The 70453-nt window shown below is 47.3% G+C and overlaps 2 protein-coding genes and 2 pseudogenes across 8 annotated transcripts; 2 read left to right on the top strand and 2 right to left on the bottom strand.

Moving 5' to 3' along the window:
* Positions 1 to 2193: 2193 nt before the first annotated feature.
* ZFP36L1 (ZFP36 ring finger protein like 1) lies at positions 2194 to 7889 on the bottom strand. Its single transcript, XM_074393080.1, has 2 exons — positions 7360 to 7889; positions 2194 to 5007 (listed from the first exon to the last, which is right to left on the bottom strand). The coding sequence occupies exons 1-2, from the start codon at positions 7414 to 7416 to the stop codon at positions 4048 to 4050; spliced, it is 1017 nt and encodes a 338-aa protein (XP_074249181.1). The 5' UTR covers positions 7417 to 7889; the 3' UTR covers positions 2194 to 4047.
* Positions 7890 to 35163: 27274 nt separating this feature from the next.
* On the top strand, positions 35164 to 60640 carry LOC141583517 (uncharacterized). 7 transcript variants are annotated; one of them, XM_074393086.1, is made up of 6 exons: positions 35164 to 36166; positions 36383 to 36644; positions 37106 to 37234; positions 57869 to 58081; positions 59874 to 59983; positions 60566 to 60640. In XM_074393086.1, the coding sequence occupies exon 1, from the start codon at positions 35448 to 35450 to the stop codon at positions 36162 to 36164; it is 717 nt and encodes a 238-aa protein (XP_074249187.1). In that variant the 5' UTR covers positions 35164 to 35447; the 3' UTR covers positions 36165 to 36166; positions 36383 to 36644; positions 37106 to 37234; positions 57869 to 58081; positions 59874 to 59983; positions 60566 to 60640. The 7 variants fall into 7 exon arrangements, with proteins under 7 accessions (XP_074249187.1, XP_074249186.1, XP_074249184.1 ...); XM_074393085.1 differs by having other exon boundaries at positions 57869 to 59458; XM_074393083.1 differs by adding an exon at positions 45198 to 45341 and having other exon boundaries at positions 57869 to 59983.
* On the top strand, positions 48923 to 50485 carry LOC101040852 (NEDD8-conjugating enzyme UBE2F pseudogene; annotated as a pseudogene).
* Positions 60641 to 61992: 1352 nt separating the features above from the next.
* LOC101040540 (keratin, type I cytoskeletal 18 pseudogene) lies at positions 61993 to 63281 on the bottom strand (annotated as a pseudogene).
* Between the last annotated feature and the right edge of the window lie 7172 nt (positions 63282 to 70453).

Raw genomic sequence — 70453 nt, 5'->3', positions numbered from 1 at the left:
AGCCAGAGAGTGTGTTGCAGGACCAGCAACCACAGAGACCCTGCCCATCCATGGCAGACCTGGTGCAGCCCCCTAAACCCAGCCTTCAAGATGCCCTATCCTCCAGGGTAAGGGGTGGAGAAGAAGGCCTTGTGCCCAGGATTGGCCTGGCCTTTCCTGACCCACTTCCCTTGTGAAGACCTTCCCTTCAGCTCCCTCGGCATGGTTCCTATCCTTCCCAGATGCAGAGGAGCTCAGAGATGGGGGTTTCTTGCCAGCTCTGGGTTCACACCTCCCTGGCCTCCCTGCCAGACTAGACTACAGGGCTGCTGCTGAGGCCCCTTCTAATATCCTGGAGAAATAATGGGCCTGAAAGAGTCTGCTGTTCCCTTTCCCAAGGGCCATCTTCTCTAACTCCAAGGACTCGATGGTGCACAATCAGACTCTCGTGGCTACCACATATGGGCCTGGGTGACCTAAATCCCAGCTTGAATGAGTTCCCCAGGAAGACACTTAGGTGGGGTAAAGGGTTAAGGCCCAGGGACATGGAGCTTCCCCACAAGATAAGGAGTTTCCCCTGAGCTTCACAGTCAACCCCCACCCTCCAGGGCCTCCAGTGGTCAACGTCTCTATCTTGGTTATCTAAGTCAAAGGACTGATTCCCATAGAGGAAACTGAGGGGTGGACAGGAGGTACACCTGGGCCTCTAGGAACCTAACCAGGATCGCCGTTGAGAGGGGAAGTGAGAAAGGTGTCTGCCACATGCTCAGGTGTGCCTGCAGGGAATGAGCTCAAGGCGAATGATGTTTTGCTTTTACTCCAAGAGGAAGATCACGTGCCACCACCAACCACCACCACCACCACCAGCTCCACCCACACACAGAGTCATTTCCTCCTTAAGGGACAAGAGGCCTCGGTTTACTCCAGTCCCAAGAAGAGCTGCTTTTCCCCTCCCTATACCACCAACCCCTGCCCTGGAACAGGTAATAGTCTACTTTTCTACTTCATCCCACTGACCCCCAGTAGCTATCTGCTGACTAGGGAAATGAGTTGTGAGTAGAGGTAGGTCTTTGAGGCTCAGGGACGTCCCTGGCCTACCCAGTGTTCTGCTGCAGACCTTCAGAAGAGGTCTGGTGGAATCACGGTGGAAATTCAGCTGAACTCCCCGAAACTTACTGGGTGTAAGGAACCAAAGGCAAGTGAGCCTCAAATAGCAATCTGTCTTTCCCAAAGAAGCCCTCCCTAGGCTCAGACTCATGATTTTTAGAAAGTTCCAACTCCTCTGGCAGGTGAAATGCTACCTCTAAGTGGTCATCTGGCCTTGGTGGGGGTGCTTCTAGCCAAGGAGACCCCACCCTTCCCGAGATGACAACACACCTGACTTTGCACAGCATCTGAGATTGTAACTCAGGTGGGGGGAACCCTTGGTGACTTGCTGTGTTGTTGGCCAGCGTTAGTACTCACTTCCCCTAAACTGCCCTCCAAACACAGATGCATGTCAAATCTAGCCCCAGTCCTCAGTTCTTGTGACTGAGCCCCTCACCCCGCTGGCTGTTCCTCTCCAAGCAGCCAGTGCTTCCTTACACCCACCCCAGGTGGTAGGTGCTGAGAGGCTAGGACCGAGGTAAATTTCCTGTAGGAAGAATGAGCCCAAGGCACCCCAAAAAAGAACTCACTCGAATCCAAGCCTGCGTTGTGTGCCATGTGGTGCTAGGTCCTCCTTAATCATTTTGGCAATCGAAACACCAGCCCACCAGCGCGAAGGAATGAAGAGTACAGGCTGGGTGGGGCAGACATTCAAAAGGTTTTGAACGTCAAGACAGGTTCCCCCCAAAACTCTGAGCCTTGGCTCCCCAGAACCGCTGAGGCCACACAGGTGTTGGCAGGGCTGGGCCGGGCCTGCTGTTATTCAGCCAACAAACACACTGGGCAGTCTTTTCAGAAGGAATACGGCAGGAAGTACAGGCTCCTTTGCAGAAAACACACACACACACACACACACACACACACACACACACACACCCCATCCCCTCCACCCCACCCCCAACCTCAGCTCAGCAAACTGCCAGCATCAAGGAAGGGAGCTAAGGCTTAGCTGTAGGGATCAGATTCAGACAACCACAGCCTCCTCTCCCCCTCCCCAGGACCTGCAAGGGAAGAACCTTACTGGCAAAGTCAAGCCAAAACCAAGTAAAACCAGCTCCACCATCCATGTTTCTTGAAAAAACGGGGTTTATTGATTTTTAAACTGCAAATAGTCGTTACAAAAAGTTTTTTTTTCTTTTAAATAAATTCACACAAAGAAAGAGAAATAGAAAGCGACGGTAGTGACCAGCAAGAGGAATAATAATTACATTCATCTTAATGTGTGTGTGCCAGTTCTGTTTACATTAACATTGGAAAACTCCAGACCTGGAATCCAGAACCTCAAATCTGTGAGTGGAATGTCTTGAGATGGGCACGTGGAAGTCAAAGGGTTTCTCTCTTTTTTTTTTTTTTTTTTCCCTTTTAGAAGCTATACATAAAAAGTTGTTTTCCTTCTGTACTGTCACAGAACTTTTACATACATTCTCAGTCCTAGTCATGAAAGGCCTAAAGAGAAAGAAACTCAATTTGCAGTCCAACACAAAGGGGGGAATTTCTAAAATAAATAATCCAACAGTTTTTTGCATTTTTTTAAATTAATTTTTCATTTTTTTAAAATAAAATAACCAAAAAAGTGTAAAGTTACAAAAAAATGTCGTTGAAGAATAATATATTAAAACTGTGGAAAAAAAGGAAAAAGACACGTCACAAAATTTTAAGATTAATATGAAGATCATAATTTAACATAAAAGAATATATTCTATGGATTTGTCATCCCGATAAATATGAACAAAATTAACAAAAAAAAGCATAGTTTGGCAATAAATACGTTTTGATAAGTTAAATAAGCTTTTTTATATTGATGTGCAGTGACAAGCAAAATTTTTGCTCTCCAATTTCTGAAAGTTATATGAAGTTTAAAACCCAGGGAAGAAAGCATGGCGTGAGTGCTCTAAGGATAGACCTACGGTATTCTAGAGCAAAAACCATTAAAGCTACTTCTACAGGAAATCGTTTTACACAGATATTGTATGTGGAATGAATACCATTAACTGCTCACCCCTTACATTTTTTTTTTTAGCTTTTCTCTCATTTTTTTTTGTTGTTATTTTTTTTTTAAAGATGTCACATATGAACTGGGGAACTTTAGCACCAAAATCAAGTCTCTTATAGTCCATCTAGCTTCCCCTTCCTCCCCACTTAAAAAAAGAAAAAAAATTAAATCACAAAGTCCCACTTAAGTCAAAATCTTCATCCGCTTTTTCAGCCTTCCTTCCTGCAGACCTACACAAACCCAGGCAAGATTAGTCAACAGGGGTTCAGATAGGGAAGAAAAAGGTTTTGAATGTCAAGATAGGTTTCCCCAAAAACCCTAGTCTGGCAACAACTCTCCCAAGGGGCTGGGGGGGGGGGGGTCAGGCGGAGAGGTGACACCGGGAAGAGGGGAAGAGTAAGTGAAATCAGGGAAGGTGCAGTTGTGTCGCCAGTGGAGGGGGCTGCTGGTTCCGGGTCTCCACCTCCCCCATGGGCAGAGGCTCCGGGAGGCCCACGGGTGCCCTCTGGCGCTGAAGAGGTAATGTAGTCACAGTGACAAAGTTAGATTACAAGGCACTAAGTTGCTTCTGTAAACTGTTACTGCTTTTTCTTTTGTGATTTGGCACTTAAGGCTTAAGCCAGAAAAAAAAAAAAGAGGCATCTACTGACAAAATATGGGACTTGTCTGTTATGCGTGGTAAGTGGGCTATAAACCAGGGAGGGGGTTTCAAGCCAGAAGAAGCTACTGACAAATTGACTTGTCCTTATGTTAGGTGGGGTAATGACGGGGAGAGGGAGGGGACATTCTGAGGTGCTGGGGGAAAGGGGTTGAGCTTAACTTTGTTAATGTAGGGCTTGTGGGGAATCAGATGGGTAAGGAGAAGAGGGTATGGGGTTTGGGTGCAGGGTAGGGGTTGGAGTAGGCAGGAGGTCCCTCCCTACCCTGGCTTAGTCATCTGAGATGGAAAGTCTGCTGAAGATGGGCAGGCGTCTTGAGTTGTCCAAGGTCGGGGAGTCTGAGCCACTGTGGCTGCTGCTGGAGCTGCTCAGGTAGCCCTCCTGGTCCGAGAGAGAATCCTGAGGGCTGGGGGGAGAGTCAAACATGTGAGGGGACTCGGACATGGGCCGGAAGAGAAAGGTGGTCGGGGAGCCACCCCCGGGGAGCCCCATGCTAGGGGCAAAGAGGCTTGCCAGCTCCTGGCTGGAGAAGGCAAAAGGGTTATTGGTGCCATCGGGCAGGGTAGGTGAGCTCAGGAGGTCATCGGCGCTCAGGATGGGGGGTGGGGTGATGGACGTGGGGCTGTCCAGCAGCCCGGTGGCAGCGGCGGTGGCAGCGGCACTGGGAAACCCAGCAAAGCTAAAGCTATGCTGGAGGCGGGGACGGTCAGCGGAGAGGTCCCGGGCCCCGGCCAGGGCACGGCGCTCTTCTGCGTTGTGGATGAAGTGGCAGCGGGGCCCATAGGGGCAAAAGCCGATGGTGTGGAAGGTGCGGCACAGCTCCGTCTTGTACTTGGGGTGGCGGGTCAGGCTGCGGAGCTCGTGGATGCCGTGTGCGAACTGGCACTTGTCCCCGTACTTACAGGCACCGTTTTCCTCGAAGGGGCGGCACAGCTCCGTCTTGTAGCGGCTGGAGTTGACCTGGCCGCTCCCGGGCTGCTTCTGGGTAGGGAGCAGCCGCTCGCCCCCTTCCGAGAAGGAGCGGTCTCGGAAGCGGCTGTCCCGAGAGCTCAGAGCTGGGGCTGGCTCACCCTTGAGGCTGCTGAGGAGCTGGTTCTGGTGGAACTTGGAGCTGGGCAGGGTGACCGAGTGCCTCCGAGGGAAGCCCCCACCGGCAGGGGTGCCCACGGCCTTTCTGTCCAGCAGGCAGCCCCCCGCACTGGGTGCACTGTAGTTGAGCATCTTGTTACCCTGGAAAGAGAAGAGAAAGGATGATAAGGACGGAAGAAGACATCTACCAGGATGTCCACAGCCCTCTCCACAATCACGAACGCCGTCTGTCTCCAAGAGCTCATCTCCACCTCTGCTCTAGCAAGCCCCCTTCCCTCTCTCCCTCCCATAGACCATTCACCTGGGTTTATTTTGGCCCCATGAATAAGAAACCACAAAATCCAGACTGTGTGACAAGCACCCTGCTCCATACCTGCAATGCCTCCTGCAATGCCACCCCCATATCCTCTGTCCCCAAAGCCACCACTTTAATCTGTAAAGTTCAACTTCCTTACTGCCCAAATAGTTTCGTCAACTCAAAATATCTCCAACAACCCAGACCTCTCCAGATTACCCTCCCCTAACAAAACAGGTAAATCTCAGAGAGACTATTATAGGCCAGGTTAGGTCCCCTTCTAATCAGTCCCTGCTTAATTGATACCCCCTCCCTCAAGACCCGGCCTAAGAAGACTCTCAACTTCCTCCTTCCTTTGGCAACAGGTTTTCAGACTGCCTTTGCTTTTTCTTGTGGGGAGGAGCTTGGGAGCCTGGTCTGAGGTTGGGAGAGACAGGGAAGTGATTCCTGAAAATAAAACTCATTGCCCTAAGTTCCCGGAAGAGGTATTTTCCACAATGATCTCTCTCACCATTCCCACTCAGGCCCAGCCCATCCCGTCCCCCTTCACTGCGAAGATGCCTTTGCAATTAGTCTTCTGGCTGCAAGAGCAGGCTTGGATAAGAGCGCCAGTGTTTAATCTTTAAGCAAAGCTGCAGATGGAAAGGAAAAGGAAAGCACCAACCCCCCTAACCCATCTTCCAGTGAATAGCAGATTGGGGTTGGTGGCGTTGGGGGCAGAGCCACCAATGGCAGGTTTCTGGTCCAATGCGATCCTGGTCACCTGCCCAAATTGTACCCAAGATTTGGAAAGGGTGCAGGTCGGGGACCTAGGAGTTAGTTTCCAGCCCATGTGGGTGTCATTTTGCAAATTCTAATGTTGGTCCCTTAGGCTCAGCAAGGGGGGATCGCGAATCTGTAACTGCAACCACCCCACCGAGAGGATTACAGGAACCCAGTCGAGAGCTGGTTCCCAACAATGAGGTTCATTTAAAACCCTCATTCATTTAAAAACCTCCCCTGAGGGGGGGAGGGGGCCAAAGAAAGAAACAGATCAAAGAGCGGGAGAGTCGGAAAAAGAAGGTAGAAGTGTTGGGTAGCTCTGGCAGCCGGGCCGGCAAGTGGAGTTTGGGAATATGCAGGGAGGAAAAGGAAGCTGAAAAATTCAAACTTTTAAAATGTTACTCTTCAGCTCCTCGGCGTCCCTGCACCCCAACCCTGCAGCCCTGGGGCCTTGGCAGCTGCACCAACAGGAGCAGCAAGCTGGGAAAACAGCAACATGACCCGACGTGTTAAGAGAAGGCAAAACACTTCAGCAATTAAAAGCAGCCCAGCAGCTTCGCCCTTTCAAATTGGGAGGAGGAGGCTGGAAAGAAATTTAACAACATCCACTGGCTTTTGCTATGTACGTTTAAACCGCAGTCCTGGAACACTCCGACTTTAGAACTTGCTTTTTCAACACTGGCTGGCAAGCAACATGTTTCAAGGAGGCCCCCCCCATTAAATCCTTACTCGCGGGACTCTAGAGTTCAAGCCAGCATTTTGCTGCCCTCCTCCCTGCCACCCGCCACCAAAAATCGACCAGCCGCAACGACTCGGTAACACAGGTAAGCAGGTCAACTCCAATGCCTCGTTCACCCCAAAGTTTGCTGCACGATCGGCTATCGCGGGAAGAAGCCCAGCGGAGCTAGGGCGGACTCCAGCACCACTGCAAACTTGTTCTGCAACATCTTTTTGAATCACAACTTGGCCTCCTTCTTCCTCGCATATCCCCAGCTCCCCCAAAAGGGGAGGAAAACATCCCAGAGACTCACTTCCCCGAGGGATCTCCCACTCCCAATCCCACGGGTCAGCAATGCTGCTGGACAGATCTAGGGCGCACACTGGGAACCCATCAGACCAACAGCAAGTTACGTAAAAAAGAATCGCCCAAAACTTGTCCCAATCCCAGCCCTCCTCCCAAGGCCCCCGGGCTGCCCCGCCAGGCAAACTTCGCCCCTCAAAACTCTAGCCTCCAGATTTGCACGTAATCCCCGCCAGGAACAGTTGAAACTCAAAGGGTGGGAAGAACGGGGCCAAATTCCTTCAAACTTGGAAGAAAAGAATCATCTTGCTGCACCACCTTCCCCACTGCCTTCCAAGACCCAAACTTTTGTGGGTTCTTTTTTGAGGCAAAAGATAAAGAGTTTTTGGAAAGCAAATGCTCCGCCCCACTTTACCTTGCATAAAACTTCGCTCAAGTCGAAGATGGTGGCAGACACTAGGGTGGTGGTCATCCTGTGCGCTCGCGCGGGCCAGCGGCGAGAATCTGGTGTGTCTCGAAGGTCCCGGTGAGGGAAAGGCGCAGCCTCTCGGGTCTGGAGTCCCACACGCCAGTTCCCAGCGCCCCTCGCCTTTCTGACTCCGGGGCTGCGGCGCGCAAAGCCCGATTTATAAAGTTTCAGATTTGGTGGGCCGGGAAAGGAGGAGCTTTAAACTTATTTAAATGAGGAAGAGGAGGAAAAAGAAGTTGATTGACACTGGAGTTGAATCAGCCATGCGGTCAGGCGGGGCGGGGGAGGGGAGGAGAAGAAACTTTCAAAAGGAAGAAGGGGGAGGGGAGACGAGAAAAGAAGGCGGAAAAAAAAAAAACCCCACTCCGAGCCGCGCACAACTTTTTTTTTTCTTAAAGAGGAAAAGTTTCGAGTCGGCTGACTTCGCTACCCAGCGCTTCAGGCGCCCCTCTTCGGGCCCGCGCGGGCGCAGAGCGGGAGGGGCGCGCCCCCTCCTTTGTCAGCCTCCGAGCGCGGCTGTGACGTCACTCATTCCACTCCCTCCGGGGTTCTTGTTGTGGTGTTGTTGTTTTTTGTTGGGCAGGAAGGCGGGCTCGACTTTCTCTTTTTGCCAGCAGGAGCTGAAGCCCGTCCTTAGCGCCCGGGCTGCGGTTTCCATGTTGAGCCGGTGGTCCCCTTGAAACTTCCAAAGTGTCTGCACAACTTACCTTTTCCCGACTTCTCTTACGCACTCGGCTTCCCTCCGCAAACCCGGCTGGCCGAGGACAGTAGAAATTTGGGACGCACAAAACGTTCAAGTCTAGGGTTTTATGTTTTTTTTTTTTTTCCAGCGGGGCGTAGGGTGGGGCGCTGTGCGGGGGGGACTAGGGAAACTTTTTCCCCAAGAGGACACGGCCTGGCGGGCGCGAGCGCGGCAGTTTAGCGCGCCGCACGCGTCCACACTCGCGCTCGCTTTGCAGCCGGCGCTCTCCGGGTGTGGGCGGGTGGGGGGCGTCGCAAAAAAAGATTACAGCCCGGGCCGATTGTTTGTTTTACCAGGCCTAGGCGTGGCGTTTCTTTTCACGCATCCAATCTTTAAACTTTTAGTAAAGAAAACCCTAATCCTTCCTGAATGCCCCTTCCTCCCAGAAAAAGCCCACCAAGCAACTCACAACTTTCCACGCGCGCCCTCAATTCTGGGCGGCGCCACAACCCTCCTTCCTCCTCCATCCTCCCCCCAACACACCTCCAGACTCTAGAACAATGAAAAAAGTTTACTTTGATAAGAAAGAAGGTAAAAAGGTGGACGGAGGCGGCACTTTTAACTTATTGTTGCTTCTCTCGCCCCCACGGGAAAGTGGAACATATGGCTTGTCACGCTGCGCCGTTTTGGCGGGAGGTGGGGAGGGGGGCATGGGAGCCAGGAAAGCGAAGGGCCCGCAATGGAGCATGACTCCCTTGAAAATGACAAAATACATATTTACTGTTATGTTTGGATGCCACCCACCCAAATACAAAGTTAAGGTGTCCCCTATCCGCCCTCTGCGCCTTTGCCCCGGTGCCGGCGTGGTGACCCAGGCGGAAGTCGCAGGGCCGCGCTTCTTTCCGATTTCCACGCGGGCCTCGCCGCCCCCTAGGCCCTCGCACGTTTCTTCGCTGCACTCTAGGCCGCCGAGTCTGTTATGAAATCCGGTGCTGCCGAGTGGCTAAGATTGAGTTCCATTGCGATGTAATTGGGTCACCCCATTATGAGCACGTTTCTTTGGAAAGGACGGGGCGGGCCAAAGAGAGCGCTCGAGTCACACTCTCACCACCCCCAACACACATTTTTTTTTTTAACTGCATTTTTTATTTATTCGTCAACCTCTGGGCAAACCCAGCGAAACCTTCCAAATCACAACTGTTTGAGAAACCGGTTGTTTTCAACTTTGCGAAACACAACTTATGCTGCAGCCACGAACCTACGTGATCCCAGCGGGATCGGCTTTCATTTGTCTCCTCTGCCTGAAATTGATGGCCCCCACTTTAACACGGCTGCTGCCCCTCGCCTGTTCTGCTGCTGCTCTCCAGCCGCCTGTTGCTTCTCTCCCCCTGCTCCCATTTTTCAGCTTTTCTGGCAAGCGCCAGAAAGGGAATAACTTCCATCCACCTTAATTTCAATCACTCAAGTGTAGGTTTCTTTCTTAGAGGGATGTTTGCTCGTTCCTTTCCCAGCCCCAAGTGGGTGTTGGGGCGTGGGGGGGGGGGACGATTTCGTGCAGTTTCTTGGTGATGAGGTAATGAGTTCCAGATTTCGGGACAGAGCAGGGTGCACGCTGAAACCACAAGGTTAGTCTGAGTTCTGATGTGAAACTATTTCGGTTTTTTTATTCCCCCGGCCTCCACCCATTCCCGCTCCCCCAAACCGCCGCCCCAAAGGGGGCCGGCTGGTCTTTAACTCCCGAGGGTTGGCGAAGCTCGGCTGAGGGGACCAGAGGAGGGGCTGGAAGCAGGCAAAGGGGAAGGGGACTGGGAGCGGAAGGGGCCCCCTTCCCGGCCCAGGGCTGTCCCCCTGCTCCGGGCAGCGCCGCTTTCCCTCCAAGTCTGCGGGACCGGCCAGGAGCACCATCGGGCGTCCCAGAATGGCCACAAAGTGGGTTTTTCCAAAGAAAGCTGATTCCTCGAATTTCTTAGGCTTTTCCAACTCCCAGCGGCCCTCCCCTCCCCCTCTCCCCGGGGGCGCGGGGTCCTCAAGGCTGCGGCTGGCCCGGACCGCTCGCTCCCGAGTTGTTTACCGGCCCCGCCGGCCGAGGGTTTGTTCCAGCTCCCAGAGTCTGCCTCTATAATTAAACTCTTTTTTTAATTGTCGGGTTGAAACGTCATTTCGGGGACTTTCCAAGGGTGAGGGAACGGAGGGGAGGGAGCGAGTTCCTTAACCCTTCGCTGACCCGGTGTCCCCGCCGCGGCTGGCCGGGGCGGGGTGAGGGTCCGAGGGCGGGAGCCGCCCCCCGCCCAGACGTGCTCCGCCGGTGTCCCGAGCGGCGAGCCCCGACGGGGCAGGAAGGCCGAGGCGAGGCGAGGCGGCGCGGCCGGCCCCCACCGCCTCCCCGGCGCAGGCCGCCCTCCGCTCCTTACCCCGCCGTGCCCAGGGCGGCCGCCGCCTCACCTGCACTGCCGCCTCCGGCCGGGAGGCGGTGGGCCGGCTCCTCAGTCCCGGGCCGACTTCCGGGCCCTCCCAGTTCGCCGGGAGCGCGGCCCTTCCCGGGGAGGGGCGGCCCAGGTATTTCAGCTTGGGGGTGGGGTGGGATGTTCGGTTTTGTGCCGGGGGGAAGGAGAAAGTCCTCGGAGTAAAGGAGGCGCTGCGGATGTGCATATTCATCGGCCTGTCTGGACCCCGAGCGCACCTCCAGGCAGGTGAGAGTGTGGAGCGCCGGGCCGCGGAACCCCCCATCGTTCGGCCTAGTCACAGGCGTCAGCAGGGGACCCCCCTCCCGGGAGCCCCGCAGTGCTGCGCTTCCTCTCAGGCTTCAGGTCTTACCCCTGGAGTCCCCCGGTTTAAAGTTTGGAATGCCGATTCTTCGCCCCAGGTGGGGCCGGGAAACTGCGTTTTTGGTAAATTTCCATCTCACGACCCCGTACACGAATGTTTGAGAATCAGTGAGCCAGGACATTGAAGTCAAACAGTCCTGGATCCAAATCTTGGCCATTTTCTAGTTATGGGACTTTTCGAGTCACTGACCAAGGCCTCAGTTTCTTCATCTCTGAAATGGGAATTATGATACCTGCCTAAATTTGGCTCATAAAGTGCCTAGAGTCATGCCTCACTGAAACCCTGTATACACCATGTTGTTGTATGTTAACTAAGCCATTTGGCAACCGTTATTACACCACAAAACAAATTCTGAGGCTCTTCACTTGGCGAAGGATTATTCAGTGAAGACTTACATTATATTAAATGGTCAACTGACAACTTTTAAGTTTAATCTGTGTCACTCTCTAGCCTCCACCCCCAGCCCTGGACAAGGCAGGCCCTGATGCCTGGAAATGGGGAATCTCTCAAAGTCCTCAAGCCCCTGGAAGAGCTTAGTGGATATTACTGAGCTGTCAGTATTCTCCTGAACAAGGCACAGTTCTCAGGAGATGGCACTTCAGCGGCACTGCAGGGCATCTGGAATTTTTGGGTTTGGGAGCAGGCTGCCTCCTACTAGGACTACTGAGAATTCAACCCCAGGACTAACATTGCCCTGGGGAGTCTAATTGCCTAGGTCTCTGCAAGACGTTCCAACTGTCAGTTATCAGGCTAGCCCACAGCTACATCTCGCCGCTTGCCTTAACCTGGGCCCCACCTAGAACAGTCCAGCAGAATCTGACTCTCTTACTCCAGCTTAGAATTTTTGCACTCCCCATCACCACTTCTCCCATCCTCCAGGGTACTCCCCAGGCACTAGTCCCATTTAGATGAAAATGAGCCATCTTCCTCCTTCTCCAGGGCCTTTGCACATGCAAATCCCTCTGTCTGAATCAACCTTCCTTTAGCCCAAGTAAATTCTAAATCGTTCTTTAGGACGCAGCTCAAACCTCGCTTCCTCTGGGAAAACGTTCTTGATGCTTTCCTTCCTCACAAAACAGCGTCTCTCCTCTCTGTTAGGCTCTTACAGAATGTTCATTTCCTTCAAAGTAGTTATTTCAGTTTGTCAGTATACATTCATTCCTGTAACTTTTTTTTTTTTTTTTACTTTTCAATTTAACATACAGTAAAATTGATCTTTATTTGGTGTACAGTTCTATGAATTTTAACTAATGAATTGATTCATGTAACTACCACAATCAGGAAAGAGAACAGTTCCATCACCCCTCAAAAACTCCCTCCTACTATCCCTTTGCTAATTCAGACCTTCCTCCATCTCTTTTGTCCTTTGTTTTTTTGTTTTGTTTTTTTTTTATTCTGTTTTGCTTTCCTCCATCTCTAATCCCTGGCAACCACTGATCTGTTTTCTGTCACTGTACTTTTGTCTTTCCCAGAATGCCATATAAATGGAATCATATTATATGTTTGATTTCACACAGCATATACCATGTTGTTGCATGTATCAATAGTTTACTCCTTTTTATTGATAAATAGTATTTCAATGTGTGCTTATACAATTGTTTATCCATTCTCCTGTGTGCTTATTACAATAGTTTATCTGTTTTCCTGTTGAAGGACATTGGATTATTTCCAGTTTTGGGCCATTATGAATAGAGTTTCAATAAACACTCATGTACAGGTTTTCGTGTGAACACAAGTTCTTATTTCTCTAGGGTAAATGGAGCGAGATTGCTGGGTCATATGGTAACTGTATGCTGAAATTTATACATAACTGCCAAATCATTTTCCAGAGTGGCTATACTGTTTTGCATTTCCAACAACAATATATGAGAGTTTCCAGTTGCTCCAAATCCTCACCAGCACTTAACAGTATTACTATTTTTTGTTTCAGTCATTCTAATAGGTATGTGATGGTATCTCATTGTGGTTTCAGTTTGCATTCCTCTAATGCTATTGAACATCTTTATGTATGCTTATTTGCCATCTGCATGTACTTTTTGGTGAAGCATCTGTTCAAACTTTTTGCCTATTTTTTAGTTGGGTCATTTAGTTGGGTGTTTTCTTTTCTCTCTCTCTCTCTCTCATTTTTTTTTTTTTTTTTTTTTTTTTTTTAAGAGACAGGGTTTCAGCATGTTGGCCAGGATAGTCTCCAACTCCTGACTTCACAATCCACCAGCCTCAGCCTCCCAAAGTGCTGGGATTGCAGGCATGAGGCCCCACACCCGGCCAGTTGGTCGTTTTCTTACTGTTGAGTTTTGAGAGTTCTTTATATATTCTAGATATATAAAGTTCCTTTGTTGCTTATATGACGTGCAAATATCTTCTCATGTCTTTACCTTATCTTTTCATTCTCCAAACAAAGGCTCTTTCACAGAACAAAAGTTTTTCATTTTAATGAAGTCTTAATTTATCAGTTTTACCTTTTGTGGCTCAGGCTTTTGATGTCAGAGCTAAGAAATCTTTGCCTTAACCCCAGGTCAGTAAGATTTTTTTGTTTTCTTCTGAAAGAAAATCAAATATGTTACATATTTTGATGGTCTGTTAGGTGCCTAACTGTATGTAATTGTTCTATCTTCTTGCTATATTAAACATTTTATTAATATATAATGTCCTTGTCTCTTGTAACCTTCTTTGACTTAAAGTCGATTTTGTCTGATATTAGTATAGCCATTCCTGCTCTCTTTTGGTTACTGTTTGCTTGAAGTATCTTTTTCTGTCCTATTGCTTTCAATCTATTTGTGTCTTTAGATCTAAAGTGAGTCTTTTGTAGACAGCATTTAGTTGGATCAGGTTTTCTTTTTTTTTTTCTTTTTCTTTTTCTTTTTCTTTTCTTTTTTTTTTTTTTTTTTTTTTCTTTTTTTTGAGACAGAGTTTCGCTCTTGTTACCCAGGCTGGAGTGCAATGGCGCGATCTCGGCTCACCGCAACCTCCGCCTCCTGGGTTCAGGCAATTCTCCTGCCTCAGCCTCCTGAGTAGCTGGGATTACAGGCACGTGCCACCATGCCCAGCTAATTTTTTGTATTTTTAGTAGAGACGGGGTTTCACCATGTTGACCGGGATGGTCTCGATCTCTCGACCTCGTGATCCACCCGCCTCGGTCTCCCAAAGTGCTGGGATTACAGGCTTGAGCCACCGCGCCCGACTTCTTTTTCTTTTTTTAAGATGAGGTTTGACCATAATGGCCAGGCTGGTCTTGAACTCCTGACCTCAGGTGATCCACCCACCTCGGCCCCCCAAAGTACTAGGATTACATGCTTGAGCCACTGAGCCCGGCCAGGTTTTCTGTTCATCCATTCCGCCAATCTCTATCTTTTGAATGGAGCACTTAAATTAACATTTAAAGTAATTACTGATGAGAAGTGACTTAATTCTGTCATTTTGTTATTTGTTTTCTAGATGCCTTAGAGTTGTATTGTTCAATTTTTTTTTGCATTACTATTTTCTTTTGCCTTAGTGGAGTTTCCATAGTGAAACATTTAAATTCCTTTCCCATTTTGTTTGGGGTATATACTACAACTACAGTAGTCCTTCCTTTATCCACACAGGATATGTTCCAAGACCCCCAGTAGATGCTAGAAACCAGGGATAGTACTGAGCACTACATATACTATGAAAATTTTTTTTCCTTCAGAATTTCATGGATAGAAGATTCATTCTTACTATAGATCTGAGCAATATAAGCATATGATTCTTCTTCCTTGTTGAGAATTTTCACCTTTTCACTTAAAGGAAGCCCTTTACTGCTCTTCCTTTGCCTCTCCAAATTGCCAGCATCACTACTCTTACATTTTGGGGCCATTATTAAGTAAAAGAAAGATTACTTGAACACAGGCACTGTGATAACACAGCAGTCAATTAGATAACCGAGATGGCTTCCAAGTGACTGACGGGCAGGTAATGGATACGGTGTGGATACACTGGACGAAGAGCTGATTCATGTCCCAGGCAGGATGGGGCAGGACAGCACGAGATTTCATCATATTACTCAGAATGGCATGCAATTTAAAACTTATGAATTGTTTATTTCTGGAATTTTCCATTTAATATTTTCAGACTGTGGTCGACTGTGGGTGACTGAAACTACAGAAAGTGAAACCACAGATAAGGGGGGACTACTGTGTTTTCTTTGTGGTTACCATGGGAATTACATTTAACGTCCTAAAGTTAAAACACTCTAATTTATAGCAGCTTAACTTCAAAAACATACAAAAATTCTGCTCCTTTACAGCTGCATCTGTATCCCTTTTTTTTTTTTTTTTTGAGACGGAGTTTCGCTCTTGTTACCCAGGCTGGAGTGCAATGGCGCGATCTCGGCTCACTGCAACCTCCGCCTCCTGGGTTCAGGCAATTCTCCTGCCTCAGCCTCCTGAGTAGCTGGGATTACAGGCACGTGCCACCATGCCCAGCTAATTTTTTGTATTTTTGGTAGAGACGGGGTTTCACCATGTTGACCAGGATGATCTCGATCTCTTGACCTCATGATCCACCCGCCTCAGCCTCCCAAAGTGCTGGGATTACAGGCTTGAGCCACCGCGCCCGGCCTCTGTATCCCTTTTATCAGTGTCACATAATTATGTCTTTATACATTGTGTACCCCAAAATATAAACTAATAATTATTTTAAATGTGTTAGTCTTTCAAATTATGTAGAAAACAAATGTGGAGTTACAATCCAAAGTTATATTAATTTTAGCTGACTAATAATTGTTTTTTAAAGTAGTCCCTTAAGTTATATCACAAAGTGGAGTTACAAACCATTGTTTCAATAATACTAACTCTTATAATTGCCTTTATTGAGATCTTCATGTAGAATTCTTGTTTGATTTTTTTTTGCTTTAAACATTTTGAATATATTGGCCCACTGCCTCTAGTCTTTAAAATTTCTAATGAGAAATCTGCCAATAATTTCATTAAGGATTCCTCTAGGGAGGCAGTGGCTCACACCTGAAATCTATCTACCATTGACGGGCATTTGGGTTGGTTCCAGGTCTTTGCTGTTGTAAACAGTGCCACAATGAACATACGTGTGCATGTGTCTTTATAATAGAAGGATTTATAATCCTTTGGATATATACCCAGTAAGAGGATTGCTGGGTCAAATGGAATTTCTATTTATAGGTCCTTGAGGAATTGCCACACTGTCTTCCAAAATGGTTGAACTAATTTACACTCCCACCAACAGTGCCTTTGGGAGGCCAAGGCAGGAGGATTGCTTGAGACCTGGAGTTGAAGATCAGCCTGGACAACAAAGGAAGAACCTATGTCTTTAATTAAAAAAAAAAAATCTGTCGTATGTGAGTCACTTCTCTTTTGCTACATCAAGATTCTCTTTTTGTCTTTGACTTTTGAGAGTTTGATTATAACATATCCTGGTGTGGGCTTCTTTATTTTGCTTGGAGTTCATTGAACTTCTTGAATGTTCACATTCATGTCTTTCATCAAATTTGGGGCATTTTTAGCCATAGTTTCAGATATTCTCATTGTTCTTTTCTCTCTCTTCTTCTGGGACTCCCAGTATGCATATAATGGTGTTCCACAGGTCCTTTAGGCTCTGTTCACTTTCCTCTATTTTTTTCCTTTCTGTTCTTCAGACTTGATAATTTCCATTGTCCTATCTTCAAATTTGCTGATTCTTTTTCCTGCCTGCTCAAAACTGTCTTTGAATCCTAAAGTGAATGTTTTGTTTTAGTTACTGTACTTTTCAGCTCTAGAATTTCTTTTTATTTTCACTTTAGGCTTACTGTCTCTTTATTGTTATTCCCATTTTGTTCATACATCTTTTTCTTGACTATGTCTGTATCTTTATTTAGTTCTTTCAGTATCTTTAAGACAGTTGTTTTATTTTTTATTTTTTATATTTTACTGCACTTTAGGTTCTGGGGAACATGTGCAGAACATGCAGGATTGTTGCATAGGTACATACATGGCAATGTGGTTTGCTGCCTCCATCCCCATCACTTATATCTGGCATTTCTCCCTATGTTATCCCTCCCTAACTCCCTACCCCCCGCTGTCCCTCTGCTAGTACCCCCCAACAGTCCCCAGTGTGTGATGCTCCCCTCCCTGTGTCCATGTGTTCTCATTGTTCAGTACCCGCCTATGAGTGAGAACATGCGATGTTTGATTTTCTGTTCTTGTGTCAGTTTGCTGAGAATGATGGTTTCCAGATTCATCCATGTTCCTACAAAGGACACAAACTCATCATTTTTTATTGCTGCATAGTATTCCATGGTGTTATGTACCACATTTTCCTTATCTAGTCTATCATTGATGGGCATTTGGGTTGGTTCCAGGTCTTTGCTGTTGTAAACAGTGCCACAGTACACATACGTGTGCATGTGTCTTTATAATGATTTATAATCCTTTGGATACATACCCAGTAATGGGATTGCTGGGTCAAACAGAATTTCTATTTCTAGGTCCTCGAGGAATTGCCACACTGTCTTCCACAATGGTTGAACTAATTTACACTCCCACCAATGGTGAAAAGTGTTCCTGTTTCTCCACATCCTCTCCAGCATCTGTTGTCTCCAGATTTTTTAATGATCACCATTCTAACTGGCATGAGATGGTATCTCAATGTGGTTTTGGTTTGCATTTCTCTAATGACCAGTGATGATGAGCATTTTTTCATATGTTTGTTGGCCTCATATATTTCTTCTTTTGAAAAGTGTCTGTTCATGTCCTTCACCCACTTTCGAGTGGGTTTGTTTGTTTTTTTCTTGTAAATCTGTTTTAGTTCTTTGTAGATTCTGGATAGTAGCCCTTTGTCAGATGGGTAGATTGCAAAAAATTTTTCCCATTCTGTTGGATGCCAGTTCACTCTAATGACTCTTTTGCTGTGCAGAAGCTCTGGAGTTTAATTAGATCCCATTTGTCTATTTTGGCTTTTGTTGCCAATGCCTTTGGTGTTTTAGTCATGAAGTCCTTGCCTGCGCCTATGTCCTGAATGGTTTTGCCTAGGTTTTCTTCTAGGGCTTTTATGGTGTTAGGTCTTATGTTTAAGTCTTTAATCCATCCGGAGTTAATTTTAGTGTAAGGTGTCAGAAAGGGGCCCAGTTTCTGCTTTCTGCCCATGGCTAGCCAGTTTTCCCAATACCATTTATTTAACAGGGACTCCTTTCCCCATTGCTTGTTTTTGTCAGGTTTGTCAAAAATCAGATGGTTGTAGATGTGTGGCATTGCCTCCGAGGCCTCTGTTCTATTCCATTGGCCTATATCTCTGTTTTGGTACCAGTACCATGCTGTTTTGATGACTGTAACCTTGTAGTATAGTTTCAAGTCAAGTAGCGTGTTGCCTCCAGCTTTGTTCTTTTTGCTTAGAATTGACTTGGCTATGTGGGCTCTTTTTGGTTCCATATGAAGTTTAAGGTGGTTTTTTCCAGTTCTGTGAAGAGGGTCATAGGTAGCTTGTTGGGGATAGTGTTTATAAATTACTTGGGGCAGTATGGCCATTTTTGCAATACTGATTCTTCCTAACCATGAGCATGGAATGTTTTTTCCATCTGTTTGTGTTCTCTGTTATTTCCTTGAGCAGTGGTTTATAGTTCTCCTTGAAGAGGTCCTTTACATCCTTGGTTAGTTGTATTCCTAGGTATTTTGTTCTCTTTGTAGCAATTGTGAATGGCAGTCCATTCTTGATTTGGCTCTCTTTACGTCTGTTATTGGTGTATAGAATGCCTGTGATTTCTGCGCATTGATTTTGTATCCTGAGACTGCTGAAGTTGCTTATCAGTTTAAGGAGATTTTGGGCTGAGATGATGGGATCTTCTAAATATACAACCATGTCGTCTGCAAATAGAGACAATTTGACTTCCTCCTTTCCTAATTGGATACCCTTTATTTCTTTTTCTTGCCTGATTGCTCTGGCTAGAACTTCCAATACTATATTGAATAGGAGTAGTGAGAGAGGGCATCCTTGTTTAGTGCCAGATTTCAAAGGGAATGCTTCCAGCTTTTGCCCATTCAGTATGATACTGGCTGTGGGTTTGTCATAAATAGCATTTATTATTTTGAGATACATTCCATCGATACCTACTTTATTGAGAGTTTTTAGCATAAAGTGCTGTTGAATTTTGTCGAAGGTCTTCTCTGCATCTATTGAGATAATCGTGTGGTTTTTGTCTTTGGTTCTGTTTATGTGGTGAATTATGTTTGTAGACTTGCATATGTTGAATGAGCTTTGCATCCCTGGGATGAAGCCTAGTTGATTGTGACGGATAAGCTTTTTGATGTGCCGTTGCAATCAGTTTGCCAGTATTTTATTGAAGATTTTTGCATCTATGTTCATCATGGATATTGGCCTGAAGTTTTCTTTTCTTTTTGAGTCTCTGACGGGTTTTGGTATCAGGATGGTGTTGGCCTCATAAAATTATTTGGGAAGGATTCCCTCTTTTGGATTGTTGGAATAGTTTCAGAAGGAATGGTACCAGCTCTCTTTGTATGTCTGGTAGAACTCAGCTGTGAATCCATCTGGATCTGGGCTTTTTTTTTTTTTTTTTTGGTTAGTAGGTTATTAATTGCTGCCTCAACTTGAGCCCTCGTTATTGGTGTATATAAGGTTTTGACTTCTTCCTGGTTTAGGCTTGGGAGGGTGCAAGTGTCCAGGAATTTATTCATTTCTTCCAAGGTTTTATTGGTTTATGTGCATAGAGTTTGTTTTCAGTAATCTCTGATGGCAGTTTGCATTTCTGTGGAATCTGTGGTGATAGTCCCTTTATCATTTTTTATCGCATCTATTTGATTCTTTTTTTTTTTTTTTTTTTTTGAGACGGAGTTTCGCTCTTGTTACCCAGGCTGGAGTGCAATGGCGCAATCTCGGCTCACCACAACCTCTGCCTCCTGGGTTCAGGCAATTCTCCTGCCTCAGCCTCCCGAGTAGCTGGGATTACAGGCATGCACCACCATGCCCAGCTAATTTTTTGTATTTTTAGTAGAGACGGGGTTTCACCAGGATGGTCTGGATCTCTTGACCTCATGATCCACCCGCCTCGGCCTCCCAAAGTGCTGGGATTACAGGCGTGAGCCACCACGCCCGGCCTATTTGATTCTTTTATCTTTTCTTTTTTATTAATCTGGCTAGTGGTCTATTTCATTGATCTTTTCAAAACACCAACTCCTGGATTTATTAATTTTTTGAAGGGTTTTTTGTGTCTCTATCTCCTTTAGTTCTACTCTTATTTGTCTTCTGCTAGCTTTTGAGTTTTTTTGATCTTGCTCCCCTAGCTCTTTCAATTTTGATGATAGGGTGTCCATTTTAGATCCTTCCTTGCTTCTCATGTGGGCATTTATTGCTGTAAGTTTTCCTCTAGACACTGCTTTAAATGTGTCCCAGAGATTCTTTGTTCTCATTGGTTTCAAAGAATATCTTTATTTCTGCCTTCATTTTATTGATTATCCAGTCAACACTTAAGAGCCAGTTGTTCAGTTTCCATGAAGTTGTATAGTTCTGAGTTAGTTTCTTAATCCTGAGTTCCAATTTGATTGCACTATGGTCTGAGAGACTGTTTGATATGATTTCCATTCTTTGCATTTGCTGAGGAGTGATTTACTTCCAATTATGTGGTCAATTTTAGACTAGGTGTGATGTGGTGCTGAGAAGAATGTATATTCTGTGTATTTGGGGTGGAGAGTTCTGTAAAGGTCTATTAGGTTTGCTTGGTCCAGATCTGAGTTAAAGTCCTGGATATCCTTGTTAATTTTCTGTCTTGTCGATCTGTCTAATATTGACAGTGGAGTGTTAAAGTCTCCCACTATTATTGTGTGGGAGTCTAAGTCTCTTTGTAGGTTGTGAAGAACTTGCTTTATGTATCTGGGTGCTCCTGTATTGGGTGTGTATATATTTAGGATCATTAGCTCTTCTTGTTGCATTGATCCTTTTAACCATTATGTAATGCCCTGCTTTGTCTCTTTTGATCTTTGTTGGTTTAAAGTCTAGTTTATCAGAGATTAGGATTGCAACTCCTGCTTTTTTTTTTTTTTTTTGCTGTCCATTTGCTTGGCAAATCTTCCTCCATCCCTTTATTTTGAGCCTATGTGTATCCTTGCATGTGAGATGGGTTTCCTGGATACAGCACACTGATGGGTTTTGACTTTTTATCCAATTTGCCAGTCTGTGTCTTTTGATTGGAGCATTTAGCCCATTTACATTTAGGGTTAATATTATTATATGTGAATTTGATCCTGCCATTTTGATGCTAGCTGGTTGTTTTGCCCATTAGTTGACGCAGTTTCTTCATTGTGTCTCTGCTCTTTACCATTTGGTACGTTTTTCGAGTGGCTGGTACTGGTTGTTCCTTTCTGTGTTTAGTGTTTCTTTCAGGAGCTCTTGTAAGGCAGGCCTGGTGGTGATGAAATCTCTGAGTAATTGATTGCTGGTAAAGGATTTTATTTCTCCTTCACTTATGAAGCTTAGTTTGGCTGGATATGAAATTCTAGGTTGAAAGTTCTTTTCTTTAAGGATATTGAATTTGGCCCCCACTCTCTTCTGGCTTATAGGGTTTTTGCTGAGAGTTCCACTGTGAGTCTGATGGGCTTCCCTTTGTGGGTAACCCGACCTTTCTCTCTGGCTGCCCTTAGCATTTTTTTCCTTCATTTCAACCCTTGTGAATCTGACGATTATTTGCCTTGGGGATACTCTTCTTGAGGAGTATCTTTGTGGTGTTCACTGTATTTCCTGGACTTGAATATTGGCCTGCCTTGCTAGGTTGGGGAAGTTCTTCTGGATAATAAAACCTGAAGAGTGTTTTCCAGCTTGGATTCATTCTCTCCATCACATTCAGGTACACCTGTCAAATGTAGATTAGGTCTTTTCACATAATCCCATATTTCTTGGAGGCTTTGTTTGTTTGTTTACTCTTTTTTCTCTAATTTTGCCTTATTGTTTTATTTCATTGAGTTGATCTTCAATCTCTGATATCCTTTCTTCCACTTGGTCGATTCGGCTATTGAAACTTGTGTATGCTTCACCAAGTTCTCCTGTTGTGTTTTTCAGCTCCATCAATTCATTTACATTCTTCTCTAAGCTGTTTATTCTCGTTATCATTTTGTCAAACCTTTTTCAAGGTTCTTACTTTCTTTGCATTGTGTTAGAACATATTTATGTGAGTTTTTGTGTTGAGACCCGCTGTGCCAGCTGCAACAGCCATGCTGGAGACATCGTCACACTTTTCTGCCCAGGAATCTCTTGGTCTGTGGGCAGTAAAAACTCGTTTGGAAATGCAGAGATCACTCACCCTCTATGTTCTCGCTGGGAACTGCACTCCAGAGCCGTTCCTATTCAGCCATCTTGGATCGTCTCCAAGACAGTTGTGTTAAAGTCTTCGTCTAGTAGATCTGCCATCAGTTCTTTTTTCAGGAACAGTTTCTGTTGATTTATTTTTTGGATGGGCCATGCTTTCCTGTTTCTTTGTATGCTTTGTGATTTTTGTTGTTGTTGAAAACTGGACATTTCAGTCTAATGATGTGGTTATTCTGGAAATCAGATTCTCCCCTTTCACCAGGGTTTGCTAGGTTTGGTAATTTTTTAAAAAATTATTGTTGTAGGCTGTCTCTGTGCCAACAATCAGCCTGAAGTATAAAATGCAAGGTCTTCTGAGGTCTATTCTGTGCCTATGCCTTTCACTAAGCATGCATTTCAAGTTTTCCCTGTGTATGCAATTGTTTTTGGATGTCCTAGTCTTTAATGTCTGGTTATGAAAAGGAGAAAAAGAGAGAAATGAAGAGTTGATTTTTTTTAAAGGGGGCCTTCATCTCTTTAAATTCCCCATAAGTTAGTTCAGCAGATGGGGAGGCTCATGCAACAATGGGAGAAGGTTCAACAGTAATGGCCACCTGCATCATTGTCGACTCCTCTGTTGTCAGAAGCAGTAATCAGAGCACAACTCCCTGATATTTGGAGGACAGGGTTCTTTTGGCCCACCCTGGCTCCTGTAAGCTATGTATAAGCTACCCAGGAACACACGCACACCTGTCAACCACAGGGTGGCAGGTGGGGGATAGAAAGATGCTACTGTTCTAAGAGCTGATATGAACCAAAATTAAACACAAATTACTGTTCAAGCCTCTCCCTGGAATTTGCAAACCCTCCAAAGACTCCAGAGTTCCAAAATAGTTATATCAGATTCTGCCAGTGCAATTGTTTCTAAGAGGGGAAACATTCCTGGTGCTTCCTACTCTGCCATCTTCCTAGAATCCTCCCCTAAAAATAGTTACTTCAGCTCTATAATCCATTTAGAGTTAGTTTTTATATATGATGTAAAATTTAGGTTGAGGTTTTTTGTTTTGTTTGCTGTAGATTTTCACTCCGAACACTATTTGTTGAAAAGATGATCATTTCACCATTGAATTGCCTTTATACCTTTCCAAAAATTTAATAGCCATATTTGTAAGGCCTCTTTATTTTGTTCCACTGATCTGTATCCATCTCTTCACCAATACTACACCATCAATTATTGTAGCTTTATACTAAGTCTTAAGATGGCATAATTCCTCCAAATTTTCAATTTTTTGAAATTGTTTTAGCTATTCTAGTTTCTTTGCCTTTGCATATAAACTTCAGAATCAGCTTGTCTATAGGTAGGGGGGAAAAAAAAGCCCTACTGAGATTTTTACTGTAAATGCATTAAATCTATAGATCACTACAGGGAGAATTACTATGTTGAGTCTTCTAATTCATGCACGTAGTATGTCTATTTAGGACTTATTTGATTTCTTTAATCAGTGTTTTATAGTTTTAATCTTTTTTTGAAATGGGGTTTTGCTATGTTGTCCAGGCTAGCCTCAAACTCCTGGGCTCAAATGATACTTCCGCCTCAGCCTCTCAAGTGGCTGGGACCTCAGACACATGCCACCATGCCCAGCTGTTTTATAGTTTTTTTTAGCACATGGATTCTATATATGTTTTATTAGATTTATACCTAATATTTCCTATTTTTGGAACTACTGTAATTTTTAAAAATCTTGGTTTCCACTTGTTCATTAGTTTATAGAAATTTAGTTGATTTTTGTGTTTTGACCTTGTCTCCTGTGATCTAACAATGTCACTTTAGTTTTAAGAGGATTTTTTTGATAGATTACTTGGGGTATTTTTGTTTACTTACTTTTGTTTTGCTTTTGTTTTGAGATAGAGTCTCACTTTGTTGCCCAGGCTGGAGTGCAGTGGCACAATCATAGGTCACTGAAGCCTCAAATTCCTGAGCTCAAGCAATCCTCCCACCTCAGCCTCCCAAGTAGCTGGAACTATAAGTACATGCCACCATCCCAGCTAGTTTTTAAAATTTTTTGTAGAGATAGGATCTCACTATGTTTTTCAGACTGGTCTCCAACTTCTGCCGTCAAGCAGTCCTCCTGCCTGGGCATCCCAAAGTGATGAGATTACAGACATGAGCCCCTGTACGAGGCCTGTTTTTGTTTTTAAACATGTTGTCTATAAATAGGAATAACTTAATTTCTTCCTAACTTATGCATTATATTTAATTTTCTTGCCTGATTTCCCTATCCAGGATTTGCAATATGATGTTGACTAGGTACGGTAAGAGTAGATGTCCTGACCTCGTTCCTGATTTTAGGGGGAAAGCATTCGGTCTTTCATTTTAACGTACAACATTAGTTACCAGTTTTGGGTAGCCATTTAACTTTTTAACATTCCCTTCCCACTAGCATGTACCCTCTATCAAAGCAGGCTCTCTCTGCTCTCAGCTCAACCGCTAGTGCTTAGTGGCTAGCAGACAGTAGGCTCTCAATAACTATTCGTGGGGGAAAAAAATGAAGATTTAGCGCTTCCCTACTTTGTCAGCTTAGCCAGCCACAATCACCGTCCTGTATGACAGACAACAGGGGGACTTGGCTGAATATGCAAAGACGTTAGAAGAATAATCTTACATTAAACACCCCAACAAATCCAGCTAGGCATTTGCCCCATAGAATTACAATCTTAAGCTGCAGAGCGTTTGTAGATCAGCTTTTCGGCAAAGCATACTGTGTCAAAGCATTTATCTATGAGGAATAGGTGACTGCAGCATAATAGTTTTTTAGATTGAGAGCGTTCCATTCCCAAAAGGAATTTAAACAAAAAGCTCTCAGATATGAAAAACAGGGGTTTTCATGGTAGAGAATCCCACTGCTCTGAAATCTTAGGCCCTCAGACGGGTGGGGTTGTTTCGCTAAATTTATTTCAGCCACTTATAGAAACAGAAGGGGGAAGAAGGAGGTGGCTGCACACCAGCCCTGGCTCTGTAGTATTAATATCTACCAAGTCAGGCTTTTATTTTATTCTGGAGGGCTGGAGAGACAGGCAGACAGCAAGAATATCTCACAAATGCATGGCTTTTGCATTGCAGTTTCCTACCTTTCTCCGTATGTATCATCCACTGAGAGAGAGAGAGAGAGAGAGAGAGAGAGAGAGAGAGAGAGACAGACAGACAGAGAGAGAGGGAGATGGGATCTGTCTGCTTTCTTTTCAGCACATGTGTGCGTGCAGGGAAACTGGGGTCTTTGTCCCTGGCCCCCATCAGAACCCCTACCCAATCCCACACATATCTCCAATGGCTCTATTACTTGAATGTTAGGGGTTGTTGGATATAAAATCCAGGCCTTTTAAACCCTGTTTACCTCCTCCCCAGCTTCCCCAAAGCACTGAACGCACCTTCTTCTTAGTCCCTGATACCCAAACAATCTCTTCTGCCACGCCCACCCCCATAACTAGAAAAAGGATTTGAAATGATGTTGCTTTTTCAAACTTGTTTTTTGCTAAATTTGAAATGCTTTACAAAGCACAGGTTAATGATCTCCCACAGACTGAAGGGAAAATGAGGCACAGGAGCAAGAGGTGGCAGCAGGTGACCTGCACCTGCTGTGAGTGACTGTGATTGATGTCCAGTCCTTGACTGGCTCTCAGAGGTTCCCTGCTGAACTCAGGACTAGAGAAAGCCTGGGCTCGGTATCTAGGGGGTTGCTGCCACGTGGCTGCTGCTGTTTGCTGGCAGAAAGAGGAGACATGCATGAGGAAACTAAGAAATCTGCTGTGCCCAAGACTTGAGAAACTACATGAGAACATGAGGAAGTACCGTGCACGGTGCCCAGCCCATGGGAACCCAAGTGCCAGTTTGCTTCCTTGCCTGGGTCACCAAGGAAGGTGGGAGAAGGAGCGTCTGTCCTCTCCTCTCTCTACCCCTGGGGTGGAAAGATGGGCAGGGACTGGTGGGAGGGAGGGTGAACTGGGGCAGATGCTGGGGAGAGGCCCGATATGCAGATTCTCCATGGGAGTCTTGCTCTAAACTGTGGGGTCATCTTCAGGGCAGATCAAGGGACTCACACTAGAAAGCTGTAAAGTGTTCAATAGAAATAAAATATAAAATGTAAGCAAAGATTTCTCTCAAGCCTTTATATAACCAACAGTCCATCCCTCAAGTGACAGGGAACACTGTGCATTGGCGAAGATGATGAAGAACATATTGGACCCAGAAAGAGGGCAAGGTGTGCCTATGGAAACGGTAAACCAAGGTGCTGTTTTGTCCTAGCATCAGCAAGTTTGCTTTGGAATTATCCTCCACTACTCCCTAGCAAGACCCCAGTATGGCCGACTCCACCCTGGGGAGCTGTTCTTTTGAGAAACAGGAACCTCCCCAGCCAGAGCAGGGATCAGGCAGCTCTTGGAGGGTCGCCATGTGGACAGCCGGCAGGGGAGAGAGAGAGGACAGATCTTTGCCACAGTCCTCTGACTTCTTTAGTGCTGAGTGTCTCCTGCCAACTGCACCCTCCACCCTGGGGTACTGTGGGCCCCCCAAACCAGGGCCTGCTCTTGTCTGACCAAAGGCAACCAGATCTGCTGCAGCTGCTGGGTGAGGAAACAAGCTCTCCCAGAGACCAGGGAAGCAGCTGGAGAAAGATTCCTGCCAGCCCGGGGGTGTAAATATTTATACGACATGGTGCTGGTGCGTGGGAAGAGAAGGCAGAGGGAGGTGGCAGGAATGAGGCACTGACATGGACAGATTTAAGAGGGCTGCGCTTGAGGCCCAGCTAGGAGTGAGGTGGCCTGAGAGGAAGGAGCAGGAGGCTGCTGGGATCCTAATCCCCACCTGAATTCCTATGTCAAAGAGGCTGGGTCTTTGCCCCCAACTCTCCTGCCAGAGTCAAGGGGAGCAACTTGGAAGAACATTCATCAGCCATCACCTAGTCATTCCTTCTGTTGACTACAGCCCTCTATATAGAGCAGGAGGTGCTGCCTGGAATCAGAGATAAACCAAGTCCTAGGAGTAAGGGCCTTTGGCCTCCTGAAGTTTATGCTTTTCAGACTTTAAAGGATGCTGGACCCTGAGAGTTGGGACTCCAGAGTGGAAGGCTTAGAAAATATAAATAAAATATAAAATGTAAGCAAAGATTTCCCTCAAGCCTTTATATAACCAACAGCCCTTCCCTCAAGTGACAGGGAACACTGTGCATTGGTGAAGATGATGAAGAACAGATTGGACCCAGAAAGAGAGCAAGGTGTGCCTATGGAAACGGTTCTCAACCGCACTCGCCAGAGAAGGAGGTGGCCACCATCACCACAGGGCCTAGAGAAGATAAGTCAGTCCAGTGGGTATCTACCTGGAGCTCTTCAGCCCCTTCACCGCAGGCTGCCACCCAGCTCCGGGTGTGCCCAAGCAGAGCACTGATCGAGCCGCCCCTCAGCCGTACCCACTGAGGACTGAGGCCCTAGGATGGGAAGCGTGCCTGGACCCGTGGGGACAGCCAGATGGACTCCAGTTGATTTGCCTCTGACAGCTGGGGACCAGGGCCCAAGATGCTCCCACCCCACCCCACCACTCCAGACAGGGAGGGGCGTGGTTGCAACTTCTAGGATTTTTCTGCTACCACGCCCATCAAGAAGTGCAACCTGCTTCATCAGTACCAGGGCTGACCCTGAGAGCCTCCCACGGGTGGGTTTGTGTTGCTTCCCAGTGGCCAAGAGTCTTTAATACACCCTACAGTTATCGGCCTCTTTTAGCATTCCCCCTGCACCCTAAAAATGCCCACTCGCTAAGGGCAGGGACAGTGGGAAGAAAGGACCTTCCACTGGAAAAGTGCCTCTGTCTCCCCAGTAGACATCTCTGGATGCCCAGGTCAACTTTAGCCACTGAGTGAGAATCAAAGGAAACCCAGACTCTCCCAAGAGGCAGACGCTATGCTGCAAATTCTTCAAACACAGGACCGAATTTTGCAAGGAATACATTCCCAATGGGTGCAACTCCGTGGAGCTCCAGCCTCTCCTGGTCTAACCTGGTTAATCCTCCAATCCACAGCCCAAAGAATGGATTCCATTGCCTCCCCGAGCCATGGAGTCCCAGGCCCACACACTGTGGAGGAGACACCATCTGCCCCAACCCTCAGCCCAGGCCTGGCAGACAACATCAGCCCTAACAGGGAGAGTAGCACTGTCCCCATCCCCCTCCCCAGAAGGACACCATGGCTGAGAGGAGAATCTTCAGGCGCCCAAGACCTCTTCTGCCTCTGTGGCTCTGCCTGCCGGCTGTGGCCTCTTCCTTGCCAGCTCTGCTTAAACAGATGAACAAGAATAAAAGCTGTGTGGCTCAAGGAAAGCTTTAGGGAAAAGAACTGAAGCTGAAAGGGGGAAAAAAACCCAAAAAACTTTTAAGAAATGGGAGAGGATGAGGATTCAAGAAACAGACAAAATAAATCATCCAGGAATTCAGATGTAAAACAAGGCAGTCCAAAAGAAAAGAAAAATTATGCTAAGAAGGCAGAGTGAGGTGGGGAAGGAAGCTGAGAATGATAAAGAATAGGGGGCCAGTTACAAATATTCTGAAAAGAGAGAAGAATATCAAAGCAAACAACACCCAAAAAAAATTTTTCAAAAGACCCAGGAGAGAAAAGGAGGCAGCAGTGAATTGAAAACAACTGCCCTGATCCCCAATCAAATCCACTCAGTAATGTTCTGGGTGGCAACAACTGAGTCTTAGGGCTTTTGTGTGGGTTTCAGACTTTTCCTAACATTGAACAAGGACAGTCATAGAAGAGCAAGCTTTCCTTCTTGTCTTTGTTTCCTACAATTTTCCCACCTCACCCGCACTGTTAGTCTTTTGCAGAGAAAAGGCTAGTCTTCTGCGACAAGGCCAAAAACCAGTCCAACCCACCCCAGAGTAGGGTGGCTACCATCATGGTGTCCTGTGGCTGGCTCACTGGAGAATGTGAGCAGGAACCCTGTGCCAGGAGAAGAGTATTAGGTATGAGTAGAGCTGCATGATCAGCTTTTCATCTTCTGGAGCGAGCTCTGGCCCAGCCACCTCTCTGTGGATACGGGCTCATCTAACCCGCAGACACACCATTCCTGGAAAACACAGAGGTTCATGGCACACTGACATACCTACCTCCATGCAAAGCCAGAGAAATCCCAGCAAATGCAACTTTTGTTAACAAGTTAGATTATTTAAATTAATTTCCATGTCTTCTCCAGGGAGCCTAAAGATAGCCACAACCATTGTTCTGGTTGGCAAACAGCTTCTTGAAGTTCAGTGCCTCAATGCCTTGTGTCCATAAACCCCATGAAAACTTGTGGAAGATGCTGGTCCCTTGTCAGCTTGGCTTCTTTCAGTCTTCTAATTGCTCTCTGTCTTCTGCGATTCTGTCAGTGCCTCCCTTCTCTGCGACTGCTTTGGGTTTTCCAGTTTCCTTACTTAAACCTCTACACTCTTCATTTCCCTAAGGGAGCAGGAGTTGGGAGAAAGCTGAAGCAAACCCAGGCAAAACTGAGAAGCAGAGAAAGTAACAACGTGGGTGTTGGGTTCAGTGCCCAGCTATGCAGTGCCCAGGCTGTCCTCAGTGGGTCAGGCAGGCTCCCTGTGGGCAGGCAGCTCACCAAGCATGTTCTACTGCACCTCCGAAGTTCAGCCATGGTCTGAGCTCTGGTCAGCTGGGACAAGGAAAATGGTACTCATGCCAGCCCATTTCCCTTCAAAAATTCTTACCTACTTGACCCTGATACTTCTGTACATTCCAAAAGTAACATTTCTTTTCTATCAAAAACTGAGGGGTGATGAAAAGTGCGGAAGGATGAATGCCTAGGTTGTGGCCTTACACACTCAGCTTCTTGCCATCCCTTCTAACCATCAACCTGTCACAGTCATATAATCTATGACTCACACTATTCTTTAACCATGAAAAAAGACAAACCAGGGAATTACAAGCTGAAATACCTAAAATGTAGTCCATTCAACTGAACTAATCTCCTAATAAGTGTGTGTATATTGAGAAGTCATGCTCTATCTGTTTTGAAAGATGTGGAAATTTCAGGAAAAGTGCAAGGTGACAGCAGATCCCAGCTTGTCGAGATTTGTCCCCAAAAGGATAAATGCCTCCTGGTCTTGGGCCAAGCTGCCCAGCAGTTTGTTAAAGGAGTCTTAAGAGCTGGGAACCAATATGTTGGCGTGGAGCACACCAACTCAATGTTCAGGCTGACCATGTTCAAAGTCTGGCACTGCCCCCACCTAGGCAAGTGGAGGACTCACCTGCCTCCCTCAGTCTCCTCCTTTGTGAAATGGCAATGACAACAATCCCCATCTCCTGGGGTTGCTGTGAGGACGGATGAGCAAGGCACTTGGCACACTCTTGATGTGTATGAGCTCCCCCTCCAAAAAAAAAGGAACCCAGTCAACTTTCATTGTATATTAAGCAGTAATTGGCAAGACCAAGAGGAGCCCTGGAGGCCCCACAAAGTGGGATTCCATAGAGCCACTGGACCATAGTCAAGTATCCCAAGCAAGAGCGAGGAGCGCATCCCAGAGGAGGCCCAAGCAGCTGGCGGGTGGAGCGCTGGCGGGGAAAACCAAGGACAGCACTTGCAGCCAGGGCGGCTGTGTGGGTGGGAGGACGCAGGGGGCTGCACTCCAGTCTCCCTGAATTAGCTCAAGCTGGTTGCATCCCCACCCTTGCATGTGCTCATCCTTCTGTGAAACGGAGCCCACACTGACCTAGCACCCAGTATGTGCAAGGTGCTGGCTGAACAGGGAGCTGCAGTGGGAGACTTCAGCGTGATCACTGCCTCAGAGACTTAATAACCGGGTGTTTCTACCCAGATTCAGAAATCTGGCCTTTTATGAGCTGGATTGAAAGGAGATGACCAAACGCTGAGAAATTCTTATTTGGGGGCTGGTGTTTTTTCTTTCAGTAAGTGGAAAATCAAAGAGTTTAAAAGTGTTTTTAGACATCTGAACACCAACTGAATCTTGGTAATGTTTAGGGAGTAATATTAATTTTTAGGTGGAATAATGATAATGTAGCTAAATTTTACAAGAGTCTATTCTTTGGAGATACTGAATGAACTTTTTTTTTTTTTTGAGACAGAGAGTCTTGCTTTGTCCCCCAGGCTGGGGTTCAGTGGTGTGATCTTGGCTCACTGCAACCTCCATCCTAAAACAATTCAGCTGTCTCCTGGTAGCTGGGACTACAGGTGCATTCCACCATGGCTAATTTTCATATTTTTAGTAGAGACAAGGTTTCACCATATTGGCCAGGCTGGTCTCAAACTCCTGACCTCAAGTGATCCACCCAACTCAGCCTCCCAAAGTACTGGGATTACAGGCATGAGCCACCACACCCGGCCCAGAATGAACTGACAGATGAAATAATATGATGTGATATATAGGATTTGTACAGGCGGTAGGGAGGTGCATGGTGGCACTAATGAGCGCGTTTGGCCATGAGTTGGTGATGTTGAGACTGGGTGGCTACATGGGGTCCATCAAATTACTCTGTCTCCTTCTGCATAGAAATTTTCCATAATAAAATGTTTTCAGTTCATAAAAACGAAAAAAGTTTTAACTCAATGATTCTTGTATTACTAGCTTTTGCAATACAATGTTTACTTCCTATAGACACGTGTCCTTGGACAAGAAATGCAGCTATGGAAAAACCCGTTGGGAGCGGGGGAGGGCTGGAGAGCAGATGGACACCCCACCCGAGGGCAGCCCTCCCCACACTTCTGTGGGGACCAAGAGTGAGGTCCTCCCCCGCGGGGCCTCTTGGGCTGCAAGAGCCCAGGCAGAGGGACTGATGTCCATTTTGACACTGCTTTTGAGCTCAGTAAAAATTACTTTAAATTTACTTTCAATGTACTTTTAAAGCACAATGAGCTTTTTTTTTTCCTCAGCAGAAAGCCATTATAGCAGGGTGGGCAAGCTACTCCACCTTTCTAACCTCACTTTTCACAACAGGAAAATGGGGACATTTACACATACCCCAATTCCCAGGGCGTGAGGCTGAATTAGATCAGTGTGTCAAGTGCCTCACATGGTAAGAACTAACAGGGTGGGTCTGATACGTGGTTTTTTGAGAGGACCACAGTAGAGCCACCCCAGTGGGAGCACCCCATTTGAATCTGAATCTGAATGTTTTTTTTAAACATTTAAGTTAAATAAAAATCAAGGCACATATCCTCTGAAACCCCTTTGGGCCAAGTACCCTGCTGGGTGTCAACCCCTTCGGGTGTCACAGAAGCCATGGCTGTGCTCAGCGCCCCCAGCCAGAGGAGCTGCCCAGGCTTTGGGAAGAACAGGGCAGTTGGGATGGAGCCACCACAGCTCTCTCTAGTTGAAGAATTAGTTGGAAAATGAAGAGAAGGGGATTGTCCACTCCTGTCCATGGCTTTGAATGTCAAAATGCACCCCCAGAAAGTAGACCTGCAGACCAACCCTTCCCAAAGATGGGGTTCAGGGTGCTCTTGACAGACAGCAGGCAACATCTCCCAAAAAGGAGCTGAGTCTCAGACAAACGGCCCATGGAGGCCTCCAGACACCAGGAGCAGCACAACATCCCTTCACCAGTGCGAAGGCCCTGCCAAGTGGCTGTGCAGAGGTGGCTGGGCAAGAGATACAGTTCTGAGAAGAAATCAAGGAGCCATGGCACGCAGAAGACTCCCAGGGGAGGCAAGTGGCCTGCACAGCCAGTTCATGCCCCCAGACTGCTGGGTGGATGGCTTCCTGCAGACATGCTTCAGCCAGAAGAGGGTGTCTGTGACTGGGTGACAAGACTGGAGGAGACCTAAGCAGGTGGTCCTCCAGCCTACTGTCAGAGCAGCCACACCGAGTCTTTGGGTTCTTGCTCCAAGTCTCTTGCCAGCCAGATGAAGGGATGGAGGATTCACATCCAACCACATCTTGACACCACTGATCCTGGAGGAGGAAGGATGGAGCACAGCACCTACACCTGCTCCCTGTTCTTGCCTAGGAGGAAACAAGAAAGGAGGCCGGAGAACTCAAGACAAAGTTCGAGTATGTTCTCAAAAGGTCCTTGGGCTTTGGGACCTTCACGATGCATTCATGAGATTATCCTAAGCTTCCGAATGCCCCCTGGCTCCAGAGAAGAGGGCAGTCTCTGGCTACTAAACGTTGAGTGCAGAGGCTAATGGCACACTAGAGCCAGAATGCCTGGGTTCAAATCCTAGCTCTGCTATATATTAGCTCTGTAACGTTGGGCAAGGTACTTGACCTGTTTCCTCCTCTGTAAAATGAGGATAACTATGGCCCTACAGGGCAGAGTTGTTGCTTAGATCAGTAGAAAACCCTCAATTAATTTAGCAAGGGGCCGTCCTCTGCCCAATGGGATGTGCTACTACTGACCCCATGGGGTTCTGGAAGAAATCAACATGCTACTACCACGTGGGAAGGCATCTGAAGGAAGTGGAAAGTTTTCACAGAAAGTAGCCCGGAGACTTGCACAGAGTGCTGCTCTCAGCACAGACCAGAAACCCCAAAGATCTGTGCCTCTGTCAGAATGCAGCTTTCTGGAGTCTACCGGGCTACAGAGCTCCATGGAGTCTGGAATGGGAATGGGTTTACCTAGTCTTTCCCTGGAGGGGTGGAGAGGAAAGGTGATACTTTGAGGCTTTGTGCAGGACAAGCAGGGAGTATTGCTCAAATCCAAGCTGGCTGCCCTGTGGGGGACACAGGCCCACACCGGCAGGCCTGGGGAGAGCCACTGCCTGCTGAGGTGAGGCCACCACCAGTCGGTGTGAGGAGCCCACCTCTGTCTCATAGCTGGACTGGGCTTCCCGGGATGGGGAGGAAAGGGTTAAGCCGGCTCCGGCTCTGGAGGGAAAGCACTCGCAGCTATAAACAGAAAGCCCGGGTTGGGGGGGGAAGGGCTGACACAGGATGTGGCCGGGGCTCGAGCTGTCTGATTATTAACTTCACTTTTATTTGGAGGGGGATTCGATTCTCTGTTTTACTTCCCATCAAGGAAGTGAAAGCCCAGGTCTCAGAGGGGCCTGGTTTCAAATTGTTTTGTCACAGCTCATTTATTTTTCCTTTTAAATAAATAAACAAAACCACCTCTTTGTTTTCCCCTTAATGAGCATTCAGCAGATCATCGGTGGGTGAGGCATGAACGGGGTTTTCTGGAGTCCTTCATGGGAGAAGTTTAGCTTATTATTTTAAAAGGAAACAGCGAGGATCCCACCTTTAGCTCCAGGCGTCTCGAAGGCTGTCAAGGCACTTTTTCTTTTGCCTCCTCAGAGATACCCACTTAGACCAGGGAGGAGTCCGAAATCGTAGCCTCGCGCCAGGCCGAGGCCCCAGGAGCTTCCTTGGCTGGCCCCACAGCCTGCCATCCCACCTGACAGGCCCCGACACTAGACCACGCAGAGGAAGGAAGCACGCGGCACCGGCTCAGTGTTGGTCTTCTTGCTTGGGCGCAGACCCACGGCTCTGTTCCTACAGCACCGTGACATGTCTACTAAAAATAACCTCAAGCACTTAAACACACAAAAGGATTCCATTACAGGTTTAAGAAAACACCATTGTATGTTCCTTTTGCCCAGGGTTCAAAACATTCGGGAACTTGATTTCAACATAAAATTCGTTATCAAAAGCCATTCAATCCCATGATCCCCTTGCAACCACCTTTTCCTGAAAGACCTGCACGTGGGACCCCAGGGCCAGTCTCACAGGGTCCCGACCCTCACGGGGTCTCACAATTCAATAATTGAGGGAGGATGCAGCGACAAAGACTGTAAGGGAAAAAACAGGATAGTTTACAGCAGCAGCTACTGCTACTCAAGGTGGGCAGAGAAGGGAGGGAGCGGATTTTGCTGGAAACTAAAAGGAGAAATCCAGGAAGGCTTCCTGGTGGAGCTGATCTTTAAGCTGAACCTTGAAGGACTGACACGATGAACGGATGCTCTGGAACCTGAGAAGTAACCAAGTGCCAGAGAGACAGCGCCCATGTATGAACTGAGCTAGACAGAGGCAACAGTGGGGCCTGGGGCTCCTCAGAATGGCACCTCAAGTCCCCATGGTGGACAGGGACTGGAATGCTTCGGCCGCCTGGAGCCAGCTCCGTGGTGCCAGTCCCTGGCCTCTGGCTTGGAGACTGGTGTGCCTCTTGAGCAAGCAGATCCTACGCCTGGTCTTGGACCCCGTCACTTGCCTGCCCCGCAAAAACCTGCTGACCGCTGTGATCTACTTTAACGGCCTCTGACTTTCCGCCCTTAGAATATGGGGCAAGAAGGAGGAGGCCGACGGAGGCCACTCGGTACACTGGAGGCTCCGAGGCTCAGGCCTTCTTCGCAGCGGCTGCTGGAGTGGCGGCTCCCAGCGCCCGGGGGCAGCTGCCGGGGTCAAGGGCGCTCCTGCGCTCCTGCGCTGCCCCCGCACTCCCGCTCCCCCGCCGCCCGCTGCGCGGCGAGCCAGCCCCTAGCCGGGCCGGGCGCGGGGCCCGGGCGGGGCCGCCAAGATGGCCGACGCGCTCCGCAGCGCGCGGATCACGCGGGAGGGCTGCCCTCGGCCTCCGGGACGCAGCCGAGGTCCCGCCGCCCTCCCTGGCGCGCCGCCCCGGCCGGCCTGCTGGGATCTCCTTCCCGGCGCGCCCTTCGGCTCCCGGGGCCTCGCGAACCTTCCAGGCCCGAGGCCGTCCGGACGCGCGCAACCAGGCCCGAGCCGGGAGCGGAAGGCGCGACGCGGCCCCGGGGAGAGACAGGGCCCGCGGCTGCTGGGCGGCTCGGAACGCGAGGGGCGCGTGACCCGAGGCTGCTGCGGGAGGCTGCGGCGTGGGGCGACGTGCTCGCCGCGGCCGCTCTCTCCCGGAAGCCCTCGGAAGCGGCGCGGTGCACGTGGCCACACTGCCCTCCAGTGGCCAGCCCGCCGAACGACACGCCTGGGCCCCGTTTGGGGGTCGGGGTGACGTGTCCACGCTCTGCCTGTTTCTGCGTTTGAAGGTGAGCTTTGCTCCTCCGTGGTTCCTCTTACAGGCCGCCAAAGCGGCCCTCTGCCGCCGTGCACACTGACCCGACAGCAGGCTTGCCGCCTTCGGTGGTTCTCAAACTTCAGTGTGCGCGGGAGCCCCCTGCCCCGGCCCCCGTCCTCCTCTTGACAGGTCTTTCAGACCCGGATCGCGGGGTTCCCCAGTTAAGTCCCAGAATTTGCATTTCTAGCAAGTCCTCAGGTGATGCTGAGCTGCTGGCCCGCTGGAGCCACATTTCGGGAACCACTGGCGCGGCTCACTCCGTCCTGGGGTTTCTGTCGTCCACTCCTTCAATGCAGAACGTGACCTGAACAACTTTCCCGCCCCCGTGGAGCTTAGTCTAACTGAGGAGATAAACTTGTTTCAACAAATCACCTGTAAAGAGATACAGGATTCCGTTTGAAAAGGCTTTCAAATTCCTGTGAAGGAAAAGAATAAGGTGCTCAGAGAACGTACGTAAATGGGGCATTAATTTAGTTCTGGAATGGGAAGGTTCTCAGGGAACACCTCTCTGAGGGGAATGGGGACAGGCTGGAGCTGGCAGGCCCAGCAGGTGAGGTGCAGACCCTGGCTGTAGAAGCAGAGACTGGCAGCGGCAGGCATGGGGTCAGAGCCTCCTAGGCCCATGCCTCTGGTCCCCACAGAGCTGCCTCCACAGAAGGGCAGCTTCCAGGGGAGGAGAGGGCCTGGCTGCTCAGACTGTAGCCACCCCCTCAGCACCAAGAAGGGTGCTCCACCTTCAGGAGCCCCAGCCAGGTGCCCACAGCCTGAACAGATTTACATAGGTCCCCTCCGTAAGGCCTGCAGGACAGTCCCATTTGATGGAACCAGGTCTGCTGAGTAATGATGAGTGAACATGATATCACCATCGACCCATCAGTGCCCTCAGTGTGCCATCTCCTCCCTCCTGCAGGTCCAGGATCCATTGAGCATTCGTAAGCACGTACCATGTGCTCTGCATCAGGATCACTGCAGTGCTGTGTGAGACATGGAACAAAGGGGCCAGCCGGCCCTCAGAGGCTCCAAGCACCCTGGAGGGCAGGTAGGTGGAGTCCACCCTCCTGGCCCCAGTCTCAGCTCCAGCCTGCTGTGTGCGCTCCTACCCTGCCCAAACGTCCCTGGGGCCGCTCTTTGCAGGTGGGCCAGGTCGACAAATGGCAGCCGGGAACTCTAGTGTGCAAATGCGTCTTACTTGGTATCAACACCAGCTTGATGGCAGGGGGTGGGATAAGCACCAACCACTGCTCTTTATCCCTCGTGCTCCAACAAGGAGGTATCATCTCATTAGTCCTGTCCCCCTGCTCAGTCCCTTCTGTCCCGTTTCCACATCTGAGAAGTATGGAGCGGGGAAGAGTTGTGTTAGATGATCTCCGAGGGTTTTTGGACCATGTCTAGCCCACCAGTGCTCTGTGAGAGAGATGGATGAGAACAGCCCTGCCCACTGACCCCATGACCCTAGCGTTATGCAAAGCAAGGCCTTTGGCGTTAACAGACTCCAGGTTGGGGGACGGGAGAGGGAGACAGCTGAAAAACGATGTGCAACTTTAGAATCAAATCAGTCCAACTCTGCTCCTGACTCTGATCACCGGCAAGTGGTTTTTAATCTTTCTGAGCCTCAGTTTCCTCATCTGAGAAATGGGAATCCCATGATACCTACCTCATGGGGCTGTTGTGAAGATTCCTGATAACAGCTACCACTTAGCAAGTGCTTGATCCGTGCCAGTCACCACACTGAGGGCTTCCCGTCCACTCCATGAGGGCATGTGCAGAAGCACTGGCCCTGTGCCAGCAAGAAGTAGGGCTCCACATGGTTGTTATTCCATGACAGCCCTCCTGCTCTGCACAAATATATTTAACAGGCAAAGGCTTCGTAAGCCCTTGGCACATAATAAGCACTCAATAAACAGTGGGCTTTATTACTAGCCAGAGAGAAGGGACTCTTGTGAGGAGGTGCTACAGAAGGAGAAATATGGAGGAGTGGCTGACCCAAGATGTTGGCTCACACACCTCTCCCAGGAGGGTCAGCCCCATGCCTAGCTAGGCAGTTCCCCGGCTAGGACTAGGATGGCATCTCTTACTCACTCTTCCCAGAGAGTAGCTAATTAGCCTCCCAGCAGCCAGGAGCTCCCCAGATGAAAGGTGCTTAATACAAGCTCAAGGCGTAACCCCCATATTTATAACTAAGGTTCCCTGGGGTGAGGAAGGCCCCAGGGCAGAGAGACAGGCCAGATCAGGGCCTTGCCTTGTTTATGACGGAGGTTCCCAGGGAAGAGAGCCGGCTGGGGTGGCTGTGAGCCTGAGAAAGGGCTCTGGGTGGTGGGTGTGGGGCTGCAGAGGGAGCCCCTCCCTAGGAGTAGGCGGGGCCCAGTGGCAGAGGAGGCAGAGTGAATGCTTCAGGGCCCAAGCTGTCTCCCAGAGTGGGAGCTCCAAGGTCAGGAGACAGCCTAGGACAGGGTAGATGAATGGGAGGCTCTGCTGCTGGGCTGCCAGGTCAGAATCCCAGTTTTGCTATGGCCATTCCATGTCCCAGAGCCTCAGCTTCCTCATCGGTAAAACAGGGATAATGATAACATTGACCTCACAGCTATTTGCTGACAGCACTTAGTACAGACAAGACCTGGCACCCACTATGTAAAGAATGAGGATTCATGCATTTGTTCATTCAACAGATATTTATCGAGCACCTGCTGTGTGCCAGGCACTGGGTGTTAGAAATACAGTGATGAATGAAACAGATCCAGTATTCCCTTGATTCTGTAGGGAAGATAGACGACAGACACAAGAACTAAGAGCTAGGAAATACACTGCCTGGCAGTGACTGCGCTGCGGGAATCGGGTATGAGGATGGGGTCAGGTGTCCGATACAGTGGTCGAAGAGCAGGTACCTAGGCAGATATGCGGAGATTCAGAAACAGTGGGGTTGAAGGGCCAACCCGAAGTGCGCAGCAAACCAGATGCAGGAGGCTGGGCCTGAAGCACAGGACTCTTCACCCACAGCTGCCACAGCAGCCCCTGCAGCTCCCTCTGCCTCTAAGGGGTGTGCCCAGTGAAGCCACCCGCCCTCACCTCCCCCTTGGCTCCGGCACCTGACTCCTGCAGTCTGGAGTCCAGCAAGGCAAGTAACTGACACAGCTCCCGCGTCCTGACAGCTTCCATTCTTTGACATTCACCAGCGTCACTGGCTGAGCTTGGGCTACACGGCCATCTTGTCTCTGAATCCTCCCAACCAACTGTTGAGGTCCGTAGCAACCCTGTGTTTTTGTTTTGTTTTTTTGTTTTGTTTTGTTTTTGAGACGGAGTCTCACTCTTCTCACCCAGGCTGGAGTGCAGTGATGTGATCTTGGCTCACTGCAATCTCCGCCTCTCAGGTTCAATTGATTCTCCTGCCTCAGCCTCCTGAGTAGCTGGGACTATAGGCGCCTGCCCCACCACGCCCGGCTAATTTTTTGTGTTTTTCGTAGAGACGGGGTTTCACTGTGTTAGCCAGGGTGGTCCTGATCTCCTGACTTTGTGATCCACTGTCTTGGCCTCCCAAAGTGCTGGGATTACAGGCATGTGCCCCCGCACCTGGCCAACTCTGTTTTGTTGTCGTTGTTGTTGTTGTTGTTGTTTGTCAAGGTGAGATTCACGTAATATAAAATGAAGTATTATAAAGTGACTACTTCAGTGGAATTTAGTGCGTTTGCAGTGTGGTGGAACCTCCACCTCTGTCTAGTTCCAAAACATTTTTATCACCCCAAAAGGAAACCCATACCCACGAAGCGGTTGCTCTCCCTTCCCTCCTCCCTCAGCCCCTGGAAACCACCTTCTACTTCCTGTCACTATGGGGTTGCCTGTTCTGGATACTTCACCTATCCAGAGCTTTGGGTCTGACCTCTGTCACTTAACGTCATGTTTTCGAGGTTTATCCGCATTGTACTATGCGTTGGTATTGCATCTCCGTCTATGGCTAAATAATGTTCCATTGTCTGTAAGCACCCCCATCTTATAGATGAGGAGACAGGCCCGAGGTGCTGAGACTCCCAGCCCAAGTCCACACTGGAGAGACGTGGTCTGTGCAAGCCTGCTGCCCAGATGGCCCCATCCTGGCACTGCCATCTGGGAGGAGGCTGCCACTGGGGGTGATGCTGGTCCTGGAGTGGTGACCTGACCCCGTCTGAGGTTCACTGCTCAGCGCAGGTTCACAGGTATGGGTGCTCTGGCCTCCCAGGCACCCTGCTCCAGGCAAGACCACAGTGTGGCCACAGGAGCCACCTCCTTGGGGGAATTCCAGCCCCTGGCCAACTACAGACCATGGCACTCCCAGGGGTTCAGCCCTTTCTCACAACTGGGTTGTGACAGCTGGAAGGTGTTCAGCCCTGGGGCAGCCTGGCGGGCAGGCCAGGTTGGGAACGCTGTCCCCAGCCACCTTCCCAAGGCAACACGGCCAGACCTGTTGGGCAAGTGGACCACTCAGGCGGCAGGCATGTACTGAGCGCCCACTCTATACCAGCCAGACACCACCAGGCCTCCAAGGAGCTCCCTTTCTGATGAGGATGAGCTACCCCAGAACAGAAACTGGGTGCTGGGGCCAGGGCCAGGACAGAGGGGCTCTCCCAAGAACAAGCACCAGCACTGAGCACAGGGAGCTCCCCGCCAGCAGCTCCTGACATGGCGCACACTGGGGATCCCTGGCCTCAGGAAAGTGGGGCTGCCACATCAAGAAGGCCACGACACAAGGGGCCCTGCCAACGTGCAGCCTCAGGTGGGAGGCACGGATGCCGCAGTACACAGGACCCTAGCATGCCTGCCTGGGGATGCCCACCTCAGCCCACTTGATGGCCAGTCGAGACTCAGTGTGCACTGTCCATGCACCCTGTTCTGACACTGCCTAGTGTCCAGTTATTCATTCCTTTCACTGATTCATTTGGGGCCACGCTACTGAGCAATGAGGATATAAAGTCGTAAAAACAAAACAAACGTGTTTCTCTCCTCTAGAAGCTTAAAATACAGCTGAGAAGGAAACTAATAATGACCACCTGGCTAGGGGCAAGGAGACCAGAGTCAGGGCCCTAGCCCATGGACAGCTGCAGCTGGAGTGTGTGTGTGTGTGTGTGTGTGTGTGTGTGTGTGTCTGTGTGTGATGTGTGTGTGAGAGTGTGTGCGAGAGTGTGTGAGTGTGTGTGTGAGAGTGGGAGAGTGTGTGAGTGTGTGTGCTCATGTGTCCACAGCTGAGCTCACCTCCAGACAATTATGCACACATACCCGCTCACCCCATCCAACCTCATCCCCACCAAGGCAGGTCTACTCAGTAAGTCAGGCTGAAAATATGAGCCTGGGAGGCTGGGGCTCCTTAACTGCCACCCCCACCTGCACCTCATCCAGGATGAAGGAGGCGTTATTCAGCAAGGACATGGCCACTGAAAGTGCCACGGAGGACGGGCCAAGGGGAGGGGAAGGGCTCCCTACAGCCCTTTCCCTGCTGGGCTGAGTTGAATGGCCGTGGACTTACCCAGGCTGGTACAAAGCCACTGGCCCCAGGGCCATCCCCTGATGACACAGCACTTCCTGGGTGCCAGTGCATGCTGAGTATGTCACATGCATTCCTTAAACCACTAACGTTTTATCAGTGATTTACCCAAGGTCACCGGGCCAGTGTGTAGAAAATTTGCATTCTCGTGTGAGCCACTCCAAAGTCCACACTCACAGTTCTAACCCAACCAAGCCAAGGGGTCCACCACAACGCTCCCCTGTACACCTTCCACAGCTGCCTGTCTAGGGGAAAGAAGGAAATCCCTTCACACGGAGCCCCTGCCCCAGCCGTGCTCCAGTCCCTCTCTCTTCCCCTGCCCTAGCTGACCCCCTAGCTAAGCCCACCTTTTGGCATTCAGGGTGCACCTCCTGTCCCAGGGAGCTCCCAGAGGAGCCGGAGGGAACAGTCTGCACTGGGGCTGTGGGTGGAAGGGACGAGGGCGGGGCTCACTAGGTCCTGGGCACATAGGGCCTTACATGGGAAGGAAAACGCTCCCTCAAAGGGCCAGATGCTCTCAGCCAGTTCCCACCCCCTGCTGCTGTCACAAAGAACTTCCTTGCAGAGAGGTGAGAGAGCAAGCTAGATCTTCCACCAGGTGTCTTGGCTGACCTGAAAACCCCAGGGTGCCCTGAAAAAAAGAAGGCCAGGGCAGGGATGCGTGGGAAGGTGGGTGATTGTTGCCCTCCATTCCAGGGTCGGGTGTGGGGGCCACCTGCCCAGGGAGCATAGCCTAGCTGAGGGGCAGGAGTGGGCCCCTGCCTGTCCCAGGGGCAGCCCAGGGCCAGATGGAGCCAACTACAGTCCCCACGGCCAGGACATGGCTACTGAGAGGCCCAGTGACCACAGCTGTGTTCTCTGGGCTCTAGTTGAAGCACTTTGCATGCATTAATCCTAAAGCCAATCTTTACAACCTCCCTGAAAGGAAGGTGCATGAGGCCCCCGTTTTATACACAAAGAAACTAAGGCTCAGAGATTGGAGAAATGTGCCCATAGCCAGATGACCAGGAGACAGTAGTCAGGATTCACATCCTTCTGATTCCAAAGGCTTTGCCCTTGACAACTGCTTAGAGCTTTTCTGCTGGCTGTGCCCCACGCCAGGCTGGCACCTAAGATGTTCAGGTATTCACTGGGATGAGGAGGGAGTAGACAGGTAAGGGGATGTGTGAGAGGATATGGGGATGAGTGAGAGGGCAAGTGAGTGCCTAAGTGAGTGCGCGAGTGAGTGGTTGGGCAGTGAACAAGTCCGTGGACAAGCAGGCCAGTAAGTGAATGGTGCGGTGATGAAAGGGCTGAGTGACAGAGAAGAGCAATCACTGCTCTGACAAATGACCTCTGGGAGTGAAGAGGGAATGTGGCTTCTGAGAAATTGGGTGGCCCACTGGAATCTGGCTTACCATGAAGAATAGCCCCCAGGTGGTCTCCCTCCCTGGAAAGAAGCTCACCCACAAAGGGACTCTGAAGGCCACAGGGCTTCTGCCTGCCAGACACACGCACATTCCATGACCAAGTAATGGGCTGACCAGGTCAATCATCTCTAGGGCTTTGGGAGCCCCATTGCTTAAGAGGAACCTGGGCCAGGTATCGATCGGCCCACCCCTGCTGGGAGGAAAAGAGGAAAAGGAGATCCATTGGTTCTGCCCAAGGTGGAGGTGGGGGTGGGTGGCCAAGAGGCCCCAACTGCTGTCCTGGGAGGGCAGGTAGGCCTGGCCAGGACGGAGCTCCTTTGCTCTGGCTGTTGGGCCCTAGGGGTCAGTGCCCAGGCCCTGTTTGCCTAAGGGGGTGGATGCAAGGTGGTGAAGATGTGCCTCAGCAAGGGGTCACTGCCACAGACAGGGAAGGCCAACGGGGTAAGGGCAGGCTGGACTGGACTCAGGAGCCAGGATAACATGGCATAAAGGGGCTGTGGATCTTAGGGCTGGAGGCAGGGAAACTTAGGGTCTCTAGCCCACCGACACCTTCTATGAGGCTCAAGGGGAAGGTAACTGGACCGAGTCAGGGTAACTCTGTGAGTTAAAGGGCACACAGAGGAACTCTCCCATCCAGCCCTCAGCCAGCTCTCCAAGGAAGACTGGAGCAAGCCAGGGGCAGGTGCTGGCCAACGTGCTTCTGGAGAACAGGTCCCAGATGCTGCTCAACTTGGGGTCAGAGGAATCCAAGAGGGGACCCCAGAGCCATGCCTGGTCAGGCACAGCCCCTCCTCAGTCGTGAGTTTTTACCCACTGCTCACTTCAGGACTGGGGGCTTGGCATGACATACAATGAGCTGACAGAGGGTATGAGTGGGTGGGGTGCACAGAAAACCGCTCAGCACCTTGGTGTCCTCCCCTGTGCACTCGGGCCTTGTGTGAGCTGCCTGTGCTGGAGGACAGACAGCATGCAGCTCCGTCCCTGTTCTGTGTAGGGTTCCAGGAACCTGAGCAGGGCAAATGCTTTCACCACCTTGTTTTAAGAACGAACTGAGTAGGCCCGTTAGCCCCATATCTCCACATGGGGTCCTGGGGACTATACTCCATCCTGGAAAATGCCATGGAGGTCACTTTGGGCACAGGCACAGCGGCTGTCCGAGGGGGTGTGTTTAGGGCCGGACACTTTCCCGTCCAGCACAGGCTGTGCGGACCAGGCAAGTGCCCTCTAGTGGCCTCTCCCGACACAGGTTGCATAGAGCCCCGAAAGACAGCTTGCCTGGGAGCACAGGGACAACCCCAGCTTCCTATAGGGTCTGGAAGTGCTGTGCAACTAACACTCAATTTTTTCAAAAGAAAAGAAGAAAGTGATAGCTCTACGTCAGAAGGTCATTGCAAGATGGCAGAACAACATATGTAGCCCTTTAGCATGGCTTTCTGTAAGTATTAGTGATAATGACAACACCAACAAGAGTAAAAGTTATCTTAATCCTCACAATGACCCATGAGGTAGGCATTATTTCTAGTTTACAAATGAAAAAGGGACTGCCAGGCGCGGTGGCTCCTGCCGGTAACCCCAGCACTTTGGGAGGCTGAGGCAGAAGCATCACTTCAGGCCAGGAATTTGAGACCAGCCTGGTCAAAATGGTGAAACCCTGTTTCTACTAAAAATGCAAAAATTAACCAGGCATGGTGGCGGGTACCTGTAATCCCAGCTACTCCGAAGGCTGAGGCATGAAAATAACTTGAACCCACGAGCCAGAGGTTGCAGTGAACCGAGATCATGCCACTGCACTCCAGCCTGGGCAACAGAGCAAGACTCTGTCTCAAATAGAAACAAAACAAAAAACATAAATGAAAAAGATACAGAACTTGGGTTTCAACTCAGCTGTGATGGCAAACTTGTCCACTTTAACTCTTCCGATGTTAACAAGAGGCTATTTCCAACCAAAAGCGTAGCCTTTTCTCTCCTGTCTCCTGCTCCCAAGAGAGACTGCACTGTTGAGGAGAAAGCACGGAAATGGCTCTTTCTCCTCTCTGTGGTAAAAAGGATCAATGATAAACTTTTTCTTCTCTTGTTATACTTCACAGAGGACTTTCACCTGTGTTATCTCATTTGCACGTCAGCCCTGTGAGGGAGGAAGTATTAACCCCATCCCACATGTAACTGCAAAGATAGCTGTCCACTCAGCTTCCAGCCCTGCATCTATATAAGCCCCATGGGGCCAAACTCAGGTAAAGTCTCAATAAATTTAAAAAGATAACTGTCATATAAAGTATCTCCTCGGACCACAACAGGACCAAGTTAAAAATTAATAACAGAAATGTAACTGGAGGCTAGTCATGGTGGCTCACATCTGCAAACCCAGCAACTTGGGAGGCTGAGGTGGGCAGATCACTTGAGCCCAGGGTTTGAGACCAGCCTGGGCAACATGCTGAAACCATGTCTCCACAAAAAAAAAAAAAAAAAAAAAAAAAAAAGCCAGGCATAGTGGCACAGACCTGTAGTCCCAGCTACTCTTGGGGGCTGAGGTGGGAGGATCACCTGAGCCTGGGAAGGTTGGGGCTACAGTGAGCTGTGATCACACCACTGTACTCTAGCTTGGGTGACAGAGTGAGACCCTGTCTACAAAAAAAAGGAAAGAAAAGAAAAAGAAATTTAACTGGAAAATTCACAAATTTGTGAAAGTTAAACAATGCACTCTTAACCAATGGCTCAAAGAAGAAATCACAAAGGAAACTAGAAAATACCTAGAAATAAAAGGAAATTAAATCACAACATAGCAAAACTTATGAGATACAATAAAAGCTATACTAAGTTTGAAATTTATAGCTACAAGTGTTTACAGTAAAAAACAAGAAAGATCAATAAATCAACAACCTAACTTTACAACTTAAGGAAGTATAAAGAGAAGAACAAACAACCCAATGCTAGCAAGAAGTAAGAAAATAACTATTAGAGCAGCAGTAAATGAAACTGAGAATAGAAAAACAATAGAGAAGGCTGGGTGCAGTGGTTCATGCCTGTAATCCCAGCACTCTGGGAGGCCAAGGCAGGCAGATCACCTGAGCTCAGGAGTCCAAGACTAGCATGAGCAACATGGCGAAACCCACCTCTACCAAAAATACAAAAAGTTCTCTGGGCAGGGTGGTGTGTGTAGCTGTAGTCCCAGCTACTCAGAGGCTAAGATGGGAGGATCCCTTGAACCTAGGAAGCAGAAGTTGCAGTGAGCCTAGATCATGCCACTGCACTCCAGCCTGGGTGACAGAGCAAGACCTTGTCTAAACAAACAAACAAACAAAACAAAAGAAAAAGAAAAATAGAGAAAAACCAGCAAAACCAAAAGTTGGTTTTTTGAAATGATCAACAAAATTGAAAAACCTTTAGCTAGTGGACTAATAAAAGAGAAAGAAGCCTCAAATTACTGAAATCAGAAATGAAAGTGGGAACATTTATTTCTGATTCTATGGAAATAAAAAGGATTATAAGAGAGTACTGTGGACAAGTGTACACCAACAAATTGGATAGCTTAAATGAAATAGACATCTTCATAAAACCTACCAAGACTAAATCAAGAAGATATTGAAAATCTGAATAAACCTATAACTAGTAAGGGGATTGACTCAGTAATCAAAAACCTTCCACCAAAAAAATGCTCTAGACTTGATGGATTCACTGGTGAAAACTATCAAATATCTAAAGAACTAACACCCATCTTTTCAAACGTTTTTAAAAATTGAAAAGGAGGGGTTGAGAACAGTGGTTCATACCTGTAGTCTTAGGACTTTGGGAAGCTGAGACAGCAGATCGCTTGAGAGTTTGAGACCAGCCTGGGAAACATAGCGAGACCTTGTCTCTACAAGAAATGCAAAAATTAGTTGGGCATCATGGTGCACACCTGTGATCCCAGCTACTCTGGAAGCTGAAGTGAGAGAATCACTTGAGCCCAAGAGATTGAGGCTGCAGTTAGCCACGATCATGCTACTGCACTCCAGCCTGGGCAACAAGCAAGATCCTATCTGGAAAAAAAAAAAAAAAAAAAAAAGGAGAAAACACTTCCTAATTCATTCTATGAGGCCAGTATTACCCTGAAGGCAATGCGAGACAGACATGCCAAGAAAACAATAGACCAATATCCCTTAAGAACATTGATGCAAAAACCTCAACAAAATGTTGGCAAACCAAATTCAGCAGCATATTAAAAGGATTACACACATGACCAAGTGAGATTTATTCCTGGAATACAAGGATGATTCAACATACAAAAAATGATCACTATAATGTACCACATTAACAGACAGAAAGGAAAAATGATAATCTCAATTGATGCAGCAAAAGCATTTGTCAAAAATTCAATACCATTTCATGATAAAAACACTCAACAAATTAGGAATACAATTCTAGGTGTTCAACAATGGATGAATGGATAAAGAAAATGTGGTATGCATACACAGTGTAATAGTCTTTAGCTATTTAAAAAAGAATGAAATTGCTTCAAACCAGGAAGCAGAGGTTGCAGTGAGCCAAGACTGCGCCGCTGCACTCCAGCCTGGGCACCAGAGTGAGACTCTGTCTCAAAAAAAAAATTGATTCTTAGGTATCTTATATTATTTGTAGCTATTATAAATGGGATTGCTTTCTTGATTTCTTTTTCGGATAGTTTGCTGTTGATGTATGTAAATGCTACTAATTTTTATACGTTGATTTTGCAACTTTACTGAATTCGTTTATAGTTCTAATAGTTTTTTTTGTGTGTGTGGAATCTATAGCTTTTTCTAAGTATAAAATTATGTGATCTGTGAACAGAGCTAATTTGATTTCTTTCATTTCAATTTGGATGCTTTTTATTTCTTTCTCTTGAGTGCTTGCTCTGGCCAGTACTTCCAATATTATGTTAAATAAAAGGTTGAGAGTGGGCATTCTCATCATGTTCCACATCTTAAGAAAGGGCTTTCCATTTTTCCTTATTCAGTATGATGTTAGCTGACAGTTTGCCAGATATGGCCTGTATTATTTTGAGATATGTTCCTTCTCGACTCAATTTGTTGAGAGTTTTTATCGTAAAGGGATGTTGAATTTTATTGAATGCTTTTTCAGCTTCTATTCAAATAGTCATATGGTTCTATTAATGTGATGTATCACATTTATTGATTTGCAAATGTTGAACCATCCTCACATCTCTAGGATGAATCCCACTTGGTCATGGCAAACGGTCTTTTTAATGTGTTACTGAATTAAGTTTGCTAGTATTTTGTTGAGGGGTTTTGCATCACTTTTATCAGTAATAGTAGCCTGTTGTTTCTTTTCTTGTCATATCCTTGTCTAGTTTTGGTATCAGGGTAATGATGGGGCTTATGGAACACGTTTGGAAGTATTCCCTCTTTTTCAGTTTTTTTGAAGAGTTCGCATGGAATTGCTATTAGTTCTTCGTTAAATGTTTGGTAGAATTCAGCAGTGAAGCTGTCATGTCCTAGGCTTTTCTTGATGGGAGACTCTTTGTTACAGCTTCAGTTTCATTAGTCATTACTGGCTTGTTCAGGTTTTCTGTTTTCTTCATGATTCAGCCTTGATAGGTGTGTATGTTCAGGAGTTTATCCATTTCTTCTAGGTTTTCTAATTTGTTGGCACATAGTTGTTTGTAATGGTCTCTAATGATTCTTTGAATTTCTGTAGTCTCACTTATGTCTCCTTTTCAGTTTCTGATCTTGTTTATTTGGGTTTTTCCTCTTTTTTCTTAGTCTGGTTAAATGTTTGTTGATTTTATTTTTATTTTATTTTATTTTTTAAGAACCAACTTTTTGTTCTATTGATCTTCTGTATTATTTCAAATCTCAATTTCATTTACTTCTGCTCTAATCTTTATTATTTACTTCCTTCTACTAATTTAGGGTTTGGTTTGTTCTTGCTTTTCTAGTTTCTTGAGGTACATCGCTAGGTTATTTATTTGAGGTCTTTCTACTGTTTTGATATGGCTGTTTATTGCTATAAGCTTCTTTCTTACTATTGCCTTTGCTGCCTCCCACAAATTCTGGTATATTTCCTTTTCATTTGTTTTGAGAGACTTTTTACATTTCTTTCTTAATTTATTCATTGACTCATTCATCATTCAGGAGCATGTTGCTTAGTTTCTATGTATTTGTGTAGTTTCTGAGGTTCTTCTTATTACTGATTTCTAGTTTTTATTCCACCGTAGCCAGAAAAGATACTTGATATTATTTCTTCTTTCCTGAATTTGTTGAGACTTGTTTTGCAGCCTAAGACATGGTCTACTCTGGAGAATATTTCATATGCTGATGAAAAGAATGTGTATTCTGGTGAGGGGCCGCATCTCGCAGCAGCTGCCCCGGCCGGGCATGGTGTTGGGCGCCGGGCCCGCCTCGCCTGTCTCGGGGAGCCCGGGGCAAAGGCAGCAGTAATGCTAATGCTAGCAAGCAAACTGAAGCGTGATGATGGTCTCAAAGGGTCCCGGACGGCAGCCACAGCATCGGACTCCACTAGGAGGGTTTCCGAAAGAGACAAATTGCTTGTTAAAGAGGTTGCAGAACTTGAAGCTAATTTACCTTGTACATGTAAAGTGCATTTTCCTGATCCAAACAAGCTTCATTGTTTTCAGCTAACAGTAACCCCAGATGAGGGTTACTCCCAGGGTGGAAAATTTCAGTTTGAAACTGAAGTTCCCCATGCTTACAACATGGTGCTTCCCAAAGTGAAATGCCTGACCAAGATCTGGCACCCCAACATCACAGAGACAGGGGAAATATGTCCGAGTTTACTAACAGAACATTCAATTGACGGCACTGACTGGCCTCCCACAAGAACATTAAAGGATGTTGTTTGGGGATTAAACTCTTTGTTTACTGATCTTTAGAATTTTGATGATCCACTGAATATTGAAGCTGCAGAACATCATTTTTGGGACAAGGAGGACTTCCGGAATAAAGTGGACGACTACATCAAGCGTTATGCCAGATGATAAAAAGGGATGATTGCAGGCCCATGGACTGTGTTACAGTTTGTCTCTCACGTGAAACAGCAGGAGGTAGCCCCCTCTCCCGTCCTCACGCTCCCTCAGTCCCCTGGATTGCCCCAGTCCTGTGACCATGTTGCCCTGAAGAAGACCATCTTCATGACTGCTCATTGTAGATGGAGAATTCAACATAAATACAGCAAGAAAATGTGTTTGGGCTTCTGAAGAGTTGTCTGCTTACCTTAACATGTTTACTTTTTTGAACTTGTACTGTATAGGCCATTGGTGAAATTCTTAAGAAGTTGTAATGAACTCAAAATTGAGGCCAGAGCTTGCTTTCCCTTTTCCCCAACAAAATTGGTTTTCTGCACAAGCAATGCTAATGATGTGTTCCGTGTAACTTGCAGATTGGCAATAAGATACCTGCTACAAACTGTGATTGGATGCAAAATCTCTTAGCTTCTTTCACGAATGCTGGCCCTGCCTAGATGTTGTGAAGCTTCCCAGAATGCATAGTCATTCACTGTAGATCTCTTATTGAAATGCATATTTTATTTAATGTAAGTATATTTTTGGAACAGAAAAAAAAGTGTATTCCACAGCAGTTGGGTGAAATAGTCTGTAAATATTAGTTAGGTCTACTTTGTCTAGTGTGTAGTTTAACTCGAATGTTTCTTTGTTGATATTCTGTCTGGATGTTCTGTGCTTTACTGAGAGTCGAGTGTTGACATTCCTACTATTGTTATATTGTAGTCTATCTCTCGCTTTAGATCAATTTATGTTTGATTTATATATTTGGCAGCTCTAGTAGTTACTCTATAGATATTTATAATTGTTTTATCATCTTGCTGAATTGACCCCTTTATCATCATATAGTGACCTTGTCTCTTTTTATAGTCTTTGACTTGTAGTCTATTTTGGCGGATATAAGCATATCTACTTCTCCTCTTTTTTGGTTTCCAGTTGCATAGCATATTTTATTTTCACTCAACACACTTCCAGTCTATGTGTATCTTAAAAAAAAAAAAAAAAAAAAAAAAGGATCATTCTGTCTTCTAAGCTGGAGTGCAGTGATACGATCATAGCTCAGAGCAGCCTCAATATCCTGGGCTCTATGTGTGTCTTTATAGGTGAAATGGGTTTCTTTTTGTAGGCAGCATATAGTTAGGTATTGTTTCTTATCCGTTTAGCCATTCTATGCCTTTTAATTGGAGAATATAATCCATTTATATTCAGTGTTATTTTGATAAGTAAGAACTTACTATGCCATTTTGTTGCTTGTTTTTTGGTTGTTTTGTAACTCCTCTTTTCCTTTCTCTCTTTCTTACTGTCTTCCTTTATGGTTAAGTGATTTTCTCTGGTAGTATGTTTTAATTCATTGCTTTTTATTTTCAGTAAATCTGTTATAGGTTTTTGCACTGTGGTTACTATGAGGCTTATAGAAAACATCTTATAAATATAACAAGTCATTTTACAGAGGTGGCAACTTATCACAGTTCTAGATCACAAAAAAAAAATAATAGAAACAAAAACTGAAAAAATCTCTACACTTGAAATCCATGCTCCCCCCACATTTGGTCTTTTTATTGTCTCAATTTACATACTTGTATACTGCCTATCTCTTAAGAGACTGCTGTAGCTATTATTGTTTTTGATAGATTTGCTCTTTAGGTTTCAAACTAGACTTATGCATGGATTGCACACCACATTTACAATGTTAGAGCGTTTTGGGTTTGTCCGTGTATTTAATTTTACCAGTGGATTTTATACCTTCAAATGTTTTCTTTTTGCATGTTAGTGGGCAGGTTTTTTCCTTCTGGTTGAAGACCTCTCTTTAGCATTTCTTGTAAGATGAGTCTGGTGGTGATGAATTCTCTCGGTTTTGTTTGAGAAGGATTCTATCTCCTTAATATTTGAAGGACAACTTTGCTGGATACAGTATTCTTGGATAGCAGGGTTGTTTTGTTTTGTTTTATTTTCCAGCACTTTGAAAATGTCATCCTACTCCCTCCTGGCCAATGTGGTTTTCATTGAACAGTCTATTGCCAGACAAATTGGTGCTCCTTTATATGGTATTTGCTTTTATCTTGCTGCTTTTAGGATCCTTTCTTTATCTTAGACTTTTGAGAGAAAATTATATGCCTTGGGGTGCTCTTATTTGGACAGAATCTATATGGTGTTCTCTGACCTTCATGCACTGGATATTTGTATCTTTCTCAAATTTTGGAAAGTTTTCTGTTATTATTTCTTTGAATAGGGTTTCTGCCGCTTGCTCTTGCATATATGCCTCTTGAATACCAATAATTCTTAGATTTGGTGTTTAGAGGTAATTTTCTATGTCTTGTAAACAATCTTCATTCCTTTTCATTCTTCTTTTTTCTCCTATGGCTATATTTTCGATTAGACTGTCTTCAAGCTCGCTAATTATTTCCTCTACTTAATCCATTCTCCTGTTAAGCACCTCTAATGCCTTTTTCCATTTGGCAAATGTATTTCTCAGTTCCAAAATTTCTGTTTGTTTGATTTTTTTTTTAATCATTTCAATCTCTTTGTTAAATTTTCTCAGCTGGGCACGGTGGCTCATGCCTGTAATCTCAGCACTTTGGGAGGCCAAGACAGGTGGATTGTCTGAGGTCAGGAGTTCAAGACCAGCCTGACCAAAATGGTGAAACCCTGTCTGTACTAAAAATACAAAAATTAGTTGGGCATGGTGGCAGGTGCATGTAATCCTAGCTACTTGGGAGGCTGAGGCAGAAGAATTGCTTGAACCTGGGAGGCAGATTTTGCAGTGAGCCAAGATTGCACCATTGCACTCCAGCCTGGACAACAAGATCAAAACTCCATCTAAAAAAAAAAAATTCTCACAAATTACTGAATTGATTTTATGTGTTATCTTGGAGATCAATGAGTTTTCTTAAAACTGCTATTTTAAGCTGTTGGTCAAAGGGCTCATGTATCACTGTCCCATTAGAGTCAGTCTCTGGTTCCTTGCTTTATCCATTACAGGAGGTCATGGTTCCCTGTTTGCTGTTGTTTCTTGTGGATGTCTCCTTTGTCTTTGCATTGAAGGATCAGTTATTTATTCTAGTCTTCTAAGTTGGAAGGGTTTGGAGAGCTCAGAAGAAGATAGGAAGATGAGGGAAAATTTGGAACTTTTTAGATACTGGTTAAATGGTTGTGACCAAAATACTAATAGAGATATATCCAGTGAAGGCCAGGCTGACGAGGTCTCAGATGGAAATGAGTAAGTTATTGAGAACTGGATTAAAGTCACTTGTGTTATCCCCTAGCATAGAACTTGGCTGCATTGTTTTCATGTCCTCAGAATTTGTGGAAGTTTGAACATAAGTGTGATGACCTAGGGTATCATATGGAAGAAATTTTTAAGCAGCAAAGCATTCAACAAGTGTCATGTAGCCAGGCATGACAGCTCAAACCTGCAATACCAGCACTTTGGGAGGCCAAAGCTGAAGGATTGCTTGAGCCCAGGAGTTCAGCCTGGGTAAATAGTGAGACCCCCATCTCTACAAAAGATTTAAAAACTAGCCAGACATGGCAGTGCATTCCTGTGGTCCCAGCCACTCAGGAGACTGAGACAGGAGAATCACTTGAGCCTGGGAGGTCAAGGCTGAAGTGAGCCCTGATCGTTCTACTGCTCTCCAAACTGGGTGACAGAGAAAGACCATGTCTCCAAAAAATTATTATTTTTAGGAAAAAAATAAATATAGGAGTGATGTGGCCGCTTCTAGCAGTCTACAATCAGATGCAGGAAAAAAGAAATGACTTAAAGTTGGAACTTACATTTAAAAGGGGAGCAGAGCATGTAAGTTTGGAAAATTTGCAACCTGGCCCTATGGCAGAGAAAGAAAAATTATTTTCAGGGAAAAAATACCAGCAGGTTGCAGAACAACCACTTGATAGAGTGGCACAACTAAAAGGGAGCCAAGTGCTAATATCGAAGACATCGGGGAAAAGTCCTTGAAGGTATTGCAGAAATCTTGGAGACAGCCCCTCCCATTACAGACCCAGAGGCATTGGAGGAAAGAATGGTTTTAGGGGCCAGGCCCAGAATGCAGCTGCCCTGCTCAGCCTCAGGAGGCTGCCCCCGACATTCCAGCCACTTCAGCTCCAGCCTCAACTCAGAGGAGCCCAGGTACAGCTTGGGCTACCACTCCAGAGAGTGCAAGCTACAAGCCTTGGTGGCTTCCATCTGGTGTTAAGCCTGCAGGCTCACAGAGTGCAAAAGTAAAGGGAGCTGCCAGCTTCCTGCTTGATTTCAAAGGATGTATCAGAAAGCCTGAGTGTCCAGGCAAAAGCCTCTTGCAGGGGTAGAGCCCTTATGGAGAACCTCTACTAGGGCAGCACCAAGGGGAAAGGTAGGGTTGGAGCCCCACATAGAGTCCCTACCAGGGAACTGGCTAGTGGAGCTGTGGGAAGGGGTCTACTGCCCTGCAGACCCCAGGATGGTAGAGCCATGGGCAGCTTGCATCCTGAGTCTGGGAAAGCCACAGGCACTCATCCTCAATCTGTGCAGACACAGAGGCTGCACCCTGCGAAGCCACAGAGGCAAGGCTGCTTGAGGCCTTGGGAGCCCACCCCTTGCACCAGTGTGTTCTGGATACAGGACATGGAGTTAAGGATTATTTGTGAGCTTTGAGGTTTAATGTCTGCCCTATTGAGTTTCAGACATGCATGGAGCCTTTAGTCTCTTTTGACCAGTTTCTCCCTTTTGGAATGACAATGTTTACCCAATGCCTGTACTGCCATTTTATCTTGGGAGTAAATAACTTGATTTGATTGTATGGGCAGAGAGATGGAAGGAGATGAGACTCAGATGAGAAAGGACTTTGGACTTGAAGCTGGAATGAGTTAAGACTTTTGGTGACTACTGGCAGGGAATGATTGTATTTTGCAATGTGAGAAGGACATGACATTCAGGGGGCCAGGGGTGGAATAATATGGCTTGGATGTCTGTTTCCTCTAAATCTCATGTGGAAATGTAATCCCCAGTGTTAGAGGTGGGCCTGATGGGAGGTCGCACCACTGGGTGGGGGCAGATCCCTCCTAAGTGGCTTAGTGCCGTCTCCTTGGTGATAAGTGAGTTCTCGCTCTGAGTTCATGAGAGAGCTGGTTGTTTGAAAGTGTGTGACACCTCCACCCTCTCTCTCTTGCTCCACTTTAACCATGTAACCTGTCTGCTGCCCCTTTACCTTCCACCATGGTTGAAAGCTTCCCGAGGCATCACTAGAAGCTGAGCAGTTGCCAGTGCCATGCTTCCTGTATGGCCTGCAGAACAGTGAGCCAATTAAACTGCTTTCCTTTAGAAATTGCCCAGGCTCAGGGATTCCTTTACAGCAATGCAAGGACAGATGAACACACTATAGGGACATGCAAATCAAAACTGTAATGAGATACCACTCACACACATTAGGATGGTCACTATTTAAAAAACCAGAAAATAACAAGTGTTGCTGAAAATGTGGAGAAATTGGAACCTTTGTGCAATGTTGGTGGGAATGCAAAATCATGTATCTACTGTTTCTCAAAAAATTAAAAATAGAATTATATGATCCAGCAACTTCATTTCTGGGTATATACCCAGAAGAATTGAAAGAAGGGTCTCAGATATTTGTACACCATGTTGATAGCATCATTATTCACAATAGCTAAAATGTGAAGGCACCCTGAGTGTCCATCAGTGAATGAATGGAGAAGCATAATATGGTATATACATGTAAAAGAATATTACTTAGCCTTTAAAAAACCCTCTGACATATGCCACAACATGAATGAGCCTTGAGGACATTCTGCTTTGTGAAATAGGCCAGTCACAGAAGGACAAATGATGTATGAGTCCACTTACATGAAGTACCTGCAGTAGTCAAAACCATGGAGACAGAAAGTAGAATGTTGGTTTCCAGGGCTAGGACAGGGAGGTATGGGGAATTACTGTTTAGGGAGTATAGCGTTTGTTTTATGAGATAAAAAGTGTTATAGAGACAGATGGTGGTGATTGGTTGCCCAACATTATGAATGCCCTTAATACCACTAACTGTACACTTAAAATGGTTAAGATGAGGCTGGGCATGATCGTCTCAACTTAACCTGTGATCCCAACACTTTGAGAGGCTGAGGCATGAGGATCAGTTGAGCTGGGAGTCCAAGACTAGCCTGGGCAACACAGGGAGACCCTGCATCTACAAAAATAAAAATAACAGTAATTAGCCACAGTAAATTGTGTCTACCATAATAAATTGTGGGAGTGAGCAGCTGTGTCCCAGCTGCTCAGCTATTTGGGAGGCTGGGCAGGAGGATTGCTTGAGCCCTGGAGGTTGAGGCTGCAGTGAGTCATGATCATCCCACTGTACTCCAGCCTGGGCAACAGAGTGAGATCCTGTTTAAAAAAAAAAAAAAAAAAAAGGTTAAGTTGGTAAATTTTATGTTATGTGTATATTACCACAATTTTTAAAATGGAAAAAATAAGATCATCAGTATTATTAGTCATCAGGGAACTGTAAAATAAAACCACGATGAAATATCCTGTACACCCACAGGAATGGCTAAAATTAAAATACCTGACAAAACGGGAACTTTCACACATTGTTGGTGTTACAGACTGATTGTGTCCCTCCAGATCTCAGATGTCGGAAACCTCCAGTGTGACTGTATTTGGTGATAGGACCATTAAGGTTAAGATTAAGGTTAAATAAAGTCATAAAGGCTGGGGGCCCTGATTCAACAGGATTAATGTCCTTGTAAGAAAAGGCACTGAAGAGCATGCTCTCTCTCTCTCTCTCTTTCTGTCTCTCTGTCTCTCTCTCTCTCTCTCCCTCTCTCTCCTCTCCCTCCTCTCTCTCTCTCTCTCTCTCTCTCTCTCTCTCTCTCTCTCTCTCTGTCTCTCTCCCCGCACTCACACAGTAAAAAAAGGTCATGTAAGCACAGAGCAAGATGGCAGCGACCTTCTTGGCTGGAAGAAAGCCCTCACCCTGGCACCCTGACCTGGGGCTTCCTGCCTCCAGAACTGTGGGAAAGTAAATGTCTGTTGTTTGAGCCATCCTGCCTATGGTATTTTGTTATGGCAGCTTGAGCTCATTAATACAGTTGGTAAAAGCATAAAGTAGCACAGCCACTCTGTAATAGGGCTGGTGGTTTCTTATAAAACTAAACATAACCTACCCTATGACCTAGCAATCCCACTTCTAAGTATTTATCCAAGAGAAATGTAAATGTGTGTTCACAAAAAGACATACAGGAATTTTCCTAGCAGCCTAATTTGCAATAACCAAAAAATCAGAAACAGTGTAGTGGCTGAACAAAGTGCGACACACCCGTACAATGGAATACCACACAGCAATACAAAGGGCCAGATGACTGGCACACACAGTGACACAGCTGTGTCTAAAAGCATTATGCTGCATAAATGAAGGGTTGCACAAGAGTACCTATCATATGATTCCATGGATACGGAGTTCTAAAACTGGCAAAGTAATTTATGTTGCGGAAAATAAGTCAAAACAACTGCTGCCTCTAGGGACTGGAGCAGGGATCGATTAGGAAGAGGTATGAGGAAACTTTCTGGGTGGCTGGTTAGGCTTTATATCTTGACTGGAGTCCAGGTTTACATTGGTAGATGTGCACTTGTTAAAACTCAGAGGTACAGTTCGTATACATATTTCATTGTATATATTTTACCTCAAAGGGGAAAGAATTGTAATGAAGATTGAATCCTGGGCAGTAACTTGCATATGGAACTATGTCAGGGACAGGTACCGACTGGTTCCCATCCCTCTCTAGGCTTCTCTCTGCTGCTCCGTCTGTGGCAGCAGCATGGTTCACTCCCACGAGTTATGGCGGAGACGGCTGCGAGTTGTGCTGCTTAAACTCCCCCACGCAAACGAATCACCTGAACAGCTTGAAAAGATGCAGATTCCGAGTGGGTAGACCTAGGCAGGGGCCTGAGATTCTGCACTTCTAACAAGTGCCCAGGTGCTGCTGCTGCTGCTGCTGGTAAGTCTTCAGACCACACTTTGAGTTGCAGCGACTTAGAATCTCACCCTTCTACCTCTTCACCTTTGTTCCCACGAGCTCTGTCTGCTCCAGCTTGGGTTGCTTTCCCCATCCCGTGCACTTGTCCTGGCTGTGCCCATCCATATCCCACCTTTTCTTATCCCTCCTCTTCCAGTAGATGACAACTGATATTAATGATCAGGATGAGTAACAACAATAACAATCACTCGTGAGGCCTTACTACTGCCAGGGACTACGCTGCATGCTCCGCAAGCATTAACTGTGTTTAATCCTCTTAACAGCCCTCTGTGGTCAATACTAGTATTGCTCCCAGTTTACAGATGAAACCTTCGGGAGGGTAAGTATTTGCCGTGGTCACATAGGATTAGCCATCTGGATGCTTCCCTTTGCTCCAGTTGCTGACAACCTTAAGGTAACAGTGTGTGTGTGTGTGTGTGTGTGTGCGCACGCGCGCGCACTTGTACACTGGCATGTTTTCACTTTCCACCTAGATGACATTGTTCCTGAGGGTAGAGACCAAATAATTCTCTTTATCTCTTCCCTTTCTCTCTCCCTTCTTCTTTCTCTCTCTCTCTCTCTCTCTTCCCAATTATAGCCTTTGCCAAAGCAAGGCCTCTTCTTCAAAATAGGACACACCCCTCCCAGGCTCATCTGTGACCACGGCACAGGGCGCCACTCTCCTCTCCCACAGGCTCAGGGCATCCCCCATCTCGGAACTCCCTGCCCTTGCTCCGTGACCCCCAGCAGCGCTGTCTCCCCCTGCCCTGGTTCAGCTTATCCCTACTCCGATGGCTCTTTCCAGTCTAGTCTCCCCATCCCAGGGCGTCTGGAGTCTGGGCAGTGGCCTGGCCCCCTTGACTTGGAGGAGACCCCTGAGAGCTGCCCAACTCCCACCCCAAACACACCTCAACAACCCGCTTAGATTCCAGTCGCTGCTATTCCCCCCCTCGCGCTGCAGGCTCTGTAGGTCAGGGACCAGGCCCGTCTTGTCACGGCTGTGTCACCAGTGCCTTGCATTTAGCCACAGTAGGTAGGCGAGGGAGGGGTCTCCCAGCCTGGCCTGGGCTGGGCGGAGCATCTTCAGCACACCCAAGTAATCTTGCACCCATTCTGTCTCTCTGTTACCCTCCAGCCTAAGCCCGGAAGCCCACAGGCTCAGGCTGTCCTCAGACCTAGGATATTTCCCACCCCAAGCCCCAAATCCTACGCTGCAGTTCCCAGCCCTTCCTTCTCCAGCACCCCTTCCTCTTCCCACAGGCTGCCCCGCGGTTTCTCTCTGCCCTCCCCAAGACTGCTCTTGGGAGGGCATGTTACTTTCCCAGACAAGCTCAGAGATGCAATTTCTCCTCCTAAGAGGTTAGGCTAATTGCTCTTCCCAGAAGAAAATCCTCGGAGGTTTTCCTTGTGGTGGACTGGAAGGGTTGAAAATTACATGTTCAGAGCCACATCGGGTTACTATATTAAATCCAGTTTCACGGATCGCGGCCACGGGGAGTACGGGCGCCACCTGCTGGCCCACCGCGGAATTCCAAGGGAGGACGAGAGCTGAACACAGTGGGCTCAGGACGCGCAGTCCTCGGTCACTATCCAAGTGTACCGTCCTCCATTTCGCTTTGGTTTTTCTCATTGTTGGAGTATTTTTTTATTGATACATTATAGCTGTACATATATTGGGGGTACATGTGTTTTTTTAAATTTAATTCATTTTTTATTCTTTCTCCGTCCCCCCCCCCCCCCCCGCCCCTCCCCGACCTCTCTTCTTTTGGGACAGGATCTCCCTCTGTGGCCCAAGCTGGTCTCAAATTCAGCCTCAAGCTCTCCTTCCACTTCCGCCTCCCGGAGTGCTGGGATCACAGGCGTGAGCCCCATGCCCAGCCTCAGGTGATATTTTTACTGCATGTATACATGTAAAGAGAAAATCAGGGCCATTAGACTACACATCACCCCAACCATTTATCTTATAATGTTGGGTACATTATAAGTCTTCTAGCTATTTTGAAATACGCAATAAGTTACTGTTAATTCTAATTCCCCTGTAGTATTATCAACTACTAGATATTCCCTCTGTGTAGCTGTATGTTTGTACCCATTAGGCAACCTCTCTCATCTTCGCCAGCCTCCCTTCCCAGCCTCTGTTAACTATCATTGAGTCTAGCTCCATGAGATCCACCTTTGTTTTTAGCTTCCACGTGAGTGAAATTATGTGGCGTTTGTCTTTCTGTGCCTGGCTTATTTCACGTAACATGTTGATCTCCATTCCATCCATGTTGCTGCAAATGACAGGATTTTATCATTTTTTATAGCTGAATAATATTCCATTGTGTATATATGTCACGTTTTCTTTCTTTATTCACCCATTGATGGCACTTCATTGATTCCATATCTTGGCCATCATGGATATTGCTGCAATAAACAGGAGTGCAAATATCTCTTCAATTTACTGATTTCCTTTCTTTTGGATAGATATAGATATAGATATATCCATATAAATGATGGTCCATCTGTGTGATGGAAAAACCAGCAAACCACTGAAAACAATGAGAGAGATCCACACCCACTTATGCAGAGCCATCTTCAGGAAGCAATGTTGGGTGAGAAAGCACCATGGTGAGTGTCTGGACTGTGGTGATAGTTGTACAACTCTATAAATTTACCTTAAAAATCGCTGAACTGAACTGGGCATGGCAGCTCACACCTGTAATCCCAGCGCTTTGGGAGGCTGAGGCAAGCAGATTGCTTGAGCCCAAGAGTTTGAGACCAGCCCAGGAAACATGGTGAGACTCATCTCTACAAAAAATACAAAAATTAGCCAGGCGTGGTGGCGCATGGCTGTAGTCCCAGCTACTAGGGAGGCTGAGGTGGGAGGATTGCTTGAACTTGGGAGGTCGAGGCTCCAGTGAGCTGAGGTCATGCCACAACATTTGAGCCTGGGCAACAGAGTGAGACCTCTGTGGCCATCTCACACACACATAAAAAGAAAAACAAAAGTCACTGAACTGTACTCTTTAAATGAGAAATCACTGAATTGTACTTTTTAAATGAGGGAATTGTATCATATGTGAATTATACATTAATAAAATGTTTTTTAAAGATTATAAATATAAGGCCGGGCATGGTGGCTCAAGCCTGTAATCCCAGCACTTTGGGAGGCCGAGGCGGGTGGATCACGAGGTCAAGAGATCGAGAACAACCTGGTCATCATCGTGAAACCCCGTCTCTAGTAAAAATACAAAAAATTAGCTGGGCATGGTGGCGCGTGCCTGTAATCCCAGCTACTCAGGAGGCTGAGGCAGGAGAATTGCCTGAACCCAGGAGGTGGAGGTTGCGGTGAGCCGAGATCGCGCCATTGCACTCCAGCCTGGGTAACAAGAGCAAAACTCTGTCTCAAAAAAAAAAAATTATAAATATATAACTTATATAACTTATTCTCTTCTATAAAACTAAATAAAAATACACATATAGGTTGGTGTATGTATGGTAACCTTCTGGAAGAATATATAAGAAATTTAATGATTATTTCTTGGGGAGCGGAGAGGTTTATTACGTATACTGTACAATATATATATTTTTTTACCATAGCATGTACATTCAGTAATTTTTAATAGTTGCATTTATCCTTTTATAGATTATCCATTACAATAGTTTCCACAGCAGCAATTGACCCAGGAATTTAAATAGAATAAAAAATGCCTTTAATATTTTAACAACTTGAAGAAACGAATTTTTTTCTTCACCAAAAGGCATAGTTTTTATACACAAGGAACTTACCTCCTTATAAATAGAATTTAAAGAAAACATTTCTTTTCTTTTCTTTTTTTTTTTTTTTTTTTTTGACGTCTGAACTTTTTATTGGCCTCCTGCTCCCCAAAGGGTCCCATGCTTCTGCTGGCCTAGTGTCTCAGAACTTTGGTGTCGTTGGTCTCAGACACCACTTTGCCATCCACTATCCGGTGGGTGGTGGTCTTTTGGACGGTTTGCCTGGAATTGCTCCTGTCCAGGGCATCACCAATACTGAAGTTCTCGCCATCTTCCAGCAGGCGGCGATAGGTGGCGATCTCAGCCTCCAGCTTGACCTTGATGTTCAGCAGAGCCTTGTACTCCTGAGCCTGGCGCTATCCCTCTGCCCCATTCTGTGCCAGCTCTGACTCCAGGTGCAGAAGGATCCCACCGAGCTGCTCCATCTGCAGGGTGTAGCGGGCCTCCACCTCCCTCAGGCTGTTCTCTAAGCTGATCTTTGTATTTCTCATGGAGTCCAGGTCGATCTCCAAGGACTGCCCTGAACGTCTCAGCTCTGTGAGCGTCATCTCAGCAACTTCAACCTCAGTGGACTGTGTGGTGACCACTGTGGTGCTCTCCTCAATCAGCTGAGTCCAGTACTTGTCCAGCTCCTCTTGGTTCTTCTGAGCCAGCTCATCATATTGGGCCTAGATGTCTGCCATGATCTTGGCGAGGTCCTGAGATTGGGGGGCATCTACCTCCATGGTCAACCCAGAGCTGGCAGTCTGGGCTTGTAGGCCGTTTACTTACTCTTCATGGTTCTTCTTCATGAAGAGCAGCTCCTCCTTGAGAGCCTCGATCTCTGTCTCTAGCTGCAGCCCAGTGACATTGGTGTCATCAGTGACCTTGTGGAGCCCATGGATGTCGCTCTCCACAGACTGGTGCATGGCCAGCTCTGTCTCATACTTGACTCTGAAGTCATCAGCAGCAAGACGGGCATTGTCAATCTGCAGAATGATGCGGGCATTGTCCACAGTATTTGCGAAGATCTGAGCCCTCAGGTCCTCGATGGTCTTGAAGTAATGGCCCCAGTCTCTGACCTGGGGTCCCTTCTTCTCCAGGTGCTCTTGGATTTTGTTCTCCAGCTTCCGGTTCTCAGTCTCCAAGCTCCTGACTCTGTCAAGGTAGGAGGCCAGGCGGTCGTTCAGGATTTGCATGGTCTCCTTCTCGTTCTGGATGCCTCCCATTCCTGCCAGACCCCTGGCCATCCCCGCGGCCAGGCCCCCTTCCTGTTGCTCCGGAAGCTGGTGCTGTGCATCACGGAGATGCGGGAACCAGAGCCCCCGGCGCCTGCATAGACGCTGGCCACGCTGCTGACCGGCTGGGCGCCATAGCTGGGCACCCAGACGGAGCCCATGGACCGGTAGTTGGTGGAGAAGCTGGAGCGAGTGGTGAAGCTCATGCTGCCCCGGGAGGAGAGCGAGAGGACAGGACTCGGGCTTTGTCGACCAGAAAACATTTCTTCCATGATGATAAGACCTGGAATAAACACACACACACAGTGGTTTTTTTTTTACTGCTGATAAAAATAATAACTGTTTGTTATAGAAATTTTAAAATAGAGAAAATCATTAAAAAGAAGGAAACAACAATCACCTGTAACCTCACCCAGTTACAGCAACTGCTAACATGTTGGTGTGTTTTCAGCCAATTCCTGTGTTCACAGTTTTCTGGTTTACAATGCTATGAACCCACTACAAATAACTGTGTATTCTCTTTTTTTTCCCATCAATTCCCATATCATGCAAACTCTCCCATGTCCTTAAAATATTACTCAAGAACATGATAGTACATCTTATTGCCATTTTCTAATTTATTTAATGAATCTCTCTTGTTGGTTGCTTCCTGAGATTTACTTTATAAGTCGTGCTACAGACACCCTGAAACATGTCTTTGTGCCCATCTCTGACAGCTTTCCTGGAGTTGCTTCTTGAGCTGGACTATCGGACAGATACATCTCAACACTCTGGAAGCAGGTTGCCAATGCCGTCTCCATAAAGGTCAGACCAGTTGGACGGATTGTGGCCCAAGCTGGTCTCAAACTCCCATACCTCAGGTATAAGAGGTACGGCCAATACTCATGCAAAGGAGGCGACATTCTTGGAGTCATAGAAACAGCAGCCTCTGTAGTCATATTTATTTATTTACTTTTATTTTTTTGAGACAGATTCTCACTCTGTCACCCAGGCTGGAGTGCAGTGGCATAATCTCAGCTCACTACAACCTCCATCTCTTGGGCTCAAGTAATTCTCCTGCCTCAGCCTCCTGAGTAGCTGGGATTACAGACACCCGCCACCACAACCAGCTAATTTTTATGTTTTTAGTAGAGACAGGGTTTCGTCATGTTGACCAGGCTGGTCTCGAACTCCTGACCTCAGGTGATCCACCTGCCTCGGCGTCCCAAAGTGCTGGGATTACAGGTGTGAGCCACCACACCTGGCCTGTGTCACATTTATTGAATACAATACCTGCTAAGCTCAAAGCATGCTACTGGGCACTTTATACATAATATTTCACTTCATGCTCACAATGAGAGAGACACGTTCTCCCTTTTACCTACAAGAAACTGAGGCTAGGACACTTGCTCATCGACTGTCTCCCAAAGAGTTAGTGCCAAAGCCAGAGCTGAAAATCAGGTCTGTCGGATTCCAAAACCCATATTCTTCCATTAACAGGGAGAAAAGACGGCCTATGGTACATTTGCCAAAGAAAACCACTTTTCTAGTTGTCCGGGTGCCAAGGGCCACAGTCAGGGTTTCACAGTAAACTGGGAGTCCTTGAATGGATCAATAGGTTTTGAAATGCAAATATAACTCTTTCTTTAAACTTTTTATTTTTTAGAGACAGGGTCTCACTTTGTCACTCAGGCTGGACTGCAGTGTGCAGTTATGGCTCACAGTAGTCTTGACCTCCTGGGCTCCAGGGATCCTCTCACCTGAGCCTCCCAAGTAGCTGGGGCTATAGGTGCTGCCACCATGCCAGGCTAATTTTCATTTTTGGTAGAGATAAGGTCTCACTATGTTGACCAGACTGGTCTCAAACTCCTGGCTTCAGGCAGTCCTCTTACTTCAGCCTAACAAAGTGCTGAGATTGCAGGCATGAGCCACTGCACCCAATCTGAAATGTAAATATAACTTTCATACAGAAAAAAAAAAAAAAAAAAAAAAAAAAACCACAACTATCAACCATTTAGCCAGGATATCTCAAAACAACAGCAACAACAAATTTTTGGAAACAAATCTGATTCATAGCCACCAGCCTTACTTTAAAAGTGTCACAAAAAGTACATTCATGTGTTGTATATTAAAGGAAAATACAGCTGGGCACAGTGGCTCACGCCTATAATCCCAGCACTTTGGGAAGCTGAGGTAGGAGGGCCACTTGAGGCCAGGAGTTTGAGACCAGCCTGGAAAACATACGACGATCCCCATCTCTACAGAAATTTTTTTGTAGTGGTGGCTTGCATCTATAGTGCCAGCTATTGGAGAGGCTGAGACAAGACGCTCTTTTGAGCCCAAGAGGTCAAGGCTGCAGTGAGCTGTGATCATCACTGCATTCTAGCCTAGGCAACAGAGTGAGACCCTGTCTCAAAACAAAACACAAACAAAATAAAATAAAGGAAAACACTGGATAGGACAAAACTGATGGGAAAGCCCAAGCACAGGCCGTAGCTGGGTGGACAAAGAGCTCAGAGACCACCCCCCACCCCCGCCATGCCTTAACTAGTGCCTGGGGCACACATGGTCAGGACTGCAGCTCTACCATGGCAGAGGGAGCCCACTTCAGTCTATCCTGACCTCTACAGGCAGTAGCCAGGGGAAGTCAAATAGGCCCACAGGCCTCTGGAGAGCTGGGAGACTCCGGGAGGCCAGTAGCCATGGCCCAGAGCTCCCAGAAGCACTCGGGCACCCAAGCCACGGCAGATCCAGACTTTCCCAGGGCCCCACAGCCACTGTGGAAAGCAGCCAACAGGCTGTCACTCCACTGTTTAGGGACAGGGAGTTCTCAGAAAGACTGAGGCTGGAGAAAAGCAGGGGATGGGGTGGTGGGGGACATTGTGGAGGCAGAAATTTATATACTGCAAGGTACATATATAGTTTGGAATTTTCTAGTAACATCGAATGAGGAAAAAGAAATAAGTGAAAAAAAAATTTTTTTTTGAGGCGGGGTCTCACTCTGGAGTACAGAGTGCTGAACTGCAGTGGTGCCGTTTTGGCTCACTGCAACCTCCACCTCCTGGGTTCAAGTGGTTCTCCTGCCTCAGCCTCCCTAGTAGCCGGGATTACAGGCACACACCACCATGCCTGGCTAATTTTTGTATTTTTAGTAGAGATGGGGGTTTTGCTGTGTTGGCTTGCCTGGTCTCGAACTCTTGACCTCAAGTGATCCACGTGCCTTGGCCTCCCAAAGTGCTGAGATTGCAGGCGTGAGCTACCACACCTAGCCAGGTGAAATTAAGTTTGAAATACGTTATTCAACACAATATATCAAAGATTTAATTTATTTTACAAATTTAAATATATATATATACACTAGCGCAGGTCTAGGCTTTGGCCCAGCCTGTCAGCATCCCCGGAACATGCCCAGCACTGTGTTCCAGTCCCTGCCTCACCTGCACAGCATCACCATGTCTTTCTTACATCCATCAGCTGCTCACTAAACAGGAAAGGCAGCTCCTAAGATACACCTGGGATCTCGCCAGGCACTTATGAGGAAGGTGATGCTCTCAAATCAGCCTCTGCTAACTCTGTTTCCCCATCCACAGCAGAGGGAGCCCAAGGGTTTCCCTGCTTTTCTCCCAGGTCCTGGGGTGGAGAGAATTCACTTGGAAAGCTGCCAGCGTGTATCAAACAGGCCTCATGACAAGGTAAGGAATGGGCACATTTGTCCTCATGCATGGCCTGTTCATTTTCACTTCCTCCCTTCTAAGAGCAGAGGGCTAGTGGCAGACTCTGCACATCATAGTTGCTCTGCTCTGCCTGCAGGAACTGGGTGCAGTGACTCAGGCCTATAATCCCAGCACTTTGGGAGGTTGAGGCAGGCAGATCACTTGAGGTCAGGAGTTTGAGACCAGCCTGGCCAACATGGCAAAACCCCATCTCTACTAAAAATACAAAAATTAGCCAGGTATGGCGGTGTGCGCCTGTAGTCCCAGCTACTGGGGATGCTGAGGCAGGAGAATTGCTTGAACCCAGGAAGCGGAGGTTGCAGTGAGCTGAGATCATACCACTACACTCCAGCCTGGGCAACAAGCAAGACTCCATCTCAAACAAACAAACAAACAAACACAAAAGAAAGAAAATGGCTTCCCTGTCCTCAGAAAGGCTTGTGGACTCAGACAGACCTTGAGAGAAGCTGGAAACCACAGGCAAAGCCGAGACCCTCAAGCACAAGCTACCCAGAGGCAGCATCATGTGCCAAAGGACCAAGCGGCAGTGCCAGAGCAGAGGCGACTTCTGGAGTGGGGCCGCCTCAGTCAGTCATTGTACCCTGCTATCTTCCAGAGGCAGAAGCCCCAGAAGCATAAAAACCACGAATCAGAAAAAAGAGCATTACTGCATTTCATCTGTCCTAAGACGTACTTCTTTTGGTAATACGTTTTGTTATCTCTGAAATCTGGGTGCATCTTACGACTGACGGCAGGTCAGTTTATTCGGCAGCCGTTTTCCTTTCTTAGAAGAACTAAAGTAAAGGTACCTCTTCACTTGAGTGACGGGTCAGATTCAATGAAATACAGGATGACTTAACGGAGTCCTAATTATGCTGCAGGCATCATTTTGGCCAGTTAGCACACACTGTCATGCCCCTCCAAGAGGGAAGCAGCTCAGAGGGGTTCAGAGACCTTCCCAGAGTCACACAGCTAGCAAACAGCAGAAGCAACCTTCGAACCTAAGTGTGCTGGGGCCCAGTGCGTCTGTCCTTCTCACTATATTGTTCTAGTCTCCTTTCCTTCTAGGTGAAGGGAGGGGGGATGAGGCCAAAGTCAGTTTGTCATTTGTCATTTTGGTCCTCAGGTCAGTGGGTCCTGGATAATTCTCCAGGGTAGGTCACTCCTCTGCCACCTCTGTTTGGGCCCTTATTACAATAGACCAAATGTTTGTGTCCCCCCAAAACTCATATGTGGAAACCTAATCCCCAGTGTGATGGTATTGGAGATGGAGCCTTTAGGGTTGATTCGGTGATGGGATTTGTGTCCTTTATTTGCTTGTTAATTGATACATATATATTTTTTGAGATAGGATTTCACACTGTCGCCCAGGCTGGAGTGCAGTGGCCTGATCTCGGCTCATTGCAGTCTCTGCCTCCTGGGCTCAAGTGATCTTCCCATCTCAGCCTTCTGAGTTGCTGGGGACTAGAGGTGTGTGCCACCACATCCAGCTCCTTTTTGTATTTTTTGTAGAGATGGGGTTGGTCTCAAACTCCTGGGCTCAATCTTCCACCTGCCTTGGCCTCCCAAAATTCTGGGATTATAGGTGTGAGCCACTGTGCCCCACCCAAGTGTCCTTTTAAAAGAGAATTTAGAGAACTCCCTTATCCCTTCCACCCTAGGAGGGCACAGTGAGAAAGCAGCCCTCTGTGGACCAGGAAGTGAGCCTTCGTCACACCGCATCTGCCAGTGCCCTGATCTTCAACTTTCCAGGCTCTGGCACTGGGAGAAATAAATGTGTGTTGTTTAAGCCACACAGTCTACGGTCTTCTCTTGCAGTCGCCTGAACAGTCTAAGGCACTTACTGTTCAGCTCCACACTCAGAAGCTTCCAGAGAGCCCTGGTTCTCTGCTCACATCTCACCTGGGTCTGGGCAGCTCTGTAAACCTGGCCTCCCGTGCCTGCCTCCACCCCCGACACTGCCCAGCTCTAGCTGTGGGTTTCCTGTGGCTTTCCCAGGCCCACTGGGCTCTTTACTGGCCAAACCGGCTCCTCCATCCACACCTGGCCCTGGGTAAAGAGGCCGAAGTTTCTCCTCCAGGTGGCAGCTTTGGGAAGGACACTAATTGCAAGCTCTCCAGTCAGGCTGGAACTGGCAGGCTCCATGGCCAGCCCAGGACTCCCACTTTCACGCCAGCACTGACCTAAGGGACCACTGGGAAGGCCTGCCTGGGTTCTGGTCTCGGGAGCACCAGGGGACAGCAGGCCAAACCAGGGTCACTGTCCCCCACAGAGGCAGAGTCACCTTTCTCTTCCTCTATGCTGCAGCCCTCTCGACCCTGAGGACCCAATATTCTCCATGGGCACCCTCCCTGGCTCTGGCTTTGCCCTTGCAGACCTCTGCATGTTCAGTTTCTCCCTGCCAAGGCTGGAGGACCCCCAAGCTGATGCTTCCAGTCTCAGCTGGGAGGTGGCCTCTTGGCAGCCCTCCGTGCCCCCAGGCCCTCCCCACCTCTCCCCCAGCCCGGGACGCGCTTCCGACAGGCTCTTTCCAACACCACTGTGGCTTTACTTACTCCTGGCTCCATAAGCATTTGTATCCATGATGAGTGGACACTGGGACGGTGCTAGAGTCTCCTTATAGAGGGGACACAGAAGAGTACTAGACAGACAGTTACATTAAAGTAGTGCCCCCAGCTGGAGCCAGCCCCCACCACTCTGTGAGACCAACAGTACGCGCCGCTCCTCAGCTCTGTGGTCAGTGACGTCAACTCCATAGATGGAAACGAGCCATGCGAGGAGTATTTACACCATGGAAATCAGCAAACTGCAAACTGGAGCTTCTTCCCCATTCGGCACGTTGTTCGACGTTTCCTAGCACCCCACTGCAGAAGCAGCATTACCGGGGACTGTGAGCCCCGAGAAGGCTGCTGGCTTCATTTAGGTTCTCCCTAAAAACAGACCCTGAGACAAGGACTTGAGAGAAAGTAGTTTTTTTGGAAGGTGACTCGGGGGAGAGAAAGTGATGCCTTTTCCTCACCCATCGCAAGGCTCATGGGTGGTCAGCCATGAACCCCACAACTAAAGACAGATTTACAAAAGAAAAGCATACACATATACGTTTTACATGACACAGGAGGCTTTACAAAATGAAGACCCAAAGAAACAGGACATTTATACATTCTTTTTTTTTTTTTTGAGATAGAGTCTTGCACTGTTGCCTGAGCTGGAGTGCAATGGTGCAATCTCAGCTCACTGCAACCTCCACCTTCCTGGTTCAAGCAATTCTCCTGCCTCAGCCTCCTGAGTAGCTGGAACTACAGGCATGTGCCGCCACACCCAGCTAATTTTTTGTATTATTAGTAGAGATGGGGTTTCACTATATTGGCCAGGCTGGTTCGAACTTCTGATCTCATGATCCACCCACGCTGGCCTCTCTGAGTGCTGGGATTACAGGCGCGAGCCCCCTCGGCTGGCTGAAATTTGTACATTCTTTTTTTTTTTTTTTTTTTGAGACGGAGTTTCGCTCTTGTTACCCAGGCTGGAGTGCAATGGCGCGATCTCGGCTCACCGCAACCTCCGCCTCCTGGGTTCAGGCAATTCTCCTGCCTCAGCCTCCTGAGTAGCTGGGATTATAGGCACGCGCCACCATGCCCAGCTAATTTTTTGTATTTTTAGTAGAGACGGGGTTTCACCATGTTGACCAG

This window comes from Saimiri boliviensis, chromosome 2 (assembly GCF_048565385.1).
Source record: "Saimiri boliviensis isolate mSaiBol1 chromosome 2, mSaiBol1.pri, whole genome shotgun sequence".
Lineage (NCBI taxonomy): Eukaryota > Metazoa > Chordata > Mammalia > Primates > Cebidae > Saimiri > Saimiri boliviensis.
Note: the sequence above shows the minus strand (reverse complement) of the source record. Positions and strands in the feature narration are given on the sequence as shown.

Bases quoted from the DNA above. Each gene is read 5' to 3' on its own strand.
- ZFP36L1 (XM_074393080.1), bottom strand. From the start codon at position 7,416: ATGACCACCACCCTAGTGTCTGCCACCATCTTCGACTTGAGCGAAGTT. The intron at 5,008-7,359 runs GTAAAGTGGGGC...TTCTCTTTCCAG, and splicing joins TGAGCGAAGTTTTATGCAAG to GGTAACAAGATGCTCAACTA.
- LOC141583517 (XM_074393082.1), top strand. From the start codon at position 35,448: ATGGGGCAAGAAGGAGGAGGCCGACGGAGGCCACTCGGTACACTGGAG.